This window comes from Carlito syrichta, unplaced genomic scaffold (assembly GCF_000164805.1).
Source record: "Carlito syrichta isolate Samal-C Ts95f unplaced genomic scaffold, Tarsius_syrichta-2.0.1 Scaffold103533, whole genome shotgun sequence".
Taxonomy (NCBI): domain Eukaryota; kingdom Metazoa; phylum Chordata; class Mammalia; order Primates; family Tarsiidae; genus Carlito; species Carlito syrichta.
Genome location: NW_007047629.1, coordinates 3,731 through 75,819, shown reverse-complemented (window position 1 = coordinate 75,819; position 72,089 = coordinate 3,731). Strand labels below are relative to the sequence as shown.

The window sequence follows — 72,089 nt, the reverse complement described above, 5'->3', positions numbered from 1 at the left end:
TAGTAGGAAACTGCCAGGGGAGAGGAGGACACATAACATCAGTAAAGGTAACTGATCTCAAATCAGGAGAAGTGGGGACCAAAAGGAGGCCCAGACTCTACCTGTACAATGACAACTTGTGTACCTAATCCTGAATTATACCCCACATCTTTAAAATAAAAAAAGTGGCTACACTAAACAACATAAAAAAAAAAAATGTTAGATTCAGTGGGCACAAGTGCAAGTTTGTTACATAGACATATTGCATGCTGTTGGGGATTGGGTTTCAGGTGGCCTATTCCCAGACAGTGAACATTGTACTAATAGGTAACATCTGAATCCTAACACCTCTCCTTACCTTCCTGCTTTTAGTGTCCCCTGTGTTTACTATTTCCATCTTCATGGCCATTTAGCTCCCAAAAATAAGTGAGGAAATATGGTGTTTAGTTTTCTGTTTCTGAGTTTGTTTGCTTAGGGAAGATTCTGTTCTCTGATTTCATCCATGTTGCTGTGTTGGACATGATTTTGTTCTCTTTTATGGCTTCATAGTTTTCCATAGGAAATATGTGCCACATTTTCTTGTTAGACTAACATAACTGATGAGTTTATGCTGAAGCTAGTGCTTATTTATTATATTGAAAATCCTAGGACCCTTAAGAATTATGCTACATATGCCCTGCCTGTGCTCTATAAATGGAACAAAAAACCTGGATGACAGCATATCTGTTTACAGCATGGTTTACTAAGTATTTTAAACTCACTGTTGAGACTGAATGCCCAAGAAAAAATAAGTTTCCTTTCCAGAGATTACTTCTCATTGATAACACTCTTGTTCACACAAGAGCTTTGATGAAGATGTGCAAGGAGATAAATGTTGTCTTCATGCCTACTAACACAATACTCATTTTTCAGCCTGTGATCAAAAAATAATTTTGGCTTTCAAGTCTTCTTATTTAATAAGTACATTTTACAATGCTATAGATGTTGTTTATAATGATTCATCTAATGGATATGACCAAAGTAAATTGGAAGCCTTCTAGAAAGGATTTATCATTCTAGATACCATTAAAAAACATTTGTGATTCATGGTAGGATGTGAAAACATTCACATCTACAGAAGTCTAGATTAAGTTGAATCCAACCCTCATGAATGTCTTTGAGGGGCTCACAAATTCAGTGGAGGAGGTAATTGCAGATGTGATGTAGGTGATCTAGCAAGAGATCTAGAAGTGGAGCCTGAAGATGGAAGTTCATGATAAATGGGATGGATGGTATGGATGAGGAGTTGTTTCTTATGGATGAACAAAGAAAGTGGTTTCTTGGGATGGAATTTTCACTTGGTGAAGATACTGTGAACATTGTTGAAATACAACAAAATATTTAGAATATTGCATAAAGTTAGCTGATAAATGCAGTAACGATGTTTGAAAGAATTAACTTCTATTTTGAAATCAGTTCTACTATGGGTAAAATGCTGTTGAAAAGTAACTCATGCAACAGAGAATTCTTTCATGAAAGGAAGAATCAATTGATGCTGAAAACTTAATTGTCTTAAGAAACTGCTACAGCCATGCTAATCTTCAGCAACTACCACCCTAATTAATCAGCAGCCATCAACATCAAGGCAAGACCCTCTACCAGCAAAAAGTTTACAATTTCCTGAAAACTCAGATGATCATTAGCATTTCTAGCAATAAACTATTTTTAAATTAAGGTATCTACAATTGATTTTTAGACATAATGCTTTTACATCCTTATTAGAATGCAGTATGAGCATAACTGCTATGCACACTGAGAAACCAAAAAATTCCTGTGAATCTGTTGTAATTTTGCTCTATTTCAGTTGTCTGGAATGAAACCCACAATATTTTGAGGTATGCCTGTATGTAAAGATCATGGGCTTTGTATAACACAGGACCAGCTGTAAATCCTGGCTCTTCTGTTTCCAGGGCAGATGAAATGGACAAGATCTTTATCATCTATACTCCTCTTTTTGCATATCTGTTTAACTGCGTTAATAATATATACCCTGTAAGATCGACACTTTCAGGTCTGTCATCATGACAGCTCTTTTAGTAGAGCAATTACAGAGAAAGAAAAATAAAGACAAGGAGAAATAACTTTGTTACCTCTTTGGTTGGCAAACTTAATGTCCTTCAAAAATGTATCCTCTCTATTTTTAGTTCCCTGTTTCACAAGTCATTTATAAGAAGGTATAAGTATGACAGTTTTGCATTTAATTTCCCAAAGTTCCTGTCCAAAAGCTGAGCATACTTAAATGGTTTTCAAAAGATATTCCTCTGGGCATTGAAGAAGCTATGTAGCTGAGCCTAATATTGAATGACTTATACCTCTTCCCCTTTGATGTAGTAGCACCACATAGAATTTTCAAGAGTATTCCCTCAGAGTAGAGGGCACTGCTTCAGGAGATGTTATCCCCTGAGTTTGGGGAATTTCTGATAGTTTGGAAAGTGAACAGAAATGAAAATTGATGCCCTTGTTCAACTCTCTTATCACACATTCTTTATTTTTCAAGTCAAGAACCTACTTGAACACTCTAGTACACCAGGGATTTATAAGATGACGTAGACTTTTGTCCTTTCTATCAGTCAGGGCTCTATCAGAGAAGCAGAACCTCTATATTAATATCTATGTCATCTATATGTATAGCTATATCTGCATCTGAATCTCTATCATCTATATACATATTTATCACAATTAAAGGATTTGCTTTGTTATAAATGCTTAACCTTATGTAATTCTGCGAGGCAATTAAGCAGTCTCTGCAAGGCTGCTGTCCTCAAATTTGATGCTGGGAAATTGAAGTTCAGGTAATCCAGAAGGGGCAATATGTGTATTGGGGTGATGCATAAGTTTGTAGCATTTTTCACTGTTTTAAATGTTCTTCATCAAAGCCAGTCAATGGTCTTCCTGAATGTGGAGAATCACTCAGATCAAAGTGGCCCTCTTTGACATGACGAAATCATTTTCTTGCCATGCTTTCCCTGTACACAGCACTCTTCTCATACATAGCACAAATATTTCGAGCTGCCTCCTCTGCCTTTACTCCTCTGTTAAACTTAAACAGAAGAATATGTCAGAAGTGTTTTTTTTCCATTTGACACTCTTCTTTAACCCACAAATAGCACTAACTTCCTTCAAATCTGCAAAACGCAAGGCATATTCACGAGCACAACATTGTCACTCCAAATGACAAATGATAAACAAATTTCCAACACGCAGCATTGCCATGCCAAAAACAAATGCTACAAACTTATGTATCAACCTAATAAAAGGGAGAGTAGGAACAAGCTGGAACTCACAAGCCTGAGTTGAAGACCATGGAGGTGGACTGAAATCTGTGTCAGTTCCCACTACCTCTGACCTCAATAATGTGAGCATCTTGCAGAAGATGGGGTCCATCATTATGGAACTAAACACACACATCTGACCCAGAAACTGGAGAGCTGAAGAATCAGTTTGGGGAAGGTGGAGTTCAGTCTCAGTCGCTGCCTCACACGAATGAGGTAAGCCAGCAGATACCTGACAATGACAGCAACTATGTGGGTCAACATATACAAAATACAAAATGATGTGTCTTGTAAAAAAAAATTACACTGAACACTTGTTCAAAATAGTAAGAAAGTATTTATTTAAGCTACTGCAGTAGGGAAGAAAGACTTCAAATATAGAACTGAGTTCAACTCAGAATCCAGCAAAGACAGAGCAGAGTGAGAGGATCCGTGGATGACAAATTACTAAGAGGAACTTGATTAGATGTCAAAGGTGAAGGAATACTTGCTAAACTAAGTTCAACTGGTGAAAGATGAGGCCTACTCAAGAAAAGGGTTCAAAGTAGCCTGACTAAGATTTGGTCATGAAGGGATTCCTCATCAGTGTATTTAAATAACTGCTGTTTCACTTATGCACTCCAAATCTGACACAAGAATACTTCTTACGGTCCATCTAATTGAGAAATTTGGGAAATGGGGTCCAGCCTACTCAGATTACAACTTTAAATGACCACACTCTTATTTGGTGGCCATGGTTCTTCCCCTTGACTTGTTTATATTCCTCCTATTAGATCCAAATAATGGCAGTGGATTCTCTCACTGTCTCCCCTGAAAGAAGATAGTTAGATGGGGAATATGACTAAATCTGAATATCATGTAGCTAAGTAAGATATCACAAGAATCCCTTCAGTCTCCCTACAGATATCATTTCTGATGTATGGGTCACAGTGACAATGGCTGCCTACATTGTTTTTCAGAAATGTAGACGCAGCTCTTGCCAAACCCAAACTATGTGAGACCCCAGACTTCAGCGGGGCCTGTGCAAATGTCTGATGGCTGACATCCTGATGAAAGAGCATGCTAATACTGCCATTTTTCAGACACGTGTCTTATGAAGAGACATGAAAGTAGACTACATGTGTGCAGAACACCAGTTACCTCAGTTTTTCTTCCCTTCAGTCACCTTTCCCCATGTCCCAGACCGCTCTACTCCTGTATTCTGTTAATATCCCTAAACTTCATCTTTGGGATGCAGATCTGAGACCTTCTGTCTCCTCACTAAACACTTTATCTGCTGCAAAACTTGCCATCTCAGTGATTGGCATACTGCATGGTGGGCAAAGTGGGCCTGGTTCAACAACACCATTTTACAGAGAGCTCTCTGGTAGTCTTTCCCCACTTCCAGGTCCTTGTTCTCAGGGATGAGAGGATAGACGTGGTTTCATTTGGGACAGGGACTTGGTCATGTTTACTTAGATTTATACAGAATTACCAGTGAATTTTCTTGGATATAATCTACCAGAAACAGTCACATTTCCCACAACCAAAGCAAAAACAAGTCATTTAACTTTCACTTATTCTTAGGGGACAACTTAGAACTACTTTACTTCTGAGGCTTATGTGTGTTCCAGGCTTCTGAACCTTTGGAAGAACTCAGGGCTGTGCTTTGGTATCATACAGTCAACAAATATGAGAGGTACTGATGGCCGAATCTTGATTAGAAGGTTGAGACTCTCTTTTTTCCACCCAAAGGGTCAGGGCTTCTCTTGTACTTCCTGTCCATAACTTTCCATGTGTGACCAAGGCTATCGGAACAATGAATGACTGGTTAAAAGACAGGCTTCTGTTTCAGGGCATTTCACTCTCCTGCTTTGCTAATTGACCTCCACAAGCCTGATAAAGGTAAATTCTTTGTTTCCTGAAAGCTGAATGGGAAAAAAAGTGTGAACAAGAAGATGCTAAGGTTTTTGGATCACTTTCTTGAATCTCTGGACATCCTTATTTCTGGGGCCAGGGATAATGTGCTAGCAAAGCTCTGTTCCTACCTCTGTATAGCATCTAGCATTTTTAATTCAGCTGCTCTACCCCAAAGCTGCCCAAGAAATGTCTGAGCTAATTCCTCAGGGTTCATGGAAGGAGGGCAATATTTGCTTTCTAAAGCTGAGATATTCAGAAATCAAAGTCTTTTTTATATTATTTAGAGTTAGGAAGGCAACCACCAAAATGATCTAAACCCTTACATAGCTCAAAATGGATGTTTCCAGAAGAAGGAACTGGGAATGTGTTTGGCAAGTGGCGAGATAGTGCATTGTTCTCTGGGAAGTTCTTTTTTTCCATTTGAATGCACTGTTTTGATAATAATTAAAAGACAAGTCAAACTTAACCCCTCTAAATAATCTTAGTCTATTTTAATGAAATGTGTCACATATATTTTGTTTATTATTAAAACCAGGCTGTACTTGACTTTGACTTAGAAAAGGTGAAACAAAACGGACAGCACTGTTTTATTTCAGAGAATCCATGAACATTCTTTTCAGCAATATAGGCAAGAAAATCTTGAAATTGTACTTTATATAGAATTTTTCAATTACAATGGATAAAGACAAGAAAATACAGCTCAAGAGAGTCTTTGGATATTACTGGGGAACAAGTCTTTTTTGTTTGTTTGTTTTTGTTGTGTTTTTTTTTTTTTTTTTTTGAGTTGGAGTCTCACTCTGTCGCCCAGACTGGAGTGCAGTGGCCACTCCCGGCCACCGCAGCCTCCACTTGCTGGGATCCGGCGGTCCTTCCGCCTCAGCCTTCCAAGTAGCTGGAATTACAGGCATGCGCTACCATGCCCGGCTGATTTTTTGATTTATTGTAGAGATGAAGTCTCGCTGCCCAGGCGGGTCTCGAACCCGCGGGCTCAGGCAATCCACTCACCTCAGCCTCCCAAAGGCGCGGGATTACAGGCTGAAGGTTTTTTAATTGTTAATATAATTGGTGCAGGAATTTTTGTGTCTCCCAAAGGGGTGCTGGCATACTCCTGCATGAATGTGGGACTCTCCCTGTGTATTTGGGTTGTCTGTGCCATATTGTCCATGATGACAACTCTCTGCTTTGCAGAGATAGGTATAAGCTTTCCATGCAGCGGAGCTCACTATTATTTTCTCAAGAGATGCTTTGGCTCCTCCATCGCTTTCCTGTATCTCTGGACATCCTTGTTTCTGTGGCCAGCGATAGCTGCTAGCCAAGCACTACTCCCCGAGTACAGCATCCAGCCTTTTTACCACAGCTGCTCTACTCCAAAGTTGCCAAAGAAATGTCTGGCACTGGCCTTGTTGTGGACTGTGGGAATTCTGAAAGTTCGTGGTGTGAAAGAGGTGACTTGGCTTCAGATAGCTAGCACAATGCTGAAAATATCAATACTTAGCTTCATTTCCCTAAGTGGCGTGGTACTGCTGGTGAGAGGGAGAAAGGAGAGTCTAGAACGATTTAAGAATGCGTTTGATGGTGAATTTCCAGATGCCTCCCAGTTTATAGAAGCTATCTTCCAAGGATATTTTACCTATTCAGGAGGGGGATGCTTTACATTTATAGCAGGTAATTTTTTTTAACTTTTAATTTTTTTATTTTAAAGATGTGGAGTATAATTCAGGTTTAGGTATACAAATGTTCAGTATGCAGGTAACCTTGCTGATGAGGTGTGTACCCCCCTTCCCCAGGCAGATTCCCACTACTGCCAATCCTGCTCCTCTGCCCTCTTCCCGGCAGTTTCCCACTACTGCCAATCCTTTTCTTATAGCATTACAATAATTGTTCAAGTTTCGCTTATATAGCAGATAATTAAAAATACATTGAGAAAAAGAAAATTTCAAACATGATTTATTGCATGCAATATGAAATATAACTCATTTGTTTTATTTTGAGTTTTAAATTAAATGATTCTATGTTTTTTCTTCCTTTGTGACTTTCTAAATCAGATCATGCCAGCCTTGCACTTGTCACTTCCTCTTAATTTGTTCCTGTTGATTCCAAAGTGCTTATTTGATTGAACAACTTCTCTCTTTCAACATCCTTTTCTGGGACCACAGATATAGGGCTCCATGGTTTTCCAGTTTCCTTTCTGTTATTGGGTGGATGCTGGGGGTGTGAAAATATTCCCCACCCATGAAACATCCAGGAGTGGTCCAATGTCAGGCAGTGTTTCTGTTATGATTGGGTGTGACACATTTAGGCTCTTAACTATTTTTATATATTTATTTTTGGAATATATTATATATTTTATTATAACTTCTTTTTCTTTCACTGATAAAGTAATGTTAAAGGTTCATGTAACAATACAAATTGATTTTAATCTAATTGGCCTTTTTCACAGCAAGCATTTCAATTAATGATAAATTGATTAAGTTTCCTATATACATTATAAAAGTAGTCACCCTACCACAATTCTGGCTGCATTTAAATGGAAAATTAACCAAATTATAAATTAACTATAACTATTTGGGAATTTCATCTGTGATCATAATTACATGAAAAAGTCTCCCTGCCTTCTCCTCCTCCAGGCTAGGGTTTTCTGGGAACCTGAAAAAGGAACTTCCCCAGCTGCTCCCTGAGCCCTTGTCCACAGCCAGCACCGCCACTGGCAGCTGCTCTGAGTGAATGTCCAGGTGGAACAGCACCTTCTTATCTCACTCAGATCCACGGGGTAGAGCAACAGGTTCTAGAGTTTGCCTGGCACTTGTACTAGGCTTTTAGTATTTTTAAAACGAAAAGACTCATGGATATTCTAGATTTAAGACCCTTTCCTTCACTGTCACAAGAGATTTATCATTTCCAAATCTTTCCTTGAGCTCTTTATCTTTTTTTCCTTCTAACCCCTCCCATTCTTTTATTTCATTTTTTCTCAATTTCAATCTTTTTTTAACCAAATCTTTTTCTTGACATTTAAATGACACAGACTCTTGAACTTGAACAAATTTTCTTTAATCTTCAATCACCCTTCTAATGTGTCTATCACTTATGAAATCATTAGAGCAGCAACTATCTTTTCGAACCCTGACTGTTTTTAAAATTCTGTACTAGTTCCTCAAGAGAAATAAGATGTAGTCTTTAAAGAGGCTAACAGTTTAGTTGAAGAGGCAGCAGCTAGACTTTGGTCTGTCACCTACCAACTATAGCAAGTGCCTCTTCCTCTCCAGACTTACTTTTTTTTTTTTTAATCTACAAAAAGTACATCATGGCTTAAAGTTATTATAATTCTATATCTATAAATGAATAATCGCATGTTTAATATGTATTTAATAAGTATTTAATGAATAGCCATAAGGGAACAATATAATCCTTATGGAAATTTAGTGAGAAGAAAGTCATGTTTCACTGTCACTGAGTGGAAAAGGTAGCAATTTGAATGAAATCAATTCCAGCTTAGAAAAATATGAGAGAAGTTGTGGACATCAAAAGTATGCAGGGTGGTTATAAGACATGGCACACTATCTTGAATGACTGCAAAACGGTTTCCACCTTGATGATGGATATGAAGACTAAGGTAAGTACACAAAGAGAAGCTGTGTTGGCATAGAGTTAGAGACAGAGGGCTGGACAATGTCAACTCTTCGGCAGTAGACAGAGAAAGAAGATCCAGTGAAGAAGCCAGAGAAGACTCGGAAAATTACAAAGAAAACTCACAATGTGTTCCAAAAAAGAGGGGGTAACCAACATGATTAAATGCTTCAGAAGTCGAAGAGTATGAGAACTGAGCAGAGCACCTTCAATGATAAAGTAAGAGGTCATTGGTGAACTTTGAGCATGAGAGCAAGTCCATTTGTTTTGAGTTTAAAAAGAAAGCTGAGGGGAGATGACTCTTTTATGTGGTTTGTGATTAAAAATTGCCAGAGATGTTTCACTGGTTAGTTAATAATTCTTAGTTGAAAATAAATTTACAGAATTTACTAGCCTACAAATTATTATAGAATTCCTCACAAGCAGTTGGCAGTAAATAAAAGTTGGAAGAATTTCAGCATGTACTGCAGTTGTGAATTCACTAAATAAATTTTAAGTAAGACTAAGTTCTAAGTTACATTTTGCCTATAAAGTAGTGATTTGTGGGTGACTGGTATTGCATGCTCTAGAAATACTCATCTTTAAAAGACCTAAAGGTATTCACTATCTGTCTGGCTATTATAGGCCTTTATTATAAATTAAATTACATTCTTTACCATTCTCTATAACTTGAATAAATAGTAAAATAAGTCGAAGTCCCAAAGGAATGTATAGTTAATTTTTAAAATTACCCTTTTGTTTGTCCAGAGCTTTCATACTCATAGTTATCAACAGCAGCCATTCGTAAGAGCTCATCATGTGCTAGACACTGGGATTGGAATTTTGTTGTCTGTATAGTCTCTCTGCAGGTAAGGACATTGAAACCTTGACAGCCAATACATCACCCAGAAATTCCACAACTAGTAAATGGTACAGGCAGGGTTAAAATTAGAGCTTTTTGATTCTTTAATCTTGAAGAGCTTTGTCAGGTTCTATTTGTGTACCCCCCAGGCATTACATTCAACCTGTGGGCAGATACAGATGGAAGAATTTGAGACATGTCAAAGGATAGATATTTATTTGTCAAAGAGATTTGGTTTTGGGGGTTTTTTTTGGTTTTTGTTTGTTTGTTTGTTTTTGAGTTGGAGTTTCACTCTGTCGCCCAGACTGAAATGCAGTGGCTGCTCCCGGCCACCGCAGCCTCAACCTGCTGGGCTCCGGCGATCCTTCAGTCTCAGCTTTCCAAGTAGCCAGAACTACAGGCGTGCGCTACCACACCCGGCTGATTTTTTGATTTATTGTAGAGATGAGGTCTCGCTGCCCAGGTGGGTCTTGAACCCGCGGGTTCAGGCAATCCACTCACCTCAGCCTCCCAAAGGTGTGGGATTACAGGCTGAGCCACTGAGCCCGGCGAGATTTGGTTTTAAGTACCAAACCTCACACACATTAGCTTAAATAATAAAATGGGAACTTATTGGAGGAATTAAGCTGTATTTTAAGAAAGAGCTGAGCAATGAATCTCCAGGAGCAACAGGAAATAAGGAAGCTCTTGGAATAAAAAAAAACAAGATTTCTCATCGTTCTTTCTTTTTTTCCACTACTACATTGCTTTTCTTTTGATGTTTGGTTCAAATTTTTGAGAGAAATCTTCTCATATGTTGGCAATGTTTTGCTTCGAGGGGATCTGATGCCTGTACGTGGTTCTATTGTCAGTGGGCAGGGTATAGAGTCACACTGCATACACATGACCATAGATATTCATTTTTTTGTGCCAGGGAGCAATTCTCAGAGCATGAAAAAACTGGGGAATATAGAATGACAAATGGACTATATTTGAAAATAAAACTGGCTTTGAATATCCACTATATATGATACTAAATTATCTTTTTCTCTTTTTCCTTGTAAGAGTGGCATAAAAGAATGGCAAAGTGCCTACAGAGAGAGATAATTGATGACCAACTCTTTAACTCCTTTCAACAGATAACATGAGAATGTATAATAGGACAGTTTTGCTAAACAAGGAGAGAGTTTCCTCTCCTATTTTTCCAGAAGAAGTAATCATTTTGTTGAGATGTGAAGGGAGACTAGGGATCATCTTGGCAACTAGGAAGAAAAGAACGTTCCACATTCAAGAAGGAGGATGACATTTTTGAGGAACTGAGAGAAGTCAGTCTATGTATAAAATACAGAAACAAAAGGGACAATCAAATTGTCATATACTAGATCCCCACAGTACTAACCATAGTCACACTTTTAACTTTTATTTATGGGATTATTTTATTAAATGTATAGCTCCTCCTCTTGAGGTTAAACACCATGTAGTTTTTGCTTCTTATTGCATTCCCACTACCCAAACTCAGTTTCTGGTACCTACTAAAGGCTAAAGATATTAGTAGGCTTCAAACTGTACAGGCCTTATGGGTTCAGATTTTATTTTTTTATCCTTATGTTTTTCTCCAGAAATTTTACCATCTAGGGAGAAAGTGAAGAAAAATTCCTCATTTTCTTCATTTAGAACCAAATTAGGGAGTGGGTGTATAGCAGTCAGTTAATGTGTGTGTGTGTGTGTGTGTGTGTGTGTGTGTGTGTGTGTGTGTGTGTACATGTGGTAGTGGTGGCAAAGTGGATAGGAAGAAGAATCCAGAGCAATCCTTGGCACATGAAGCAATGTTGGTGAGAATGTAAATAACTATGACCTTTATGGAAAACAGTATGGAGATTTCTTAAAGATCTAAAAATGGAGCTTCTATTTGATCTAGCAATTCTACTACAGGGAAAGACATAAAAATATCTATATATTTAAAAGATACTTGTACCTGTATGTTTATTGCAGGACTATTCCCAATAACAAAAATATAGAATCAACCTAATGTTCATCAATGGATGATTAAATTTAAAAAAAAAGTGGCATATATGTGTGTGGCACATATATATATCTATATGGCATATATATAAGGCATATATATATTATAAATATATATATATAGTGATGTGCATAGATTGTGTGGTGGTCAAATTGGAACTTTTAAGATAACCATCACCTTTTTTTATCATCCACCTCCTTTTACATACGTACACACACACACACACACACACACACACACACACCCCATATATAATATATACCATAAAATACTATACAACTTTTTAAAAGAGTGAAATTATGTCTTTAGCAGTAACATGGATGGAACTGGAGGCCATAATCTTACATGAAACAAGTCAGGCACAGAAAGACAAAATAACACATGTTCTCACTCATAAGTGGGAGCTAAAAAATGTGTCCAAATGGACACAGAGAGTGGAATGATGAACAATGGAGACTTTGAAAGGTGAAGGGGTAAAAGGGAGTGGATGACAAAAAAAACTACTGAATGGATACAATGTACCTTATTCAGGTGATAGAGACCTTAAAAGCCCTGACTTGACCATCACACAATCTGTACACATAAAATTATGTTTGTAGTCCACAAATACATGCAAAAAAAATCACCTAGAAAGAGATGAATTTAAGAAATAATTTTTACCAATTTTGATTTTTCTCTTTTTTGTGTTATAGGGGAGCTGAAGAAACCCAAAAAGACAATTCCCAAAATCATATTTACTGGGTTACTTCTGGTGACTATTGTTTATTTACTGGTTAACATTTCCTACTTTACTGTTCTGATACCCAGGGAAATTCTCTCTTCAGGTTTGTATGCAAATGACTAAAATAATAAATAAAACACTGGTCCTTTCAGCATATCTTAAGTGTCACATTACCAGTCAGAATTGCTATTTACTGTTTATCATTCTGTATAAAGTCAACTTGTAGTTTTTGAAAATAACAGATGACCAAAGAGGATGATTTGGCTTAGAAAAGAGATTCATAGTTAATCATGGTTATGCCTTTTTCAGGTAATGTGGAAACGTATATATATATATGCGCGGGTGCGTGTTTGTGTATAATGTAGATGTATTAAATTGTAAAATAATGCAGTTGTTTACCATAAATAACTCTAAAATTTATGGTGAGAAAGAGCCCTGAACATATTGGAAACTTGATGAAAAAATATCATGCCAGGCACCGTGGCTCACACCTATAATCCCTGTACTTTGGGAGGATGAGGTGAGAGGTTTGCCTGAGTTCAGGGGTTCGAGACCAGCCTGGGCAACGTGACGAGACCTTGCCTCTAAAATAAATCAAATAATTAGCCAGCTATGGTGGCGCATGACTTAGTTCCAACTACTTGGATTGCTGAGGCAGAAGGATCGTCTGAACCCAGTCACTGCACTCCAGCCTGGGTAACAGAGTGAGACTACAGCCTGGGTGACAGAGTGAGACTACAATTGAATTAAAAACAAAACCATTTTAGGAACAAAATTCTAGAATAAAAATAAATCAATAAGAAAATCTTAAAGAAACATACATTTAAAAATAAGTAACAGATTCAAGGAATAAACGTAAATTTGTAAAGAAATGACAAAGTGGAAGATCAGTAATTTCCTCAAACCAGCATTAAACCCCCTTCTCAGAAAAATCAGTCACCTAGTATCTTTAGGACTAATCTCATCTGAGCAGCCATTATTGTTTTGATGAATCTTTGAGGCGCTAGAGATAATTCTAGGGGAGGCTTTGATATAAAATTCTGATAAATGTTGCCTCGATTCTTATGTTACTGTCATGCAGGATGCTGTCACGTGGTGTCTGTGTTGATTCCTAATGAACTAGCTATCTTAGGGACCTGTAAACCAAATATAGCCAAGATTCAGAGTGTTTGTGGGAACACAGAAAATGCAAAGCTAGATCAGATAAGCAGTTGTTTATTAACTACCTTGCTTATGTAAATAATAAATTTGCAAAGTTAATTATGGGTGTGGCAGGGGCTGCTGGTCAGTCAGTGCAAATGATGTACTTCGTTGAAGCTGGCACCTCTCATGACTGCTAGTACTCTGGCCACATGGATTGTTAAACAGTTACGAATATCTCCTCTGGTGTATCCTAATGGTTCAGCAATTCTTCAGCAAAACAATTGTTCAACAAAAGCAATTGTTCCGCAAAACAATAGTTTTGGCATTGTGAAAGACTCATGAAGTGTTTTGATCATAATCACTTGTACTTTGGTTACAGAGCTTACTCTTTTAGGCATATAATCCTTAAACTTTTAAAGTTCTGAACTAATATTTTTGAATCCAAATATCTGCACTTTTATTGTACTAGGCAGTTAAGAAAGTAATCAGAGCTACACACAAAGCATGTATGTATTTGGACAGCCATCACAGCGTTACATATGATAGCAAAAAACTGAAGATAACCAAAATATCCAATAGCTTGAAATAAATTTTTAAAATTATGGAAATCGATAAAACAGTGCACTCTGAGCTTTGTAAAACATGATGTCAATGGATAGTTGAAGTAGAGGGACAACATAATGCAAGAATGAGGGAAAAGGCAGGATGTTTACAATGATGTAAAACAGAAAGTAAACAATAAACAATGAGGATCAGCTGGGTTGATAATGTGGGTGATTTTTACTTTATTTTTGCACTTAATTCCAAATGTTCTTTAATAAAGTGCATAATTTGTATAATGAGGGGGAAAGTTTTAAGCAAAAAAATTAGGTTCTTAAATTGAAGAATTTTAAGGATGAAGGAGTTTATTTTTCCAATCAAACAGATGTATCTAAAAGATGTATAGTTTCCAAAAGAATATAGACCACCTATTATGTGGCATAAGTTTGATGGTACATTTCATTTGAGGACACTGAAAAAATTACACCAAGTTGTGATAAATATTAGATTTTAATATTCATGGTTTATACAGAGAAAGAAATAATGTTATTAATAATCATGTAATGTTTTTGTCAGTGTCAGTGTCAGAGCTCTGACTTATTTCTTCATGAGTTTTTCTCTAAGAAAGAAAAAATAACTTACCACTGAGAGGCAAGGATATCCCTCTAGAACAAGGTGTGTGAAAATGTCTCAGTGAGGAGCTCTCGTTCCAGCATCAAATCTGAGGATTTCACCGTTCCTGAAGCCCTGTTGCACACTGCAGACAGGGATACACACATTTGTTGTTCTCGAGAGTTTCATGTCATACTTCAAGCTGGAGATAATCTCAAACAGCAAATAAAATGTATGGAAACAGATGCTGAGAAGGTTTCTCTGTCCAAGAAGCAGCCCGAAAGTAGCTGGCCTCAAGTACCCAGGAGTGCCAAAGAATTTTGAAAAGAAAGGGAGAATTTTAGACTCACTGATAAATTAATACAATTGTGTGTGGAGAGTAATGTTGTAATATTACTCTTATTTAAGAATGTATATATAACTTTGGATTCACAAGTCCCACTTTCAAGAATTTACTCTGAGGAAAATTGCAATTATCAAATATTGAAGGTATGAAGGTTTTCACTCAAGCATATTTTATATTCACAAAAATTGAAAAGAACCTACAAAACCACCAATATGAAATAATTACATAAACTAATTTAGAGTTCGATAATGAAATACTAAGAATTCATTATAGAATTCTTATAATTCATTATAGAATTTATATAATTATAAAATAATTAAATGGATGCAAATATTCTGACATGATCAACATATGTTGGAAAGTATAAAAAGCAAGTCTAAGTGGGCATGCACATGTGCATACACACATAGCACATACACACAGAGACACACATAAGTGCGCACCCATGTTACAATCCTCTCAGATTCCTGTATAGTCATAGACAATTTCTGAAAGATGATCCAAACAGATGTTATCAGCAGTTAAGTTTGAACTGCATGAATGAGGGACTGATGAGAAGAAGAACATTTATTTTTGTGTTCGGTGTTAATTTACTTTTTATCCAAAGAATAAATGAAATAATTTTTAGAGAAAAGTAACAGCATATGGAAAGCAGTAAAAAATAAAAACAACCACTTGTGAGAAGGAGCTAAAAGTTACAAAGAAAGATGTATAATTTTCACCAGCCAGAACTGACAGAGCTATTCTTAGCCCTCCTCACATCATAACCTATCAGGTTCATGGAATGCACACTAGGAAATCAAAGGACAATTTCCTTTGAATTATTGGAAAGAAATAGTTCTTAAAATATTTCTGAAAATGGGTAAGGTATAGAGGTATGGATGTCCAAGAGGAACAACCAACGATACCATATTTGAAAGGAACGATAAGGAAGACAGGAGATTGTTTTTAAAGACCGTGTATTACAGAATAGCACTAAGGAGAAAAGTGAAGTGACACTTGATGCTATTTTAAATGGGTTAAAAATAAAAAGAGCTTTAGCAACAAACACTATTAGTGATATTTTAATATTATCACATTAGCAAAGTCTTACCATTTGTTATAAGCCACTATGTTAGTATCCCAGAGGCTCTGCTGAACACCAACGTTGACACAAGAGCATAGATTCCAAAGACACCAACCTTCAGGGACACCAGACCCTGCCATGCTCATTCCACTGAAGAACAGAGATCTTGTTTCTCTGTGACTGAACGATCTGTCCTAGCATATGGCTACATAACATGAATTGAACTTAAGAAATTCTCATGAACAATGGATGCTTTTCTCCATTGGTGCTTTTTATGCCTACTGACATTTGTTAAATTATTGTTCATAAAGTTTCTCAGCTTTAGGGAAAAATATCTAAAAGGTGGTAATATCTAAAAGGTGGTCTATAGCAAGTGGTCTATAGCAAAGTTGCTCAGTCTCAGTATTAGTCACATTTTATGCCATATAATCATTTGTTGTAGAGTGCTGTCCTGTACATTGCAAGATGTTTAGTGTCCTCTACCCTTAGATGCCAGTAGCAACCTCCTGCCTTCCTAGTAGTGACCACCAAAAAAGTCTCCAGAACTTGCCAAATAACCCTGAGGAGAAAATTTACTTTCAGTTGAAAACTACTGGTCTACGGACAAACCCGAAATGTCTTAAGTATTTTTATTGATGTGTAATTTATTTTCTCTGTTCACTTTGTTTATTTTTTCTGTTAAGTATTTCAAATTGCACCACGATGTGGGTAAGGGCTATTCCTGCATCAGTAGTGATCTTGTGTTTTTTGACCCTGAATGTGACTATCAATACTCTGTAAGTGAGTTTAGAAAATAAGGGCCGCATTCAGTGGCTCTGCCTGTAATCCCAGCACTTTGGGAGGCCGAGGAGAGTGGATTGCCTGAGGCCGCAGGTTCGAGACCAGACCAGGCAACTAGGCGAGCCCTCGTCTCTACAATAAATAAAAAACTAACTGGGCGTGGTGGCCATCGACTATAGTTCCGGCTACTTGGGAGGCTAAGGTGGAAGGATCGCCAGAGCTCAGCAGGTTGACCCTGAGGTGGTGGTGTGTGTGCCACTGCGCTCCCGCCTGTGTGATGGAGAGAGACTCCAACAAAAAACAAGAAAGAAAGAAAATAAGCATACATTCAATCATCCGCTCGACAAAATTAATTCATTTCACAAGTACTTATTGAAAATTCACTATATGTCTATCACAGGGTGAAGTACTAGTTTGATAGGAAAGAAATGTATGATTCTTGCCCTCAAAATCTCCTGGTCTATTGAAAGACTTAAACTGATAAAATTAGCATATGTATAAGGTGTAATGAAAACATAAATAAGGAAATAAGCAACCAAGTTAAACAAAATTAAATTTCATTAATAACTTTTTAAACTTCCTGTTTTCATTTTGAAATGATAGTAAAAGGTTTCTCGTTAGTACCTATTAGCACCATTTTCTTTTGTGTATTTTTGTTGTTTTGCAGATGCTGTGGCTGTCACATGGGTAGATCGATTTATCCCTTCATTAGCATGGGCTATGCCTTTTGCTATTTCTGCCTCATTATTTAGCAACCTCCTGGTTAATGTATTGGAATCATCAAGAATCATACATATTGTAAGCCAACAAGGCCAGCTGCCTTTGCTATTTTATACCCTTAATAGTCACTCCTCTCCATTAATACCTGTGCTACTGCTCATCACTATGGGATCTCTTGCGATTGTCCTAACAAACCTAATTAATTTGATAAACTATCTTTTCTTTGTAATTTCTTTTTGGTCTTTATTATTAATGATAGGAATTCTAAAATGGAGATACCAGAAGCCCCATCAACCTATACCTTATAAGGTAAAGGTGGGTTTTCTCATTTTTTTTTCTGTGTGAAATAAAAGATATTGCATAGTCGGGCTCGGTGGCTCAGCCTGTAATCCCACGCCTTTGGGAGGCTGAGGTGAGTGGATTGCCTGAGTCCGCGGGTTCGAGACCCGCCTGGGCAGCGAGACCTCATCTCTACAATAAATCAAAAAATTAGCCGGGAGTGGTAGCACATGCCTGTAATTCCGGTTACTTGGAAGGCTGAGGTGGAAGGATTGCTGGAGCCCAACAGGTCAAGGCTGCGGTGGCCGGGAGCGGCTACTGCACTCCAGCCTGGGCGACAAAGTGAGACTCTAACTCAAAAAAAAAAAAAGATATTGCATATAACTGTAAGATTATATTCAGAGCATCTGTTAATAAATCTTTTTACTACTCAACAATTGTGAAACATAAAGTTAATCTGGCCTTGGGTTTAAGTTTTACTGAATAGTTTTAACTCAATATTAAATCGCTTAGGTTCTGTTCAATGACTTCCTGAAAGAAAAAAAAAAAAAACTAGTTCTGTGGGTGGTTCGACAGACCACTATGAATCTTTTGATCAGAGATTACTTGGTCTACTTATGTAGCTGTTATGCACATTGGTGTCTTCCATAGTCAGGGTCTGAGTTAGCAAATGAAAAACAGAAGACACAAGGTCAGGTCATAAGTGATAACACCAACTGTCCAGAAATATCAGCTTACTTTGATTATTGATAAATACCATCTTTTCAACTTCATTCCATCTTTTCTGTCAAACTTACTTTAAGTCTGGATGAGAAAAAATTTTGTAGAAGGTTATACAGCCCTTTAATCATAGAAGAGGAAATAAGCAAAAACTTGATAGTATAAGAATATTTTTGGAGATAGGTGGCCCTGACACTCTGATTATCAGAAAAATAAAGCAGTCTTGGTTGCTATGTAACAAGTCCAAATCTTTGCTTGGATAGTCACCTTTAATCCCCTCCATAATACAAAAGGTAAATTCTACTGTTATTCCCATTTCACAAATGAGGAAACAGATGTAGAAAAGTTAAGTCACTTGCCCAAGTTCACACAGCTTGGAATGGAGCCAAGATTCTAACTCAGACAGACTCTTTGGAGTGCTTAACTCTAAGTACAAAACATATGAAAGAATGTTGGGAGAAAGAAAGCAGCATTCTCATCACCACCTTTGGTTGATATATAATCATCCTTCCTTTTCAGTCTTTCCTTCTACCTCTTCCTTCAAGCCATTCCTTAGCTGTTGTGTATTTGAATGCCAATTATTGTAAAGTAACTGTACTTTAAGCACCTTGCTAGATATTCTGGGTGCACAAAGGATTAAGACTTGACTTCTGCCTTTGCACAGGTTATAGTCTATGTGAACAGTCAGGTAAACTAAAAACCATGCCATGATTATTGCTACACAGTGGCTTCCAGAGGAAGCTCAGAGAACACATGGGGGTGGGGTCTAATAGAGCAGGGTTGATGGTTTCTGCTTTGGTGGTTTCTCCCCAACATTTGCTCTTTGCTTGGTTTCACATTCTGTGTCTTTTAAATCCATCCTCTACTCTTTTCTGAGCCACACTTTTCTTAGATCACTAACTCTACTTCGATACAATTATAAAGCAGTCAAGAACTAATGATGAAGTTGTTATACACTAAGAAATAATACAAGGTAATCATTAAGAGCTTGGACTCAAGTACAATTTCTTGACTGTCAGCCGAATTTCATCTTGTTATTTAACATCTGATCCTCCATTTCCTCATATATAAAATTAGAATGAATAATACCTACCTCCTGCAAATTTTGGATGTATTAAATAAGCTATGACATATTCATTTATTTAATAATGAGGCAAGAGTAACATTAAGCAGAAGTGGCTAAAATTTGCCGACATAACTGCTGTTTCTTCTCTCTCAATTATTTGATCACTGATAAAGAGCTAGGAGACGGTAAGTTTTCTTTTTCAGAGTGTTTGACAGACTGAGAGGAGATTCGTAATTATTTAAGCTCCAAATTAATGACCCTCTAATTAAAGGATTTAATCAATTGTGATGGCTTACATTATATCTTTGGGGTACAGATTCTTATCTGTCTCTTAAAGATATCTCAAGAGACACCACTTATTGAATTTATGTTATGCAAAACCCTTACAATCTTAACACAAAGCAGGGACCAAGGATGAGACTTTAAGTGTTTTTTGGCAAAACAAAAACAAAACTTAAAATAGGGAGAACTGTTTGGGTTAAAGCTTTTGTCTGGGTTGTTTTGTTTCTTAATATGCTGAACCTATAAAGTCTTAATGCTTACCTGTCAATATTTGCCTGGGTATCAGAGGGTCTGAGGATAGTTTTTGTCATGAATTTCTTACTGCATCGAGATATTTTCCAGTGAAGATTGTTGTTATTTCCAATGGGCCTTAGAAACTCCCTCTAAGCAATTTCCTACCCCTAGATCAACAGATGATTACCTCAGCAGCAAGTGGTTATAGTTACTTCCATTAATGAACAGTCAAATGCTAGGTGTTCTTTTCCTCCAATTTGATGATAAGCATCTTCAACATCCCCTTCTCCTCAGGCATTTATCTGCGTTCTAAGCCAGGTTTATCTAACTTCACAACTAATTTAGCCTGTTCTCTAACATTAGCTTGTATCACTTAATTGTATTTATATAAATAGGCAGGCATTATATATGGATTTTTAAATCTAATTTTTAAATATTTTGCTCTTTTCAGGTGTTTTTGCCATTTCCATTGGCAACAATGGCCATCAACCTGTGCATGGTTGTGATACCATTGGTAAAGTCTCCAAACATGCATTATCTCTATGTACTTCTCTTTGTTGTCAGTGAACTGCTGTTTTACATACCCTTAATACATTTCAAAGCAAGATTGGTTTGGTTTGAGAAGATGACTTGCTATTTACAATTACTATTTAATATTTGCCTCCCTGATGTATCTGATGACCAGATGTCAGAACTACAAACTATGGAGAAAAGTTAGCCTTCTAAAAACACACCAGATAAATAAAGATTAAACACATTATAGAACACCCATGGTGACATTCCTATAGTAACTTTTTTTCTCAAATGAAATAATGTATATAAAGTGCTCAAGACAGTATCTGGCTTCAAAAATCACAAAGAAATTATTATGTGTGGTAAAAAACTTAAATTTCTCTTTGCATTGCTTGATATATTGATATTATCCCTCCCATTCTTTCTTTTTTTTTTTCTGTATCCCACTCCTTTTCTACCAAATTGGTGGGGATCTTATAATAAAAGTGAAGGATTAAACATTCAACAAGCACTCTCTTCATTTTTTCTAAGTCCTTTAGTTTTTAGTGTTGTTGATTAGAAAATAATAATTCCTTTTGTCCAATTAGCTTTTCCACTCTAGAATGAAGGGTTTTTGTTTGTTTGTTTGTTTGTTTTGTTTTAGCTAATAGCTATTTCAGAAGCATGAGTTTTTAGGTTATTTCTGTCTGAGTGCCTTTCTTTAGATTCTGAAGTGCCTTAGAAGAACAGCAGTACCATGTCATCATTTGATGAAAATGTGACCTGTTAGCAATGATGTGGTTGTTCAAAGTATGGTTGAATGGATAGCATCCTGGTAGCATTCACTTCAAAGGCTTCATCTACTTAGCCTAGAGTTAAAGGATCTAGGCTTGGAAATGTTCTTCAGATAGCAGAGGGACAATGTAGGAAGATTTCAGTGACCTTAGTTAGCCAACTCTGCTCACCAACATCCTTCATTCCTCAGAGGTGGCATGACTCTGCAAATGCATTATCTGGTTTGAGGAGCCATCCCCTGGTGTGATGGTTTATTTAATGTGCCAACTTGGCTGCGTCACTGGTCCCAGACATTTGGTTATACATTATTCTGGATGTTTCTGGGATGGTGCTTTTTGGATGAGATTAGCATATGTGTGGGCCTCGTCCAACAGTGAAGATCTTGGTAGAGCAAAGGCTGACTTCCCCCAAGCAAGAGGGAATTCTGACAGCAGATGATATTCAGACTTGAACTGCAACATCAGCTCTTCAGGATATTCCAGCCTGCCAGTACTGTGTGAGCCAACTTCTTAAAATAAATCTCTCTCCCTCCCTCTTCCCCCCAACTCCCTCTCTTCCTCTCACACTCTCTTTTCCCTCACCCCACCCCCCATATACAGATCCATTGGTCTGTTTATCTACAGAACCCTAACTAATACACCTGGCTTTCTCACCGAACCTAGATACTTCATTCTTGCTTACTTAGGATAACACCTCCCAAATATTCACACCCAATTCCCTCTGGTCCATTGTTAAAAATTATTCTAACTGAAAATATAACATATTCAAATTAACAGGATATATAATCTATTTATATCATATTACTTATTCATTTCCAAAGAGAGCTACCTTACGTGGGCCTCATGGTTCAACATTCCTTTCACATAAACCTCCACTATATTTAGACAACTTAACTTTCCTCTTCCTATGAGTTTTCAACTCTTTATGTGGCAAAATAATTCCTGATCTTAGATCCATGGAAATCATCCACATTTTATAGATTCAGGATCAGAGCTTCAGATTCTAGAGACCTAAAAGCTATTACATTGAAATGAGAAAAACCACAGATTTGACTGATAACAGATTTAAAAGAAAACTTCAATGTCTATGGCAACCCTACAAAGTAATTTACCAATTTTTGCTTGTGTAGTCCTAAGGGTGGGGGAATCATAGGACAACTCTGGCTTTCCACTAGCTTTTCTTAGTAATATGGTGCTGCAATGTAATTTTGAACTATTGGGAATGTCTAATCCTCTTTCACAAAACATTCTTACAGATACTTCGTGACAGCCATCTTGTGGCTCTGAGTCTCCTCTTCTCCAGGTTAACCACCCCATCCCCTAGTATCCCAGAGTTGCTGTTTTGAGAACTTTGACCCTTCTTCCCATTGCCAGGGCCTTTTTTTGTAAGAACATTCTAAATACTTAGCTGTACACAATGCAACCTTTCCAGACATGGTCTGTGAATGACAAGACAGAGCAGAGCTAGCATTCTTCTTCTAGAAATTCTAGTTTTGGTCACCACTGTGCACTCAAATCTCCTAAGTCTTTTCTAGAAACCATAGCTGAAGTATTCCTATTCTAAGACTTCATGGGAAACCACCTAGGCAAGTCTGATCGGTCAATGCAACTATTTCAGAAAAACTTTTGCTTCACAACAGGACAACAAGAAATTGTGTGGCGGAAGCAAGTAAAGGGTAATAAAACTTCAAGACTTCAAGACAAATTGCACCATGAATGTCATTGCTTTTACATTTTATGTTATTTTCAGAAATAAGGCATCATAAAATATTTGTGTAGTAAATCTCCTTTGCCAATCCTTTTGTCCTACTCCTGACCAATGGAAAATCATCTTTCTACTGTTTACTTTAAGAAGAGTCTATTTTTAAGCCTTCTATGAAGAATCCCTTCGATGACATCAGGCAAGGACTTTTATGCTGTATTCTCTGAAGTGGAATTAATGACACTTCCCTATATGACACAGTGTGCTGTGAAGGTTCATCAGCTGTGCTTGACCACACTTTGAAGTTGAAAAGTCATCACCTTCTTATTATACATAGAGGGTTTCGGAGGTATTACCTCTTGTTTCCAGCATGAAATTAGCAAAGCAGACGTTACCTCAGAGGCTTTTACCTCCTTTCTATTCAGGGTAGCTTTAAATAGCTTTGTGTGGGTGGACTAGTTGCCTAGAGCTGCCCTAACAAGTTATCACAAATTTGGTAGCTTAAAACAGCAGAAATTTATTCTCTGACAGAAGGTCAGGAGTCCAAAATCACAGGGTGGCAGTGTTGCTTCCTTCTGGAGGCTCTGAAGGAGAATCTGCTGCATATCTCTCTCCTAAGGAGGCTGACAACCCTCAGGGCTCCCTGGCTTGTAGCTGTGTAACTCAATCTTTGCCTCTGCATTCACATGGCTTTTCCTCTTTGTACTTCCAGTCTCCATTTTCTTTCTTTTACAAGGACGTCAGTCATGGGATATAAGGCCCATCCTAAATCCAGAATATGTAGTGGCACCTCCGGCTACAGAGCTTGGTTCATGAAAGCCAACCCTATTTTTTTCTTCTCTCGGTAGCTAGCAGCTCATCATCATGTTGAGAATGAAATTAAATGGAAATAAAACATGAAACTGAAAAGATCTCAAACTTCATCACAAAATGCAATACCTCCACTATTAGCCTCCACTCTGAGCCCTGACTCAGAGGAGCCTTCCACTTCAGCCTTGCAAGTAATTGGGACTACAGGCATGCACCACCAGGCCTGCTTAATTTTTAAAATTTTTAAAAATTTTTTGTTTGTGTAAAGATGAGCTCTCGCTATGTTACCTAGGTAGGTCTTAAATTCCTGGGCTGAAGCAGTCCTTACACCTCAGCCTCCCAAAGTGCAGAGATTACAGGCATGAGTCATCATATCTGGTTTGGTATCAGTTTTTCAAAAGAAATGTTAAACTAGACTTAAGAAATGTAGCCAGGTAATATCCAGAGCTGAATTATTTTGATCCTAATATCCTGATGCCACAGTAGACAGAGAGAGTCTTAGAATTATTGACAAGCAAGAATCTTGATGTTGCTATTTACATCATTCTTTGTTGTCTTGACTAAAGATGTGGTTGTGCAGGAAGTGATTGTGCCTTGGTGGCTCGGCTCACATGCTTCCATTAAGCCTAGAAGATGGCAAGGACTCTCTGAGATGACTGTCCTCTGAGGTGCTCTAGCCTGTGTTCAACACCTTGTACATGAAGCCAGGAAGAAGGAAAAAGTCATTTTGCTGAAGTGCCAAATCCGTGCTGTGTTAGGAATGCTGGAGTATTTACCAGATTATAGAGCCCATGTGCTCATTCTGAAGCATGAGAATCAAACTACCTGAATGTAGAGAAGTCACACAGTAATTTTGAGGGAGCTAAATGTAAGGATTGTATTTCAAAGTAGGGAACTTCTGTTACTTTAAGATAAAGAAAAAAATGTGAATAGTGCTGCAACAAACATGCATGCACAGGTACCTTTTTTGTAGAATGATTTTAGTTCCTCCAGGTATATTCCCAGAAAGAAGATTGCTGGGTCGTATAAAAGGTCAATTTCTAGCTCTTTTAAAAATCACCACACTGTTTTCCATAGAGGCTGTGTTAATTTACACTCCCACCAACAGTGTTGAAGCATTTCTTTTCCTCTACATCCTCTCCAGCATTTGTTGTTTTTTGAGTTATTAATGATGGCCATCCTGACTGGAGTTAGGTGGTATCTCAATGTGGTTTGATTTACATTTCTTTGATGATTAGTGAGGATGAGCACTTTTTCATGCATCTGCTCATATGTCTTCCTTTGAGAAGTGTCTATTCATGTTTTTTGCCCACTTTTTAATAGGACTGTTTGTTTTTTTCCTTTTGGCATGTTTGAGTTTCTTGTAGATCCTGGATGTTAGGCCTTTGTCACATATACAGTTGGCAAATATTTTTTCACATTCTGTTGACTGTCTCCTCATTTTCTTAATGATTTCTCTTGCTTTTCAATAGCTTTTTAGTTTGATGAGGTCCCACTTGTCTATCTTATCTCTTATGTCATGAGCTTTTGGGGTTATGACCTATGCACAATAGCAAAAACATGGAACCAACTTTGCTGCCCATCAAAAGTGGACTGGATTTTTAAAATGTGGTGCATATACACAATGGAATATTATGCAGCCATAAAAAAGAACAAAAGTATGGACTTTGTAGCAACTTGGATGGATTTAGAGTTGGTCCATCACAGAAACAAAGAACTGAATACCACATGTTCTCACTCATAAGTGAACCTTTCACATTTATCATAACACTACAAGAAAGGGATTGGCAGTAGATGGACACTACCAGGAAAGGGAGTGGGGGGGGGACACATAATAACATCAAGGGTAACTGATCCTAACCTAGGTGAAGTGAGGACCAATGGGAGGCCCAAACTTTACTTGCATTGAGACCATTTATGTACCTAATCCTGACCTGTACCCTGCACTTTTCAAATAAATTATTTTTTGAATAAATAACTAAAAATTTTAAAATGCTAATTTTTTTAAAAAGTTGTAAAGAATTAAGCATCCCTTTACTTGACTGCAAAATGAATGTGAGTAATGCCTCAGGTCTCTTCTGCATGTAACTAATAAAAAGGTCCTGTGTTCTTAAGCTTGCTTTGCTAAGTGTAATACTAAAAGAACTCTCTTTAGTCCTTTTAGGCCACATGACAGTCCAATATTAGGCTCTTTCATACTATTATTATTGACACCAGAGAGTAAACTAATGTCTACTTTATCATTGTTTAAGGAGCACTTCTTTCCATTTCTTTCTTTTTTTTTTTTTTTTTCTGAGTTGGAGTCCCACTCTTTCACCCAGGCTACAGTGCAGTGGCATGTATGCTCACAGCCACCCCAGTGCCAACCTTCTGGACTCCAGCATCCTTCCACCTCAGCCTTCCAAGTAGACAGAAGTACAGGCATGCACTACTATGCCTGGCTAATTTTTTATTTATTGTAGGGATGAGGTCTCGCCAAGTTTCCCGGGCTGGTCTCGAACCAGCTCAGACAATCCACTCGCCTCGGCCTCCCAAAATGCTAGGATTACAGGCTGAACCACTGAGCCCAGCCTCTTTCCATTTCTTAAAACAAATAAATATCTTTTGAATCTCTCATTTGTTTCCCTTTTCTTGACATAAGCTTGATTGAACAGTCATCATTTCCCATCGGTGCTGCAGAAATAATCTCCAAACTCAGTGTCTCCAGACCACAACCTGTAATTTTTTTTCTCCTTCTTTTCCCTTCTTTTCTTCTCTCTGTTAACCATATCTTTGTATAGAGGAATAGCACACCAATAAGGAGGTTGGTAAGCTTGTATGTTAGTAACATTGTATGTTTTAGTTTTTTTTTTTGTATGGGAGTTGGTGAGTTTGTAGCTGTGGTCTATTGTTTTTATATGTTTCAATTTTTGTCTCTCTCTCCATTTGTTGGTACACTCATCTGTTTTCACCCTTACTTCTCTCTCTCTCCACCCCCCCTCTTCCCCCCCACTGCCTGCTCCATTCTCTTCCCTCTGCTAACCCTATTTTATTTCAGGGAGTAAACCTACAACCCCACTGCATGGACAGATTCCAAGGCAGTGGGAAGTGAGTTTCAGATCATTCATACACCTGTCGGTAGATACCAGGACCTGCAGTTATTTTGAATCACAGCTCCCCCCTTGAGTAAATCTCAAAACTGCAAAAAGGACCACCCCCAACCTTCAGTGCAATTCCAGAATTGAACAAAGTAAGAGGACATACATAAAGAAGAATAGGAGATTGAACAAACAGAAGTAAAAACAACCCCTCCACCCTTGAATAACAGAGTTAAAGAAGACAGTGACGTGGAGGGAAGGAAAAAGTAGGGAAGGGGGAAAAAAACGCACAAATGAAGAAAAACCAAAAGAAGAATATAGGTCTCACACAGACCCCTGGGAGGTCAGACACTGAGGAAACAGACTTCGGTACACAAACAATGATGAGCCCCCAGGATGACTGGTCACATGAAACAAACCCAGACATCAAGACATTAATAGAGAGAATTAAAAAAATCAAGGAGAGACAAGAGGAAAATAGGAAGGAGCTGATGTCAGAAATAACAGCAGTAAAGAATACTGTGATGGAAATAAATAACAAACTAATAAGCATGGAAAGCAGAATTAGCAAAGCAGAAGAAAGAATCTCAGAGCTCGAAGGCCAAAACACAGAAGTAACCCAAACTGTCAAAAACATGGAAAAGTAGCTCAAAAAGACTGAACAAAACCTTCAAGAAATGAATGATTACTTCAACAGACCTAACCTAAGAGTAATTGGCCTTCCTTAGGCAGAGAGAGAAACAGAGGACACACTGAAACAAACATTTCATGAGATCATTCAAGAAAACTTCCCTCATATCATCAGTGATGCAAAAATTCAAACACAAGAGATTCAGAGAACCCCTGAAAGACAACAAATGAGAAGATCAACTCCCAGACACATAATAATTCACCTAAACAAAGTAGGTATAAAAGAAAAAATCCTTAAGGCAGCAAGAGAAAAAGGTCAGACTACCTACCAGGGAAGACCAATTAGAATAGCAGCAGATTTATCTACAGAAACCCTCCAGGCTAGGAGAGCTTGGAGCCCTATCTTCAAAGTTCTAAAAGATAAACAATTTCAACCAATAATAACCTACCCAGCCAAGCTAAGCTTCATGACAGTGAGGGAGAATTGAAATCTTTCCCAGATATCCAGTCCCTAAGAACGTATGCTGCCACCAGACAACCTCTACAAGAAACACTTAAGAAAGTATTGAACACAGAAGAAAAGGAAAAAAGAACAACAATGTTCTTCACAAGAGTACAGGCAAAAGATTAAAAACACACATGAACCAATTCCAGAACCAAAAGAAAGACAACACACAAACAGGAAGAACAGCAACTCTGAAAGAACATTATGATAGGAATCAACTCTCACATTTCAATAATTAGCTTGAATGAGAACTAACTAAATGCACCACTGAAAAGACATAGAATGGAAAAATGGATAAAATATCACCAGGCAACAATTTATTGCCTTCAAGAGACTCACCTCACTAGAAAGGACATTCACAGACTCAAAGTAAGAGGATGGGAAACAAATTTTCAGGCGAATGGAACACAAAAGAAAGGAGGAGTTGCGATCTTAATCTCAGACAAAATATCCTTTAAGCTATCAAAAATCAAAAAAGATACAGAAGGCCACTACATAATGATAAAAGGTTCAATCCATCAACAAGAAATATCTATCCTAAACATATATGCACCCAGCATAGGAGCACCAACTTTCATAAAGCAGCTTCTGGATAAACTAAAAAAGAATATCGACTCCAACACCATCATAGCTGGGGACTTCAATACCCCACTCACAATCCTAGACACATCATCAAGACAAAAAATCAGCAACAAGATCCGAAACCTCAATGTGACTCTTGACCAAATGGACTTAATTGATAGCTACAGAACACTCCATCCAAAGACCATAGAATATACATTCTATTCATCACCACATGGAACATACTCTAAGATTGACCACATACTTGGCCATAAATCAAGTATAAGCAAATTTAAAAGGATTGAAATTTTACCATGTACCTTCTCGGACCACAGTGAAATAAAAATAAACATTAACACCAACAAGGTGCCCCCAAAATCCACAAAGACATGGACACTAAACAGCATGATGCTAAACAACTCCTAAGTCAACAATGAAATCAAAACAGAGATTAAAAAAGACCTGGAAGAAAATGAATATGAAGAAACATCTTACCAAAATCTTTGGGACGCCATGAAAGCTGTAGTAAGAGGAGAATTTATATCCCTACAAATGCACATGAAGAAAATGGAAGGATAGAAAATTAATAGCCTAACAAGCCACCTAAGAAAGCTGGAAAAGCAAGACCACCAAAACCCTAATTTCAGCAGAAGAATCCAGATCACCAAAATAGAAGCCCAAATCCAGGACATAGAAGACAAAAAGATAATACAAAAAAATCATGAAACAAAAAGCTGGTTCTTTGAAAGGATAAACAAGATCAATGGTCCCCTAGCTAGAATGACCAAGAAAAAGAGAGAAAAAGCCCAAATAAACACAGTCAGAAACACAAAAGATGAAGTCACATCTGACCCTGAAGAAATACAAAAGATCATTAGAGAGTACTAGGTACACTTGTATGGAAACAAACTGGAAAACCTTAAGGAAATGGAGGACTTTCTGACATCACACAACCTGCCTAGGTTGAAACAAGAAGAATTTGAAACCCTAAATAGACCAATAACAATCAAGGAAATTGACTACGTAATAAGAAAACTACCTATAAAAAAGCCTGTGTCCAGATGGCTTTCCAGCAGAATTCTACAAGACATTTAAGGAGGAGCTGATACTAATCCTACTGAAGATATTCCAGGCGATTGAGAAAGACGGAATTCTCCCCAAATCATTTTACGAAGCTAACATCACATTGATAACCAAGCCAGGTAAAGATCCAACAAAGAAAGAGAACTATAGGCCAATATCTTTGATGAGCATAGATGCTAAAATTCTCAACAAGATGCTAGCAAACTGGATTCAACAACATATCTCAAAAATCATCCATCATGACCAAGTAGGCTTCATCCCTGGGATGCGAGGCTGCTTCAACATTCATAAAACCATAAATGTAATTAAATACATTGACAGATATCAAAAAAAACCCCACATGATTATATCATTAGATCCAGAAAAAGCTTTTGATAAAATCCAGCACCCCTTCTTGATAAAAAGCCTCGAACATCTAGGCATATGGGGAATATACCTCAAAATAGTAAAAGCCATCTATGAGAAACCCACAGCCAGCATACTCCTAAATGGACAAAAATTGGAATAATTTTCCCTGAAAACTGGAACAAGACAAGGATGTCCACTCTCACCCCTCCTGTTCAATATTGTATTGGAAGTCCTGGCTAGAGCAATCAGAGAAGAGAAGGCAATCAGGGGTATCCAAATAGTAAAAGAGGAAGTCAAGTTATCTCTCTTTGCAGATGACATGATTTTGTACCTTGAAAACCCAAGAGAATCTGTCAAAAACCTCCTTACACTGATAAAGTCTCAGGATATAAAATAATGTGCAAAAGACAATCGCATTTCTTTACACCAATAATAAACAGAAACCCAAATAAAAAGCACAATTTCATTCACAATAGCCACAAAAAAAGATGAAATACCTTGGCATCTTCCTAATCAGAGAAGTGAAAGACCTTTACAATGAAAACTACAAAACTCTGCTCAAAGAAACCAAAGATGACACAAACAAGTGGAAAAATATCCCATGCTCATGGGTTGGAAGAATCAACATTGTGAAGATGTCCATCTTACCTAAAGCAATCTACTGATTCAATTCAATACCCATCAAATTACCAGCAACATTCTTCTCAGACCTAGAAAAAACAACACAGGAATTTATATGGAAACACAAATGACCAAGAATAGCAGAACAATCCTCAGCAAAAAAAAAAAAAACAAAGCAGGCAGTATCACATTACCAGACTTCAAACTTTACTATAAAGCTACAATCATCAAAACAGCTTGGTAGTAGTATAGGAACAGGCATATAGACAATGGAATAGAATTGAGATTCCAGAAGTGAAATCTCAATTTCTCAACCAACTCATCTTCGACAAAGCCTCCACCACCTACCACTGGGGAGAGGAGAACCTATTCAGTAAATGGTGCTGGGAAAACTGACTGACCACATGCAGAAGATTGAAACAGGACACCTATCTATCCTCATACACAAAAATTAACTCTAAATGGATCAGAGACCTAAATGTAAAACCTCAAACCATAAGAACTTTAGAAAATGAAGGACATATCCTCATGGAAATTGGAACTGGCATCCAATTCCTGAACAAAACCCGAAACCCACATATCATAAGAGATAAGATAGACAAGTGGGACCTCATTAAACTGACAAGCTTCTGCAAAACCAAAGAAACCATCAAGAGAGCAGGGAGACAGCCTACAGACTGGGAAAAAGTATTTGCCAACACCAGGTCTGACAAAGTCTTAACATCCTGGATCTACAAGGAACTCAAACGTGCTGAAAAGAAAAAAGCAAACAACACCATTATAAAATGGGCAAAAGATATGAACAGACACTTCACAAAGGAAAACATCCGAGCAGCCAATAGACACATGAAGAAATGTTCAACCTCACTAATCATGAAATCAAAACCACACTGAGATACCACCTAACTCCAATCAGAATGGCAATTATCAATAACTTAAAAAATAACAGTAGCTGGAGAGGGTGTGGCGAAAAAGGAACACTTCTACACTGTTGGTGGGAGTGTAAACTAGTGCAACGTCTGTGGAAAGCAGTGTGGCGATTCCTAAAATCTCTAAATATCAACCTCCCATATGACCCCACAATCCCCCTACTGGGAATATACCCTGAAGAACTCAAATCACTCTATCAAAAAGATACCTGCACATAAATGTTTATCACAGCATTGTTCACAATAGCAAGAACCTGGATCCAACCATGCTGTCCATCAAAAGAGGACTGGATTTAAAAAATGTGGTTCATATACACGATGGAATACTATGCAGCCATAAAAAAGAACAAACTCATGAATTTTGCAGCAACCTGGATGGAACTAGAGTCAATAATACTGAGTGATCTCTCACAGAAACAAAGATCTGAGTATCACATATTCTCACTCATATAGTGGACCTTGAACATCCACGTAATACTATTAAAAAAAAAAAGACTAACAGTGGTGGGAAACTACTGGGGGGGAGAGGAGAAGGGAGGTGGGATTAACGGTAATCAATATCTGTCTGGGAATATGGAGACACCCCTTATCAACAAGGGTGCCTGAACGAAGCATATTTGTATACCTAACCCTAAACTGTACCCCACAGTATCAAAATAAAAATATTGATTAAAAAAAAAAGGATCATGAAGGAAAATTTTGAAGAAGACAGAGTTGAGGCCCCTGAAAAAGTCAACATAGTATGTCTAAGATGAGCCCTTAACTTTATTGCTGTCTTATTTATTTATTTATTTATTTTGAGTTGGAGTCTCACTGTCGCCCAGACTGGAGTGCAGTGGCCGCTTCCAGCCACCGCAGCCTCGACCTGCTGGGCTCTGGTGATCCTTCCTCCTCAGCCTTCCAAGTAGCTGGAACTACAGGTGTGCACTACCACACCCGGGTAAAATTTTTTTGATTTATTGTAGAGATGAGGTCTCGCCAAATTGCCCAGGTGGGTCTCGAACCTGTGGGCTCAGGCAATCCACTCACCTCAGCCTCCCAAAAGCGTGGGATTACAGGCTGAGCCACTGAGCCCAGCTCTATTGCTGTCTTTTTTAAAATAAAAATTCACTGGAAAAGAAGTATGCTTCATTGTTTAAGAGCCATACTATACATAAATGTCATAATAAAGCGAGTAACCAAGAGTTTAGGAAGTCCTCTTCAATCCAGAGTTTAATTTGGTACAAGTGTGGGGTTAAACTTATAGCTTTGATTCTGTAAAATTAGTAATAAATACACACATATTTTCCATTTATTCCATATATTACCCATATATTCCATTTTTAAATAAATAGAATAATTTTATTCGCAATACTTTGATAGTCTTTTCTAATCTAATAGTTTTTATATGTCATAAAGTATATATCACTTAGTAACTTGCTAGTTTTTCTTAAGTTAACACTTTTTGTGAAGGTTTTTCCACATTATCCTTTATCACAATGATTCATTCTTTTGAGTGGCTGCTTAGTATTTTGAAGTATAGTTATGTTTTTCACTTTTAAAAATTAGAATAGTGCCAAATCAGCATATTGCACTTACAACCCTGTGCACATACATTAGTGATTTTTTTTTGCATAGATAGATTTTAGAAATGATATTACTCAAAGTAATTTTGAGATCCTGTCAAATCACGTCCTAATAAGTCTTTATCACCCACTTAATTCTCACCACTAATGTGCAAGTATCTTTTTTCTCTATAACTTTAGCTACAATGGAAATAACAAATTATTTGAATTAGGCCAAACTGCTAACATATATCTGTATATGAGCATTTTTTGCTTGTTAATAAGGATGATTATTTTTAGAATGATACATGTATTCTTCAAAGATTTCCTCCACATCTGTTGTTTTTGTTTAATTTAATTTTATTTTATGTCATTTTGAATAGTTTGTTTTTTATTTTGAATTGCTTATATTAACTTTCTAATGTTTTATTGTTTTTTTTAAAACATAGCTCTTTGATTTATGTGGACTTTTATTTTCATGTATGTTTAGAAGAAATTCTCTAAATTTGTTTTCTTTTTTTTGAAATGGATAGCCATTGCCAACCCAATATGCTTTATCATCTTTAATTACAACATAGATATATAGTGGTCTGTTTCTGAATTATATATTCTGTCCTACTGATTCATTTGCTTATTTTGCAATAGTATGCAGTTTCTAAAAATAACAATGCTTTAGTTACTCTACTGGTTTGAATAGTGTCCTTCTAAATTCCAATCCTTCCTAGAACCTCAAAACGTGAACTTATTTGGAAATAAATCTTTGCAGATATAGTTAAGAGGAAGTCATACTGAGTAGGGTATTTCTGTAATCCAATATGACTGGTGACCTTATAAGAAGAAGAGCAGACATAGAGACAGACACACAAACACAGAAAATGATGTGTGGAGACACAGGGAGAACACCCATGACTACAGAGACACAGATTAGAGAGACACATCTACAAGCCAACAAATGTCAAGGATTGCCAATAAACACCAGAAACTAGGAAGAGGCAAGGGAGAATCTTGTTTGGCATCTTCAGAGAGAATGTGGCCCTGCCAGGACCTTAATTTCAGACTTTTAGTATCCAGAATGTAACAGAGTAAATTTCTGTTGTTGTAAACCACTAAGTTCTTGATATTTTGTTATGAGTGTCCTTGGAAACTTATGCAGTTACTAATGCTATAAACAATGCTTTGACATTGGGTAGGCATGCCAGTTTTCATAGGTCTCTTCAAAATTTGTCTTAGCTATTAGTGCCTTTTCACTTCATAGCAAATTCTTCAAAATTTTGACTTTCATTACTTGACTGTATTTATCAGTTCAGGAATTGATTACTTGCCCATATTGAGTCCTTTTCTTCAGTAACATTATATTGCTATTTATTAGGGCATCTTTATGTCTTCAAGCCATCTTAAAGTCTCATAGTTTTCTTCATAAAGAGCTTATACAATTTTGGTTCATTTATGTTCATTTCATGTTTTCTTTTTTTAACAGCAATTATAAATGGAATTCTTTAATGTCCCATAATTTTTTCCAAGTAGTTATTGTTGGCATTTAGCAAACCATTTTCTGTGTATGTTAGCTTGTATTTGGCTACCTAATTGAATGCTTATTATTTTAATAATTTTTAGATGATCCTTTTTCATTTACTAGGAAGATAATGAGCTCATCCTCAGATAATGAGTTTTATTTTTCCATTTTATTTTTTGTTAGTCATGTTTCTTGCCTAGTGGCATTGACCAATACCTCCAGAACAAGGTTAAAAATCATAGTCATATTTGTGTCCTTTTCTGATCTTAACTTCAACAGAAATAACTTTAATGTTTTAAAATTCAATATGACTAGTTAAAATTTTTGCATGTACATAAGCACATTTGTTGAAAAATTATTATTCCAACATTTTTTTCTGCATTGACATTGACAGTGATCAGAAGACTCTTAAGTTGTTGGTTAAAAGAAAGATATGAGATATTACTGTCACCATTACTATTGAGAATATATATTTCTTCACTGTCACACCCTTCTATCTCAGTCATCCTTCATTGTCATCTTGGATCTCATCAGTAGAAGTGATGGCTCCAGTGAAAGTCACTATGGTTATCACTCTAAAGGATAAGACGACTACAGATATGGGGCACTGCACTTTTCTAAAAATGTTTTAATGTGATCCAACCTGAACTGAGTACCTCATGTACAGCAATCATCTTGGACTCCACTTTTGTCAGTATTCTGGGGATTCATTTTTGCCTTCCTCCTATTTCTTTTGACTGTTTCTTTTTTTCTTTCTTTCTTTTTTTTTTCTTCATTTTTTTCCTCCTCCTTTTTCTTCACCACTTTCTTATCCTTTAGTTTACTCTTTTGTTTTAGAAGGGCATATTCTTTTGTTACCTCATTTAAAAAAGTAATGAGAAGAGGCCAATTTTATGAGGTAAAACACATAGGAAAATACCTGTTTTATTCTCCTACTTGAGTGATAATTTGCAATTGCAATTTTGAAGGCATTTTTTTCATCGACTTCTAACTTCTAATGTTGCTGTTAAAAAAAATCAAAATCATTTAAATTTTAAATGTGTTTTTCTTGTTTAATTGCTCTGGATAGATCTTCCAGTACATTACAATTTCTGATCCTTTCTAGGTGGACTGTGATCTGTTTATCCACCTACCCTGAAAACTTTTAGATTCTTATTCCTGTCTTCACTGTTTTTGAAATTTAATAGTAATATGACTTTTAGTGACTCCTTGTTCACCCATTTTGTTGGACTTTCAGTGGGCCCCTTCAGAATGGAAAAATGTCTTTTGACTTGGGAAAATTTTTTGAATCATTTCATTGACAAATTCCTTCTCTCTATTTATGCTGTTTCCTTTTCTTGAAATTTTTATTATTTTTATGTTGGACTTCCTAGACCTGTCTTATTATTTTCTTATTATTTCTCTTCTATTTTAATCTTCCTTCCTTCCTTCTCTTACTCTCTGGAGATTTCCTCATGCTTCTTTCCTTTTCCGTTTTAATTATTTTATTTGAAATTTCCAAGTTCTTGTTTTTATTATATTTTCGTAGTATATTGTTTTAACTCACGAATGTGAGATACTCTCTTATATGCGAGGATAAAAGTAATAATTTTTAAAGGCAGATCTCTGCTTCTACCAATGTGTTTAACTGTAGTGCTTCTGTTTTTCATGTTGGATTAGAGACTTTGTTGAAATTGTCTTATGAACCTTAAACTGTCTGCTCATGATTAATAATAACGGACCAAAAATTGATGAGAAACTCTGAATGTTAGTGTGGACTTTAAGGACTTTATGGACTTATGGACTTTATGGTAGACAATATGGATCAGGGTGGTCTGACTGCTAAGGAATCCCCAAAGTCAGTATCTGTAGATCTTTTATCCTGGGCTGGTCAGGCTTCCCGGAGAAGTCTCCAATCTTCTCCCTGAAGAGCAAGGCTCTGACTACTGGATACTGGGAGCAGAGCTGAGGAATCGATTAGAGAGGTGTTTTTGGCATTTTGCAACCAGTGCACAAAAACTTATCTGAATTCTTGCTGTCATATGGTACCTAGACATGTCAGTGTCTTCCGGAAATAAACCTCCAGTCCTTTGCTATGGTAGTGCAGGGGCAGCTGCCTAGGGATAAAGAGTAGACTGGGGAATCTAGAAATTATTCTCACCTATCCTGCCAAAGTGCTGCAACCTCACCCCATTTATGTCTAATTCCAAGGTTTATGATGCTTTTGAACATTCTGTGGAGTAAATTAGTTTGTTCTCCAGGTTCTCTTACTTTTAGTTCAGGGTTTCTCTATCTTGAGTCTGTTAAGTCAGCTATCTTTCATCCATTCAGCTTCCAATTTCCAATATTTTGTTGTTCTCTTATTTATTTTAAAATATCTTTTGTTATAGTATTAGTGGAATTCAAGAAGGGAGGGCAAAATAGTTGTTTCTTCAATCTACCATTTCAACCCAGAAGCCAGAAGTTATAATAAGATTAATGATTTTTTAAAAAGTGTTACAAAGACTTTTTAAAAAAATAGTGTGTAAGTCATAAAATCTGGATTAATAATACAACTACTCTCAACAAAGTTTAAAGGAAAGGTGTTAAAGGATATTTGACTTACAAATATTTGTCTCACTGATCCAAATTGTTTTAAAACAAAAATATAATAATTTCCCTACATTTATTTGATGTTTCCTGGCATTCTCCTGCAGTATTCTCTTCCTTGTTTGTGGATCCCACATTTTTAGGTTAACAGGTCATTCAAAATTTCTCTCTGAGTTGAAATCTCGTGAAAGATGATGTGACTTGTGGCAAACTAGAAATTTCTTTATTAGATGAAATCTGTGAGCACTTTAGCATATGAGGGAGGTCCTGTTATTGGTCCCCTTCTCCCATGCCAAAAGAAAACAGATTTTATTCAGGTAAAAGACAAAATTGTTTCCAGCTTCAGAGAATGAATCATACACGATATTAGCCAATCACTGTAATCCCATGTTCCATGACTGTGATTGGTTTTGGTATAGGTACATGGCTCTATGTGTTGTATATTCTATGGGTTTTTGCAAATGTATACTAATGCATATATACCATTACAGTATCATAGAAAATATGTTCACTACCCCCAGAATCCCCTATGTTCTATTTGTTTCCTCTCTGTACCCCTAAGCCCTGGGGAAAATGTTTTTAACTCTCCCCATAACTGTGCCTTTTTAAAAGTACCATACAGTATATAATCTCTGTCAGGCAAAAATTAGGAGAGCCATGGAGGAACAGACAGAACCTTCCTACTGTTTAGTTGGAAACTGAACTAGTCCTGAAACTGCCTGCCTCCTGATTTACAATGACTTAACTGAACATGCTATGGTTTGTTCACTTAGCAATGTGCATTTAAGTTTTCTCCATGTTTTATCGTGGCTTCTTTTCATTACTGAATAATATTTCTTTTTATGAATGTACCACAGTTAGGATGTACCAAAGTTTATTTAACCATTTATCTATTGAAGAAGATATTGCTTGTTTGCAAGTTTTAACAAATTATGACTAAAGCTGCAATAAACTTTCAGGTGCAGGTTTTTGCATAAACATTTCAACTAATTTGGAAAAACACAAGAAACACAACTGCTGGATCCTATGACAAGTCTACGTTTATTTTTGTCAGTTACTACCAAACTGTCTTCCAAATGTATCACTTTTGCATTCCCACCAGCAATAAATGAGAATTCTCATTGTGCCACATCCTTGTCAACATTTTGTGCTGTCAGTGTTTGGTTTTTAGCCATTTTAATAAGTATGTCATGGTATCTCCCTGTGGTTTTAGTTGGTACTTGCCTAATGACATATAATGTTCAACTTCCTGGAATATGCTTATTTGTCATCTATATATCTTCTTTAGAGAGATGTCTGTTCAAATTTTCTTGCCCGCTTTTTTTTTTCTTTTTGTGTGTGTGTGTTGGAGTCTCACCCCATCACGCAGGCTGGAGTGCAGTGCCATATTCACAGCCACCCCAGCGTCGAACTCCTGGCCTCCAGCGATCCTTCTACCTCAGCCTTCCATTTAGCTGGAACTACAGGTGCACGCTACCATGCCTGGCTAATTTTTGATTTATTGTTGAGACAAGGTTTCACCATGTTGCCCAGGCTGGTCTTGAACCCGTGGGCTCAGGCAGTTCTCTCTCCTCGGCCTCCCAAAGTGCTGGGATTACAGGCTTGATCTTGCCCACTTTTTAATTAGGTTGTTTGCTTCCTTTAGTTTTAGTTTGGTTGTTTGCTTCCTTTTGCTCAGCACAGCCTTGATCTCTTGGATTCAAGTGATCCTTCTGCCTCAGCCTCCCAAGTAGCTAGGACCACAGACATATGCCAACATGCCCTGATAATTTATTTTATTTTTTGTCTGGACAAGTTCTCACTTGTAGTCCAGGTGAGGCTCTAACTCCTGCTCAAGCGATCCTCCTGCCTCGGTTTCACAAAGTGCTGGAATTACAAGCATGAGCCACTGCAACTGGTCATCTTTCTCTATGTCTTTCTACAGTGTGACTATGAAGTGCTTCAGTGTGGATTTCTTTAAGTTTGTCTTTTCTATCGGTTTTGGGAAGATTTGAGTCAGTATTTCTGCAAATATTCTTTCATTCCTTTCTTCTCCATTCCTTCTGAGCCTCTCATTATGCATATATTGGTACACTTGATGGCATCAACAGGTCTCTGAGGCTTTTTTTCATTTTTCTTTGTTGTTTTTTGCTTTCTGTTTCTCAGAGTGGATAATCTTACTTAACCTATTTTCAAGTTTGTGAATTCTTTTCTTCTTCCAACTCTAATTTGCTGTTGAGTTCCTCTAATAAATTTTCATTTCAGTTATTGTACTTTTTAACCCCAAAATTATATTTGGTTCTTTTTATACTGTATATGTCTTTATTACTATTCTCTATATGGTGAGGTGTCATTGTTACCCTTTAATTTTTTGTATTCTGTTTCCTTTATTTCTTTGAGCATGTTTATAATAGCTAATTGTAAATGTTTGTCTGGTATGTCCAATATCTTGACTTTCTAAGGGAGGGTTCTACTGACTGATTTTTTCCTGTGTATGGGCCATTCCTTCTTGTTTCTTTATGGGTCACATGCATTTTGGCTGAAAACTGGACATTTTAGATTAAAAAAAATATGACAACTTTTGAAAACCAAATTACTTTTCCCCAGAATTTGTTGTTTTTTGCTTCTGGTGTTTGTGTGTATGTTTAATCACTTTGCTGGCTTAAGTCTAAAAAGTCTATATTATGGTCTGAATTGTGTCCCCTCAAAAAGATATGCTTAAGTTCTAACCTCAGAGCCTCAGAATGTGTCCTTATTTGGAAGTAGAATCTTTACTAAATTAGGCAAAAATATGGTCATTAGGATGGGCCTAATCCAATATGTCTGGTGTCTTATAAAAAGAAAAACTTGATACAGAGACAGGCACAGAGGGAAGATGATATGAAGACAGAGAGAAAAGGGGATGTGACTGAAGTGATACATTTACAAACCAAAGAATGCCAAGGGTTGCTGGAAATCACCAGAAACTAGAAGAAACCTGGAAAGGTTCTCACCTAGAGCTTCAACAGAAAGCATGCCCAGTTAACACTTTGATTTAGAACTTCTAGTCTCCAGCACTATGAAACAATACATTTTTTGTTGGTTTAAGCTACCCTGGTTTTGGCACTTTGTTATAGAAATCCTGGGAAACCAATACAATCTATACTTCCTGTCGTGTGTAGCCCTGTGGATGTCTCTTCCTTCAGATATTCCAATGCTGGGATTTTGTTTTTCCAAATTGATATTTTCACCTCAGCCAATTGCTGTGTTAAATAAATGCAGCTGATTGTTTAGACAAATATCCTGCAAATAGGGATTTTCCCACAGAGTCATCTCTGAGTCACATCACATAACAACGCCCTTAAAATGGGACTTTTTTCAAAGAGTTAAAAGATATGTCAAATAAGAACATATCTGGAAATGGGGTTTTTTGAGAAGATCCTGGTCTGCCCCTCTCCAGTGACTGAGAGACTGTTGGCTTTCACAGCTGTCATGATTTCAGGACTGTGGGTTTTCAAGGCTGCTTCAGACCTGAGGAAATGAGAATGTAGATAGACTAGTAAAAAAACCTCACAAACTCCACAGCTATAGTAGAGGTTCTGAGATTTTTTTTTAAATAAATAAATTCCTTTCAGATTGTTGCAAGTCTTTGGTTGGCTTCCAAAGTACAGAAAAAGTTTATTTTGATTTTTTTTCCTAGTATTTCTCTACATTTATGGCAGAACAGATGTATGGGGACCTAAATCTGTCATTGTGGCTACCATACTTATTTCTAAATCAGGCTATAAAAAATAGAGTTTATATTGGCATATATCATTTTATTACTCTTCCCTTTACTGCTTCTTGTAAATATTGCATATATTACAAATTAAAGGTTTGTGGCAACCCTGTGTCAAGCAAGGGTATTGGTGCTATTTTTCCAACATGCGCTTGTTTTATGTCTCTTTCACATATTGGTAGTTCTTACAATATTCCAAATATTTTCTTATTATTATATCTTTGATTGTATTTACTTATCAGGGATTTTATTTATTTATTTGATGTCTTGCTGTGTCACCCAGCCGGAATGCAGGGGTGCAATCACAGTCCACCACAGCCTCTGCCTCCACGGCTCAAGTGATCCTTCTGTCTCAGCCTCCTGAATAACTGAAACTACAGGTACATGCCAACACACCCAGTTAATTTTTTTTTTTTTTTGTAGAGATGAGGTTTCATCCTGTTTTCCAGGCTAGTCTCAAACTCCTTGGCTCAAGCAATTCTCCTGCCTCAGCCTCCCAAAGTGCTACGATTGCAGGCATGAGTCACCATGTCTAGCTCTATCAGCTATTTTTGATGTTATGGTAATTGTTTTGGAGTGCTACGATCCATGCCCATATAAGATGCCAGACTTAACTGAAAATGTTAAGTGTGTTCTGACTTTTATCCACCAGTGGTTTTTCCATTGTTCTCCCTCTATTTGGGCCTCTCTGTTTCATTAGACACAATGATATTGAAATTAGGTCACTTAATACTGCTGCAATTGCTTCTGAGTGTTCAAATGAAAGGAAGAGTCACACATTTCTCTCTTTAAATTAAAAACTAGACATAATTACAGTCAGTGAAGAAGGTATGTTGAAATCCAAAGCTAGACTTCTTGAGCCAGTTCACCAAGTTGTGAATACAATGGAAAAGTACTTAATCCATTGGTCTATATGCCTGTTCTTGTACCAATACTAGGCTGTTTTGATTATTATATCTTTATAATAAAGTTTAAAATCTGGAAGTCTGATGCCTCCCACTTTGTTTTTTGTTGTTGCTGTTGTTGCTGTTGTTGTTTTTGCTGAGGATTGTTTTGGCTATTTGTGGTCGTTTCTGTTTCCATATGAATTCCTGCATTGTCGTTTCCAGTTCTGAGAAGAATGCTGCTGGTAATTTAATGGATATTCTGTTAAATCTGTAGATCGCCTTGGGTAGGATGGACATCTTAACAATGTTGATTCTTCCAATTCATGAGTATGGAATATTTTTCCATTATTTGTGTCATCTTTGATTTCTTTGAGCAGTGATTATAGTTTTCATTGTAAAGGTCTTTCACGTCTCTGGTTAGGAAAATGTCAAGGCATTTGATTTTTTTTGTGGCAATTGTGAATGGGATTCTGCTTTTTATTGGGGTTTCTGTTTGTTTATTGTTGGTGTATAGAAATGCAACTTTCTTTTGCACATTTATTTTATATGCTGAGACTTTGCCAAAGTCCTTGCAAAGCCTCAGTTTCTCAACCAACTCATCTTTGACAAAGCCTCTGCCACCAACCACTGGGGAGAAGAGAACCCCAGTTAATGGTGCTGGGAAAACCGACTGACCACATACAGAAGAATAAAACAAGACCCCTACTTTCCCCATATGCAAAAATCAACTCTAAATAGATCAAAGATCTAAATGTAAAACCTCAAACTATAAGAACCTTAGAAAATTCAGGAGACACTCTTATGGAAATTAGAACTGGCAATCAATTCCTGATCAAAATACCAAGTGCTCATGCCATAAGGGATAAGATAGACAAGTGGGACTTCATCAAACTGACAAGCTTCTGCAAAGACAAAGAAACCATCAAGAGAGCAGGGAGACAACCTACAGACTGGGAAAAAATATTTGTCAACTGTATGTCTGACAAAGGCCTAACATCTAGGATCTACAAGGAACTCAAACATGCCGAAAAGAAAAAAACAAACATCCCCATAACAAAGATATGAATAGACACTTCTCAAATAAGACATGCAATAAGTCAACAGATATAAAAAAATGCTCATCCTCACTAGTCATCAAAGAAATACAAATTAAAGCAACACTGAGATATCACCTAACACCAGTCAGGATGGCCATCATCAATAACTCAAAAACAACAGATGCTGGAGAGGATGTGGTGAAAAGGGAACACTTCTACACTGTTGGTGGGAGTGTAAACTAGTATAGCCTCTGTGGAAAACAGTGTGGCAATTTCTAAAAGATCTAAAAATCGGCCTTCCATATGACCCCACAATCTCCCTACTGGGAATATACCCTGAAGAACTCAAAGCACTCTATAAAAAAGATACCTGCACACATATGTTTATCACAGCATTGTTCACAGTAGCAAGAACATGGAACCAACCGTGCTGCCCATCAAAAGAGGACTGGATAAAAAAGTGGTACATAAACACAATGGAATATTATGCAGCCATAAACAAGGACAAAATCATGAACTTCACAGCAACTTGGATGGACTTTGAGTCTATAATATTAGTGATCTATCACAGAAACAAAGAACTGAGTATCACATGTTCTCACTCATAAGTAGACATTGAACAATTATCTTTACTATAAGAAAAGGATTGGCAGTAACAGGAAACTGTCCCCAGGAGGTGGAGGGAGGCCAGATTGGCAGTAGTGGAAATCTGCTGGCAGAGGGGAGGCACACCTCATCAACAAGGGTACCTACATAATGAACATTTGTATACCTAACCCTGAATTGTACCCCACATCTTTGAAACAAAAAAATTAAAAGAGAAAAGAAATACTAAAAAAAAGAAAAGTACTTGAAAGAAATCCAAAGTGCTACTACAGTGAATACGTGAATGAGAAGAAAGCAAAACAGCCTTATTACTGATTTTAGAAAGTTTGAGTGGTCTGGACAGAAGATCAGACCAGTCACAATATTCACTTAACAAAGCCTAATCCAGACTAAGACCCTTACTCTCTTCAATTCTATGAAGGCTGAGAGAGGTGAGGAGGCTGCAGCAGAAAGGTTGGAAGCCAGCAGAAGTTGGTTCATGAAGTTTAAGGAAAGAAGCCACATCCATAATATAAAAATGCAAGGTGAAGCAGCAATTGCTAATATAGAAACTACAGCACATTATCCAGAAGATCTAGCTAACATAATTGATGAATTTGACTACACTACAAAACATTTTAATGTAGTCAAACAGGTTTCTACTTGAAGAAGATACCATTGAGGGCTTCTCTAGCTAGAGAGGAGAAGTCAATACCTGGCTTCAAAAATTCAAAGGACAGGCTAACTTTCTGATTAGAGTCTAAGGCAACTGGTGGCTTTGCATTGAAGTCAATACTCACTTACTGTTCTGAAATCCTAGAGCCCTTAAAAACTATTCTAAATCTACTCTGCCTGTGCTCTAGAAATAGAACAACAAAGTCTGAGTGACAGTACACCTGTTTACATCATGGCTTAGTGAATATTTTAAGCTCATTGTTGAAAACTAATGCCCAGAAAAAATATTTGTTTCAAAAGATTACTTCTCACTGACAATATACTTGGTCCCCAAGAGTTTTGATGGAGATGAACAAGGAGACTAATGTTATCTTCATGTCTGCTAACACAATATTCATTTTGAAGCCTGTGGATCAAGGAATAATTTTGACTTTCAAGTCTTCTTATTTAATAAATACATGTTGTAAGGCCATAGCTTCCAAAGATAGTGATCCCTCTAATGGATCTGGGCAGAAAAAATTGAAAGTCATCTGAAAAAGATTTATTATTCTTGATGCCATTAAGAATATCTGTGATTCATGGAAGGAAGTCAAAATGGCTACATTAACAAGAGTTTGAAGAAGTTGATTCCAACCCTCATGGATGACTTTAAGGGACTCAAGACTTTAGTGGAGGAAGTAACTGCAGCTGTGCTGGAAATAGTAAAGAACTAGAAATGGAGCCTGAGGATGTGACTGAATAGCTGCAAGCTCATGATAAATGGGATGGATGTATGGATGAGGAGTTGTTTCTTATGAATGAGCAAAGAAAGTAATTTCTTGAAATGGAATCTTCCCTTGGTGAAAATACTGTGATTATTGTTGAAGTGACAACAAAAGATTTAGAATATTACATAAAGTTAGCTGATAAAGACAGTGGCATTGTTTAAAAGAATTGGCTTCTATTTTGAAATCAGTTCTACTGTAGTTAAAATGCTGTCGTAAAGTATCTTATGCAACAGAGAATTATTTCAAGAAAGGAAGAGTCAATTGATGTTGCAGACTTCGTGGTTTTAAGAAATCGTCACAGCCATGCAATCTTCAGCAACCACCAATCTGATCAGTCAGCAGTCATCAACATCAAGGCAAGACACTCACCAGCAAAAAGATTATGACTCGATGAAGGCTGAAATGATCGTTAGTATTTTTTAGCAATAAAGTATTTTAAATTAAGATATGTAAGCAGATTTTTAGACATAATGTTATTATATACCTAATAGACTATTGTATAATGTAAACATTACTTTTCTATGCACCGAGAAACCAAAAAAAACTCACGACTTTCTTTTTGTAATATATGACTTATTGCAGTGGTCTGGAACTGAAATTGCAATATTTTTGAGATGTCCTGGATACTAAGATCCAGAACTTTGGGTAACACAAACTAGATGTAAATTCTGACTTTTCTGTTTCCAAGGCAGATGAAATGGACAAGTTCGTTAAAGTTTATAAACCTCTTTTTGCATATCTGTTCATTTGAATTAATGATATATCCTCTACAAGAAGGACACTTTCAGGCCTATAATCCTGACAGCTCTTCTCTTAGCAGAGTAAAGAAAAATAAAAAGAAAGATAAGGGGAGGCTGAGGTGAGTGGATTGCCTGAGCCCGCGGGTTCAAGACCCGCCTGGGCAGCGAGACCTCATCTCTACAATAAATCAAAAAATCAGCCGGGCGTGGTAGCGCGTGCCTGTAGTTCCAGCTACTTGGAAGGCTGAGGCGGAAGGATCGCCGGAGCCCAGCAGGTCGAGGCTGCGGTGGTCGGGAGCGGCCACTGCACTCCAATCTGGACGACAGAGTGAGACTCCAACTCAAAAAAAAATAAAGAAAGAAAGATAAGAACAAGTAACATTGTAAACCCTTCAGGTTGTAAATAACATTGTACTAGTAATTATAGAAAAATGAAAAGAAAGATGAGAACAAGCAACATTAAACCCTTTAGGTTGTAAATAACATTGTAAACCCTTTGATGTCCTTCAAAACGTCTTCTCCTTACTAATTTCAGTCACCTTTTCCACAAGTCATTTATAGGAAGCCGTGGGCCTGACGGTTTTTCATTTAGCTTCCCAAAGTTCCTGTCCAAATGCTGAGCATATCTCCAAGCTGTGTAAAAGATACTCCAATGCAACTGAGTCTCATATTAAATGGCATATACTTTGCCCCTTTGATGTAGCAGCACCACATAGAATCTTCAAGGTTATCCCCCAAGACTAGAGGCCACTGCTTCAAAAGGCATATTCCCTGAACTTAGAGAATCTCTGATGGTCCTGAAAGTGAACAGAAATTGAAGTTGATCTTCCAGCCTGTTTATCATCTTACATTCTTCATTTTCAGAATCCCAAATCTACCTGAATACTGTAGTACTCTAGGGATGCATAAGATATAGCATAGCTTTTTGCTCCTTCTATCAGTCATGCTTCTACCAGAGAAGCAGAACCTCTATGTCTATATGCATTTATCTATATGCATCTATGTAATATATAATATATCCATATGTATCCAGATAATCTATATCTACAACTATATCTCAATCTCTATCTTTATGTCTATCATCTATTTATGTATTTGTAAAAATTGAAATGATTTGCTTTGTTGTAAAGATTTGACTTTAAGCATTTGCGAAAGGTAGTTAAACAGTCTCTGTGGAAAGCTGTGATCCTCAAGTCTGATGCTGGAACTTGAAGTTCAGGGTAATCCAGAAGGAGCGATATATGACAAAGCTGGAGAAAGCAAGAACATGCTGAAATCTACAGACATGAGTTGAAGACCATGGAGATGGACTGAAATTCACGTCAGTTCTCAAGATCTCTGGCCTTAGTGGCACAGACATCTTGCAGAAACTGTGGTCTATCATCATGAAGCTAAACACACACCTGACACATGAGTTGAAGAAGATGAAGGAGGATCTCAGTTGCAGGCTCAGTCACTCTTTCACGTGTTTGAAGTAAACAAGTAAATACCTGACAATGACAGCAACTACTGGGCTATTATATATAAAGCAATATATGTTGTAAAACAAAAAATTGCACTGTACACTTGTTAAAAATGGCAAGACAGTTGTCACTGGAGCTACTGCAGTAGGGGAGACAGACTTCAGTATAGAACTGAGTTCAACTTTGAATACAGCAAAGACAGCTGGAGATTTGTAGCCAATGAGCAGAATGAGGAGATTAGTAGATGAAAAATTACTGAGAGGAACTTGATTAGATGTCAAAGGTGAGGGGATTCTTGCCAGACTAATTTCAGCTGGCTAAGGATGAGGCCTAGTCTAGAAGAGGGATAAAAGTGCCTTACTAAAGTTTGATCATAGAGAGATTTCTTGTCAGTGTGACCTACCAAAATAACAGCTGTTTCACTTTTGCACTTCAAATCTCACACAAGAATATTTCTTATAGTCCATTCTAATTGAGAAATTTGTTGAATGTGGTTCAGTTTAGGCAAGGTAGCAACAAAAACACTACCACAGTCCTATTTGGTGGCCATGCTTCCTCTTCTTAACCTATTTATTTTCTTGCTGTGAGATTGAGGGCATGGAGAGTTTATTCTCCTAAAAGGAAACAGTTAGCTAGGGAATTTATTGGCAGGACAATGGCTACCATTACCTTACGCTTTAACTTAATTTCTATTGAAGCCAAAGGCAAACCTGACTAGGTTAATCAACATGCTTCAGTGGTTTTTAGCTAGCTTAGCTGCTTAAAGAAAATTAACTGTAAATGCCATGTAGCAAAGCAAGATATCACAAGACTCCATTCAGCCTCCCTATAGAAGACATCTTGAATGTATGGTTCACAATGATAATGATTAGCCAGGTTGTTTTTTAGGAACTTAGACACGGCTCTTGTCCAGTTCAAATATTGTGAGACCACAGGACCTTCAATGAGTGACTGTCTGGGCCGGCATGAATGTTTGACCTTTTGATGTCAGAGGAGTGATAGCCCTACCCTTAGCTCATGTAATGCCACTATTTTTCAAGCATGCGTCCTATGAAGAGCCATGAAACTTGACTACACTTGTGGAGAATACCGATTGCCTCAATTTTCCTTGCCCCCAATCACCTTTGCTATGTCTCAGAGCAACCTGCTTCTCTATCCCATAAATATTCCTAAACCTCATCACTGGGGATGCAAATTTGAGATCTTCCATCTCCTTGCTTGATTGTCATGTGAACAAATCCAATCTCGACTGCAAAACTTGTTGTCTCAGTGATTGGCATATTATTTACTGGGCAAAATGGGCCTGGTTCAGCAACACCATGTTACAGAGAGCTTTATGGCATTCTCTCGTCACTCCCAGGTCCTTACTCTCTAGGGTGAGAGAGAAGGCATGGTTTCATTTGGGACAGGGACTGGTCATGTTTACTGAGATCTATATAGTATTACCAGTGAATTTTCTTGTATTCTATCCACCAGAAAATAATTACTTTCCCCACAACCCAAGCAAAAATAAGAAATTTCATTTTCATTTAGTCTTAGGTGACAATTCAGAAATACTTTACTTCTGAGACTTATGTATGCTCCAGGCTTATGAGCCTTTGGAGAAACTCAGGGCTGTGCTTTGACTTTATAAAGTCAACAAATGTGAGAGCTACTGGTGCCTCAGGCTTGATCAGATAGTTAGGATTCTCCTTTCTGTCCGTGGGGTCAGGCTTTTCCTGCACCTTCTGTCCACAACTTTCTTTGTGTGACCAAAGCTACCAGAATAATGGATAGCTGGTTAAAAGACAGACTTAAGTTTCAGGGAATTTCACTCCCTTGCCTTGCTGGTTGGCTCCTATAAGACTTGTATAAGGCTAAAAGTAAATTGTTTCCCAAAAGCTTTGTGATTTAAAAAAATGCGAAGAAGAGGGAGTTAAGGCAGTAAAAGGATAGTAAAGGAGATACTTCAATATTCCTGGGAAGAGGCGAGTATGTTAGTTACTTTCAAAAGTAGAGATATTTAGAAAGAAAGACATTTTCATATTATTTAGAGTTATGAAGGGAATCACCAAAAGGATCTAATATCAAACATACATTAAAATAGTTGATTCCAGAGAAAAGAAGTAGGAATGCATTTGGAAAACAGTGAAACAGAGTAGGAAGCTCCACTTTGCACTGTAATGCTGGTCTCTTTATAAAGTCCCTTTTTCCATTTGAATGTATTATCTTGATAATAATTAAAAGACAAGTCAAACTACACCCTTCTACATAATCTTAGTCTATTTTACTTGAATGTGTCACATGTATTTTGTTAATTATTAAAACCAGTATATAAAAATGAAGGTGGAATAAAAAGGACAACAGTGCTTTATTTCAGAGAATTCATGAACATCCTTTTTGGCAATGTAAGCAGGAAAATACAAAATTTGTACTTTATATAGAATTTTTAAAGTTCTCAATTACAATGGATAAAGATAAGAAAATACAGCTCAAGAGAGTCTTTGGATATTATTGGGGCACATGTTTTTTCATTGTTAACATAATTGGTGCAGGAATTTTTGTGTCCCCCAAAGAGGTGTTGTCATACTCTTGCATGATGTGGGGCTCTCTCTGTGTATTTGGGCTGGCTGTGCTGTACTGTCCTTGATGTCATCTCTCCGCTCTGCAGAGATAGGTATAAGCTTCCCATGCAGTCGAGCTCACTACTATTTTCTCAAGAGGTGCTTTGGATCCTCGATCGCTTTCCTGTATCTCTGGACATCCTTGTTTCTGGGGGCCGGGATAGTTGCTAGCCAAACCCTGCTTCTCACCGAGTACAGCATCCAACCTTTTTATCACAGCTGCTCTACTCCAAAGCTGCCAAAGAAATGTCTGGCACTGGCCATGGTGTGGATTGTAGGAATTCTGAATGCTCATGGTGTGAAAGAGGTGACTTGGCTTCAGACAGCTAGCACAGTGCTGAAAATATCCATACTTAGCCTCATTTCCCTAAGTGGAGTGGTATTGCTGGTGAGAGGGAGAAAGGAGAATCTAGAACGGTTTCAGAATGCATTTGATGGTGAATTTCCAGATGCCTCCCAGTCTATAGAAGTCGTCTTCCAAGGATATTTTGCTTATTCAGTCGAGGGATGCTTTACATTTGTAGCAGGTAAATGTCAATCTACTCAAGAAAAAAAGTCTCAAACTTTGATATATTGCATGCAATATAAAATGCACTCATTTGCTGTATTTTGAGTTGTATCTTCAATGATTCTGTTTGTTTTTTCTTTGTGGTTTTCTAAATCAGGTCATGCCACCCTTGTCCTTATCATCTACTCAATTTCTTTCCTGTTTATTCCAAAGCACTTATTTGATTGAACAACTTCTCTTTTCCAAGTTTCTATTCTGTTACCAGACATATGAGATTTTTATGGGGTTTGTTTGTTGTTTGTTTCTTTGTTTGTTTGTTTTAGAGACAAGGTAATTCTCTATTGCCCAGGCTGGAGTGATGTGGCCACTATCATATCTCACGGTATCCTCAACCTCTTGGCCTCAATCTATCCTTCTGATTTAGCTTCCGTGTAGTTAGGAGTACAAGCATGACTCCTACCTAATTTTTAAGTTTTTTGTAAACATGGAGTTTTCCTATGTTGCCCAGGTTGGTCTTAAAACTCCTGGCCACAAGTGATCCTCCCTCCTCAGCCTCTCAAAACTCTGGAATTACCAGTGGGAGCCACAGTGCCAGGCAGGACCTCTATGTTAATTTCCTTTCTGTTAATGAATGCATGCTAGAGTTGTGAAAATATTTCCCATGAATAAAACTGTAAAGCCAGGAATGATTCAATGTCAGACTGGTTCGTGTTGCGGATAAGGGAAGCACATTTAGGCTCTTAAGTATTTTTTCATTGTTTTTGGAATTGTATTCTATATTTTATTATAATTTCTTTTCTTTCATTTATGAATGCAATGTAAAAGGTTAATGTAATAATACAAATTGTTTTTGGACCCAATTGGCCTTTTTTACATCAAGCATTTTAATAATAAAGCCATAATTTTTATGTATTCATTATACAAGCAGTCACCCTACAGCAATCCTGGTTGCATTTACCTGGCAAATTAGCCAACATTCCAAATTAACTATTTGGGAACAATACCTATAATGGTGATTACAGGAGCCTGAAAGAGTTGCCCTTCCTTCCCCTCCTCCAGACTAGGCTTCCCTGGGAACCTGAAACAGGAACTTCCCCAGCTGCTCCCTGAGCTCTTGTCCATGATGTCAGCACTGGGTAGTTGACTTGGAGTGGGTGTCCAGGTGAAACAGCACCTTCTTGTCACGTTCAGACCCACAGAGCAGAGCTACAAGTGCTGAATTTTGCTTTGCACTTGTACTACTTAAGTATTTATTTTATTTTTATACAGGTAGGACATGGGCAGGTTTGTTACACAGTTCAACTGAGTAATGTACTGAGGACTGGGCTTCTAGTGTACCCATCACCTGAATAGTGAACATTGTATGCAATAGGTAATTTATCAGCCCTCATCCTTGGCCTGCCCTCCTCCCGTTTAGAGTCCTCAGTGTCTATTTGGTCTATCTTTATGTCTGTGTTTACCCATTGTTATCTCCCACTTCTAACTGAAAACATGTACTATTTGGTTTTCTCTTTCTAAATTGTTGCACTCAGGATAATAGTCTGCAGCTCCACCACATTGCTGCAAGAGGTGTGACGTCGTTCTCTTTTACGGCTAAATGTATTCCATGGTATATATGGACCACATTTTCTTTATCTAATCAATCACTGATGAACACTTGGGTTGATTCCATGACTTTGCAATGGTGAATAGTGCTGCAATAAACACACAAGTGCAGGTGTCTTTTTGATATAGAGATTTTTTTTTCTTTTGAGAAGATACCCAGTAGTGGGATCGCGTGGTGACATGATAGTTCTGTTTTTAGTTCTTTGTAGGTTCTTAAGTATTTGTAAAAAGAAGATAATCTTAGGCATTCTAGATTGCCCTAATGCTGGGTTTAATACCATCCCTATAAAGTCAACGAAGTGTTTCTCTTTTTGTTTTCAAGTCATTCTCTTCCTTGAACTCTTTATCATTTCCCTCCTTCCCCCTCAAAGATTTTTCACATTCTTTTATTTCATATTTCTTAACTTCAACCTTTTTACCTGTTTTTTTCTTGTTATTTAAATATGAAACAGATTCTTGACTCTTGAACAAAAATCTCTTTAATATTGTTCCCTCCGATGTGTCTATTATTCATCAAGTCATTTGAGCAGCAACTACAATTATCTCTTTAAACACTGACAGTTTTTATAACCTTGTAGTAGTACCTCAAGAGGAATAAGATAAAGTCTTTACCCTAAAGAGGCTGACAGGCTAGCAGAAGAGACAATACCTAGATTCTGGCTTGCCACTTTTCAACTATAACAAGCATCTTCTCTCTGGTCTTACTTTAATTTTTTATCAGCGAAAAGCATATCATGGCTTTAAAAATCCCTATAATTATATGCCTTATAAACAAATAATGATATACAGTATTTAACAAACCACAAGGGAACAATATAATTTCTACAGAAATTTGGTTAAAGAAAAGGTCATGTTTCACTGTCACTGAGTAGAAAAAGTAGCAATTTGAATGCAATCAGTTTCAGCAGTAGAAAACTATGAATAAAGCTGTGGGCATCAAAAGTATGCAGAGTAGATATAAGACGTGGCACTCTATCTTGGGTGACTGCAAAATGTTCCCATCTTGATGATAGCTAAGTAGAATAAGGCAAATACACAGAGAGAGGCTGTGTTGGCTTCGAGCTAGAGACAGATGGCTAGGCAATGTCATCTCGTAAGCAGTAGATGGAGAAAGAAGAGCCAGTGAAGAAGCCAGAGGAGGTTTGAGAATTATAAAGAAAAATCACTATGTGTTCCAAAAAAGAGGAGGTAACCAACATGGTTAAACATGCTACAGAAGTTGAGGAATGTGAGAACTGAGCAGAGTTCCTTCAGTGATAAAGTAAGAGGTCATTGGTGAACTTTGAGCAGGAGAGCAAGTCAGTTTGCCTTGAGTTAAAAAGTGAAGTATTGGGAGAAGAAAGTTGAGAGGAGATGACTCTATTATGTGGTTTGTGATTAAAAATTGCCAGAGATGTTTCATTGTTAATAATTCTTAGCTGATAATAAGATTACAGAATTTACTAGCCTACAAACTATTACAGAATTCCTCACAAGCAGCTGGCAATAAACAAAAGTTGGTGGAATTTCAGTATGCACTGTAGTTGTTAATTCTAAATAAATTTTAAGTAAGACTAAGTTCTAAGTTACATTTTTACCATAAAGTAGTGATCTGTGGGCAGTTGGTATTGTGCACTCTAGAAATACTCATCATTAAGCGACCTAAGGTATTCACTTCCTGTCTGGCTATTATAGCCCTTTATTATAAATTAACTTATCATCTCTACCACCTCTCTATAACTTGAATAAATAATGAAACAAGTCAAAGGCCCAGAGGAAAGTATAGTTAATTTTAAAAATTACTCTTTTCTTTGTCCCAGAGCTTTTATAACTATAGTAATCAGCAACAGCCATTTGTAAGAGCTTACCATGTGCTAGGCACTGGGATTGGAATTTTGTTATCTGTATAGTATCCACTGCAGGTAAGGACATTGAAACCTTGACAGTCAATACATCACCCAGAAGTTTCACAACTATAAATGGTACAGGCAGGGTTAAAATTAGAACTTTCTGATTCTTTACTCTTCAAGAGCTTCATAAGGTCCTATTTATGTACACCATGGGCATTACATTCAACACGTGGGCAGATGCAGATAGAAGAATTTGAGACATGTCAAAGGATAGATATTTATTGGTCAAAGAGATTTGGCTTTAAGTACCAAACTTCACATACATTAACCTAAATAATAAAAGGATAACTTATTGAAAGAATGATGCTGTATTTCAAAGGAGATCTGAGCAACCAATCTCCAGGAGCAACAGAATATGAAAGCTCTAGTAATTAAAAAATAAGAGTTTTCACTCTTCTTCTTTTTTTTTTTTTTTTTTTTTTTACCACCATTACATTGTTGTCCTCTTGACACTGGGTCTAAATTCTGGAGAGAAACTTTTTTGTATACTGGCAATGATTGGTTTCCGGTGGATCTGATGCCTGTACTCGATTCTACTGTCAGTGGACAGGGCAGAGTCACATTGTATACACATGGTCACAGATGTTCATTTCTTTGTGCCAGGGAGTAATTCTCAGAGAATGGCAAAACTGGGGAAAAGAGAGTGGCAAATGGGATTATATTTGAAAATAAAACTGACCTAGAAAATTCACTATACACGATGCTATATTATGATAAAGAATGGGCCCTGTAGCAATAAGGGGAATGATACTTTGAGAAAATCAGAAAGAGAAGTCTGTCTCTACATAAAACACAGAAAGCAAAGGCATGATCAAATTGTCACATACTAGATCCCCACAGCACATTGTTTCCTTTCATATGGACACTTACCATAGTCACTCTTTTAACTTTTATTTATGGAATTGTTTAACTAATATGTAGCTCCTCTTCTTGAAGTTAAACTCCATGCAGTTTTTGCTCATAATTACATTCCCACTACCCAAACTCAGTGCCTGGTACCTACCAGATGAGGCTGAAGACATAAGTAGCTTTCAAGGGTACAGGGCCCATGGGCTCATTTTTCATTTTCATACCTTTCTTCAAAAATTTTACTTTTTATGGAGGAAAAAAGGAAAGTTTTCCTCTTTTTCTTCATTTAGCACCAACATAGGGGGTGGGTGTTTAACAGTCAGTCAACGTGGGCATTTGTATGTGTATGTGTGTTTGTATATGTGTGGCGATGCTGGCAGAGTGGATAGGAAGAAGAAACCTGCCAAATAATTGACACATGGAGCAGTGTTGGATGGAATGTAAATTAGTACAACCTCTATGGAAAACAGAATGGAGGTTTCTGAAAGAACTAAAAATAGAACAACCATTGATCCAACAAATCTACTACTGGGCATCTACCACCTAAAAAGAAATCAACATACAAAATACAGGGAGTGCCAAAAAATGTATACACATTTTAGGAGATGTTATCTATGAATTACTTTTAGAAGTTGAATTAAATTATGGTAGCAGTGTGCAGTATGACATTCATTCAACAATGTTTCTGCCATTTCCTTTGACTATCCTGCCTGTCACATGGTGACACAAGCATTCATTTGATTATCTTTTGAGCAAATACCTAAAATGTGTATACTATTTTTGGCAACCCAGACATATCTGCTCTTGTATGTTTATTACAGCACTACTCACAATAGCAAAATATGGAATTAACCTAAGTGACCAACAATGTACGATAAAATAGAGAAAATGTGGTACACACACACACACACACACACACACACACACACACACACACACACACACACACACAACATGGAATACTATGAGCCATAAAAAATAACGAAATTGTCTTTGGCCGCAACATGGATGGAACTGGAGGCCATTGTCTTACATGAAACAAGTCAGACACAGAAAAAGAAATATTGCACGTTCTCACTCAAAAGTGGTAGCTAAAAAATGTTCCCACATGGACAAAGAGAGTAGAATTTTGGACAATGGAGACTTGGAAGGGTGAGGGTATAGGAGGAGGTAGATGGTGAAAATTTACTTAATGGATACAATGTACATTATTCAGGTGATGGATACCCTAAAAGTTTTGACTTGACATGGTATGTATGTTGTAAAATTGAGCTTATACCCCACAACTTTATACAAAATTTTTAAAAACACCTATTAATATGAATTTAGGGAATAATTTTTACTAATTATGATTTTAGTCTTTTTTGTTTTCCAGGGGAGCTGAAGAAACCCAGAAAGACAATTTCCAAAATCATATTTACTGGATTACCTCTGGTGACTCTTGTTTATTTACTAGTTAACATCTCCTACCTGAATGTTCTGATGCCCAGGGAAATTCTTTCTTCAGGTTTGTACATAAATGGCTAAAGTAATATATAAAGTGCTGGGACCTTTAGTATACCTTAAGTATTGCTTAACTCAGGACTACAGTTTACTGTTCATTATTCTATTACAGAGTTGACTTGTTATTTTCTGAGATAACAGAGAGCCAAAGAGGATGATTTGGTTTAGAAAGGAGATTCATTGTTAAGAATGGCTATGCCTTTTTAGATAATAGGAAAAGGTATATATAATGTTGATGCATTATGCAAGCTAGATTCAAATATTAGTATTCCTTTCATGATCTTTCACCAGCATGGCACTATATAGTCAATGTATATCTGACTTAAAATGTTCCAAATGTTTAATTCTCCATGTTCTTCTAGGTGACACAAAGAATGATCAGTTTGAAATGTTGGATATTAGCAGTTAAAAATGTAGATGAAACTATTCATCTGATACATACAATTAATATTAAAATGTAAAATAATATAGTTTTTTACCATAAATAACTGGAAATTTTATGGTGGTAAAGGGCCCTGTACATATTGGAAAATTTGACTAAAAAATAACTTGGAGACCAAATTCTAGCATAAAGAATAAAAGACTAAGGAAATCTTAAAGAAGTATACTTTTAAAAGACATATTCTTTTCAGTAATATATATACTTTGGTAAGAAATATACTTTTTAAAGAAATATACTTGTCTGGACGTGGTGACTCAAGTCTGTAATCCCAGCACTTTGAGAGGCCGAGGTTAGGGGATTGCCTGAACTCACGTGTTCAAGGACAGCCTGGGCAACTTGGCAAGACCTCATCTCTACAAAAAATTAAAAAATCAGCTGAGTGTGGTAGTGTATACCTATAGTTCTGGCTAATTGGAAGGCTGATGCGGAAGGATAACCAGAGACCAGCAGGTCAATGCTGGGGTGGCTGTGAGTGTGCCCCTGCACTCCAGTCTGGGTGATGGAGTGAGACTCCAACTAAATAAATAAATAAATAAATAAATAATTATATTTACTAAAAAGAATATTTTTTGACGATTTTCTTAGTCTTTTTCTGAGTCTTTTATTCTTTATTCTAGATTGCCTACCTAATATGACTTCTGCCTTCTTTTATGTTTTCAGAATTTTGATTTCTGTCCTATTTACTTATTTCCTTATTGACACATATGCATTACAGTTGGTCTAAGTAAAAAAGTTATCTTATAAAAAAGAAATATACTTTTTTAAATGAATAACAGATTCAAGGAATAAAAGGAAAGTTGGAAGCAAATGAGAAGCAGAGAAAGTGGAAAATAACTTTGAAATTTGAGGAAAGTAATTTTCTCAAACCAATATTAAACCACCATCTGAGATAAACTTATCACCTGATACCTTAGGACTAATCCCTTTTTAGCAGCTATTATTGTTTTGGTGAATCTTTGAGGCATTGGAAGTAAATCTAGGGGAGGCTTAGACAAAAAATTCTGATAAATGTTGCCTCAATTCTTCTGAGCATTATAAAAAATGATATTGTTGATGGATACTTGAGGTAAAGGAACAATATTTACAATGCAATAAGAAAGGACAAGAATGTATAGTATTATATAAAACAAGGTAGATGGTGATCAGTGGTGATCAGTTGGAATGATATTATAGGTGATTTTTTACTTTATTTTTACATCGAATTTTTCAAATTTTCTTTAATAAAGTGCATAATTTTATAATGAGGAGGTAAAGATATAAGCAAAATATAAAAATAAGTTCTTAAATTGAGGAATTTTAAGGACTGGAGGGTAGTTTTCAATTAAACAGGTATATCAGCAAGATGTGAAAATTTCCTAAAGAATATAGAGCATATGTGATGTGATGTGAATTGATGCTACATTTTATTTGAGGAATATTGAAAAATATATACCAATATGTGATAAATACTAATTTTAACATAGAAAAAATGGTATTAATCATGTAATGTTTTTGTGTCAAGCTCTGACTTGTTTCTTTACTTATTTTTCTCTAAGAAAGAAAAAATACTCTTTGTTGTGAATAAATTCTACCACTGAGGAGGGAAGGGTGTTCCTCTAGAACAAGGTGTGTGGAAAAGTTTCAGTGAGGACCCCTGGTCCCAGCTTAAAACCTGAGAATTTCACCGTTCCTGATGCCCAGCTGCACACTATTGACAGTGATGCACACAGTTGATGTTCTTGAGGGTTGCATGCCACACTTCAAGTTGGAAAATATTGACATAGACAATAAATACAGTAAATAAAGTGTATGGAAATGAATACTGAGAAGCAGCCTGAAAGTAACTGGTCCCAAGTACCCAGATGTGTGTAAGAATTCTGAAAAGAAAGGGAGAGTTTTAGAATCAATTACCAGAAAATAGATGTGATTTTGTTTGGAGGGTAATTTTATATAACACCCTTATTTAGAAATGTATACCTTTGAACTCACAAGTTCCACTTCTAAGAATTTACTCTGAGGAAAATTGCACTATTATCAAGAATTGAAGGTATGAGAGTTATCATTAAAGCAAAAAACGGAAAACAATCTATAAACCAACCAATATGAAGAAAAGTAAATGAACTAATTTAGAGTTATAGAATGGAATACTCAAAATTCACTAGAACAATTAGATAAATGCATATTTCCTCATATGATCAATGTATATTGAAAAATAAAAAAAGCAAGTGTAAGTGGATATGCACACGCACACACACACACAGTAGATACACACACACGTGCGCGCAAACACCCATGTACAACCTTTGCAGATACTTACATAGTCATAGAAAGTTTCCAAACAAATGCTAACAGTAGTTAAGTTTGGGCTACATGAAAGAGGACTGATGAGAAGAGATATGTTTACTTTTTACTTTTATGTGCCTCAGTGCTATTTGTTTTACTTTTTACCCAAAGCATATATAACTAATTTTTAAAATAAAAAAAATGAAATGTCGAAAGAAGTAAAAAAGAAAAGAAATAACTTGTGGGAAAGAGCTAAAGATTACACAGAAAGATGTATAATTTTTGCCAGCCAGTACTGGCAGAGATATACGTGGCCCTCCTCAAGTTATAACCAACCAGATTTGTAGAATGTGGGAAATCCAAGCAGACTTTCTTTTTCATTACTGGAAAGAAATACTTCTGAAAAGTGTCTGAAATGGGAAATGTGTGGAGGTGTGGTTATCTAAGAGGAACAACCAACAATACCTTATTTGAAAGGAACAATGAGAAAGACAGAAGATATTTTTAAAGTTCCAAAATTGTAGGATAGCACTAAGGAGAAAAGTGAAGGTACACTTTTAAATGGCTATTTTTAATGGGTTAAAAATAAAAAAAGATCTTTAACAAGAAGCACTACCAATGATATTTTAATATTGTCACATTAGCAAAGTCTTGCCATTTGTTTTAAACCGCTATGTTGGTTTCCCGGAGGCTCTGCTGGATGCCAATGTTGGCACAGGAGCACAGACTCCAAGGACACCTACCTTCAGGAACACCAGGCCCTGCCATGGTCATTCCACTAAAGAACAAATAACTTGTTTCTCTGTGACCGAACGATCTGTCCTAGCATATATCTACATAACTTGACTTGAACTCAAATGGATTCTCATGAACAGTGGATGCTGTTCCAAAACAGCATCAGAGCCCATCAACCAATGAACTCTACTTCTCAACAACCTTGCAGTTAGCACAACCAAGAAAAGGCCTGCTGGGAGATGCATTTGTCACTAAATAACCCAAGTGTGCCAACATTGCAAAAAAGGTACAGGTTTTTCTTCATAATTAAATCTTCAGAGAACCCCCAACCACAAGTATGACAAAAGGAAATTTTTAAAATGACATTTTATAGATCTTAAGCTTGTCTTCACATTTAGCTCAAAGGTCGCACCATCTTCAACAAACGGCTCCCCTGTGAAACTTACTGACTGTAAGGTCGATCCAAGCACATGATGGCCTTTGCTAGCCACGGCAATCCTCTTCCCATTTTCCCTAGCCAGTCAGGACTCAACAGCAGAGTGAGGTTCAAGTGGGGGTGGAGATGAGTAGGCACAAGTGCTGATTTTCCCTGGCATCTGAAGCTTGAGGGAAAGGTCCAGGCCCTCTATTTAGTCAAAGTCCCTCCTGGAAGAGGAGGAGGAAGAGAAAGAGGAATGTTTGCCATGCTTGTGGTGTTTGTACCTCTTTTTATGAACTTTCTTCATTTTCTTCCAAGTCTTCTTGTCCATCACCATTTCTGATCCTAACATGCCAGGCACCATGGGATTCATAGGAGGCATGCCAGGTGCAGGTGTGGGGTATGGAGGTGGACAGGGACGTGAAGGTTGGCATCCTGGATACCGTAACTGTGGCACAGGATGAGGGGGTCATCTGGGGGAAAGTTGGATTCCCATGGGGAGGTTCTGGAAGATAAGGAAAGGGACTGGGAGGAAAGATCAGATTGACAGGCAGTAGATGGGCAAGATTGGTACATCCAGGGTACCTGATATTCAGGGGTTATGGATTTGGCCCCGAATTACAGGCATTGGGATTATACATGTTCAGTTGTTTCCCCCAGCCTTTCCACCACTGCCCGGGCTTGATTCCTCCACTGGTGCCTTTTAAACCTACTGACTTTTACTAAATTAATGTTTATAAGGTCTCCTCAGATTTATGCAAAAAAAAAGCAGAATATTCTCTAAATGTTAGTCTGCAGCAAGAGTCCCAGTCTTGGTCTATTAACATTTTATGCCATATATTCGTTTGTTATAGAGGGCTGTCCTATATATCGTAGGATGTTTAGGGACATCCTTGGTTTCCCACCAGATGCCAGTAGCAACCTCCTACTGCCCCAGTTGTGACCACCAAAAAGTCTCTAGATGTTGTCAAATGACCTTGAGGAACCCATTTACTTTCAGTTGAGAATTACTGGTCTGCAGAGAACACAAATATCATAAATATTTTTATTGATGTATCATCTATTTTTTGTTTACATCTTTCATTTTCCTGTCAAGTGTTTCAAATTGCACCATGATGTGAGTCAGGCCCATTCCTGTGTCAGTAGTGTTGCACTGTGCTTTTTTTCCCTTAGAGTCAGAGCTGGAGTGCAGTGGTACAATCATGGCTCACGGCAGCCACAAACTCCTGAACTCAAGCAGTCTTCCTATCTCAGCCTCCTGAGTAGCTGGGACTCCAGGCATATGTAACTGTACCCAGGTAATTTTTTTAAAAAATTATAGAGATAATGATCTCACTATTTTACTCAAGCTAGTCTCAAACTCCTGGCCTCAAGTGATCCTCCTGCCTCTGCCTCTCAAATACTGGGATTACAAGTATAAGCCATCACGCCCAGTATGCACCATACTTTTTTTTGATTCTGAATGCAACTATCAATAATCTGTAAGCTAGTTTTTAAAAATAAGTATGCATTCAGTCATTCATTCAACAGCACCAATTCATTTCACAAGTATTTACTGAAAACACATAATATGCCTGTCATTGAGTGAGGTTCTAGTTTGATAGGAAAAAAATGGATAATTCTTGGCTGGGTACAGTGGCTCACACCTGTAATCACAGCACTTTGGGAGCCGAGGCAGGAGAGTCACTCAAGCCCAGGAGTTCAAGACCAGCTATATAGTGAGAACTTGCCTCTACAAAATTCAAAAATTAGTCAGGTATGGTGGTACATAACTATAGTCCCGGTTTATTGGGAGGATCACTTGAGCCCAGGAGTCTGAGGCTGCAGTGAGCTGTGATCATACCACTGCACGCCAGCCAGGATGACAAAGTGTGGCCATGATTTTTTTTTACAAAATGAAATGAAAGGAAAGGTTCTTGTCCTCAAAAATTATTTTGTATCAGGAGACACAGAAAATAATTACAATGATACAGTGTAATACAGCTATGTGTAAGGTGTCACATAAGTGTAAATTAGAAAATAAACAGCAAAATTAACTTCTAGTTACCATTTAAGTTTTGTTATAATTTTGAAATGATATTAAGAAGTTTATTACTGGTACCTCTCAATTAACACATTTTCTTTTGCGTACTTTTGGTTTTTTGCAGATGCTGTGGTTTTCACATGGGCTGATCAAACTATTCCTTCATTAACATAGGCTATGCCTTTTGCTATTTCTGTCTCATTATTTAGCTCCCTCTTGATTAGTATATTTGAATCATCAAGAATCATGTATATTGCAGGCCAACAAGGACACCTGTCTTTGCTATTTTATACACTTAATAGTCACTCTTCTCCATTTATACCTGTGCTGCTACTTGTCACTATGGGTTCCCTTGTAATCATCTTAACTAAGCTGGTTGATTTGATAAACTATCTTTATTTTGTGATTTCTTTTTGGTCTTTATTATCAAAGATAGAAATCCTAAAACGGAGATACCAGGAGCCCAATCAACCTATACCTTATAAGGTAAAAGTGGGTTTTCTAATTTATTCTGTACGAAATAAAATATTCAGATAACAGGGTTTGTTTGTTTTTTTTAAAGATGTGGAGTACAATTCAGGGTCGGATACCTAAATGGTCATTGTACAGGTGAAGTTTGGGCCTTCCTTTGGTCCTCACTCCTCCTGGTTCAGGATCAGGTACCCTTATTAGTGCTATGTGTTTCCCTCACCTTCCCTCCCCTCACAGTGACCCACTACTGCCATTCCTTTCATGTAATATTATGAAAAATATTCAGGATCCACTGATAAGTGAGAACATATGGTATTCAGTGCTTTGTTTCCACGATAGGTCACTGAGTATGATGAACTCTAAATCCATCCAAGTTGCTATGAAATTCATAATTTCATCTTTCTTATAGATGCATAATATTCCATTATGTATATGTGCCACGTTTTTCAATGCAATCCACTTTCGATGGGCACCACGGTTGGTTCCATGTTTTTGTTATTGCAAATAGTACTACAGTAAACGTGTGCACAGGTATCTTTTCTGTAAAATGATTTGCGTTCCTCCAAGTATATTCCCAGAAGGGGGATTGCTGGGTTGTATGGAAGGTCGATTTTTAGAAATTGTCACACTGTTTTCCACAGAGGTTGCACTAGTTTACACTCCCACCAACAATGTAGAAGTGTTCCCCTTTCTCCTCATCCTCTCCAGCATCTGTTGTTCTTTGAGTTGTTAATGATGGTCATCCTGACTGGAGTTAGGTGGTATTTCAGTGTGGTTTTGGTTTGCATTTCTTTTATGATTAGTGAGGCTGAGCATTTCTTCATGTATCTGTTGGCTGCTTGTATGTCTTCTTTTGAGAAGTGTCTATTCATATCTTTTGCCCACTTTTTGTCGGGCTGTTTGTTTTTTCCTTTTAGCATGTTTGAGTTCCTTGTAGAACCTGGATGTTAGGCCTTTGTCAGATATACAATCGGCAAATATTTTTTCCCATTCTGTGGACTGTCTCCTTACTTTCTTAATGGTTTCTTCTGCTTTGCAGAAGCTTTTCACTTTGATGACATCCCACTTGTCTATCTTATCTTATGGCATGGGCTTTTGGAGTTTTGATCTGAAAGTGGTTACCTATTCCAATTCCCACAAGGGTATCTCCAGCATTATCTAAGATTCTTATAGTTTGAGGTTTTTCATTTAGATCTTTGATCCATTTAGAGTTTTGTACACCTTTTTTGTGTATGGTGATAGGTAGGGGTCCTGTTTTATTCTTCTGCATGCGGTCAGTCAGTTTTCCCAGCACCATTTACTGAATAAGTTCTCTCCTCTCCCAAGTGGTGGGTGGTGGAGGCTTTGTTGAAGATCAGTTGGTTGAGAGATTGAGGTTTTGTTTCCGGAATCTCTATCCTGTTCCACTGGTCTGTATGCCTGTTTTTGTACCAATACCAGGCTGTTTTGTTTATTGTAGCCTTATAATAAAGTTTAAAGTCCAGGAGTGTGAATCCTCCTGCTTTGTTTCTTTTGCTGAGGATCGTTTTGGCTATTTGTGGCCTTTTATGTTTTCATATAAATTTTTGTATTGTTGTTTCCAGGCCTGAGAAGAATGATGAAGGTAATTTAATGGGTATTGCATCAAATCTGTAGATAGCCTGGGGTAGAATGAACATTTTAACAATGTTGATTCTTTCGTGAGCATGGAATATTTTTCCATTTCTTTATGTCTTTTGGGATTTTTTTTTTTTTTTTTTTTGAGCAGTGTTTTGTAGTTTTCATTGTAAAGATCTTTTACTTCTCTGGTTAGGAAGATGCAGAGGTATTTCTTTTTTTTGTAGCTATTGTGAATGGAATCATGCTTTTTATTTGGTTCTCTGCTTGCTTGTTGTTGGTATATAAAAATGAGATTGTCTTTTGCACATTGATTTTGTACCCTGAGAACTAACCAAAGTCCTTTATCAGTTCAGGGAGGTCTTGGGTTTTCAAGGTATAGAATCATATCGTCAGCAAATTAGGTTAACTTTCTCTTTTCCTATTCAGATAACCTTGATTTTCTTCTCTTGTCTGATGACTCTTGCTAGGACTTCCAACACTATGTTGAACAAGAGGAGTAAGAGTGGGCTTCCTTGTGTTGTTCTGATTTTCAGGGGAAATGCTTCCAATTTCCAACAATTTAGCAATATGTGTGTTTATCATAGATGGCTCTTATTATTTTGAGGTATGTTCCCTTTATGCCTAAGTGTTCAAGGTTTTTATCAAGAAGAGATGCTGGATTTTGTCAAAAGCTTTTTCTGAGTCTAATGATATTATCATGTTTTTACATCTGTTGTTGTATTGAATTATATTTATGGTCTTGCAGATGCTGAACCAGCCCTGCATCCCAGGGATGAAGTCTACTTGGTCATGGTAGCCAACTTTTGGGACATGTTGTCAGATCCGATTTGTTGAGAATTTTTGCATATATGTTCATCAGGGATATTGGTTTGCAGTTCTCTTTCTTTGTTGGATCTCTATCTGGTATCAGTGTGATGTTAGCTTTATAAATTGATTTGGGGAGTGTTCTATCTTTCTTGATTGTCTGAAATACCTTTAATAGGATTTATATCAGCTCCTCCTTATATGTTTGGAGAATTCCGCTGAAAAGTCATCTTTTCTAGGATTTATTTTTTGGGTGGTGGGTAGTTTGGAGTCAATTTCCTGGGTTGTTATTTGTCTATTTAGACTCTGAATATCTTCCTGATTCAACCGTGGAGGGTTGTATGATATCAGAAAGACCTCCATTTTATTTATGTTTTTGAGGTTTTTTCCCATACAAATATGCATAGTAATCTCTGATAATCTTTTGTATTTGTTCAGGGTCAGTTGTGACTTGATCTTTTGTGTTTCTCATTGTGTTTGTTTGGGCTTTTTCTCTCTTTGGATCAATCTGGCTAGGGGTTCATCAATCTTGTTTATCCTTTCAAAGAACCAGTTTTTTGTTTCAGTGATTTTTTTTCTATAATATTTTTGTATTCTAGGTCCTGTATTTGGGCTTTTACTTTGGTGATCTGTATTCTTCTGCTGAAGTTAGGATTTTAGTCGTCTTGCCTTTCCAGCTCCTTTAGGTGATTTGTTAGGCTGTTAACTCACGATCTTTTTTATTTTCTTGATTTGTGTGTGTAGAGTTATAAATTCCTCTCTTAGTACTGTTTTCATGACATCCCAGAGGTTTTGGTGTGTCTGTTTGCATTTGTTTCCAAGAATATTTTCATTTCTGTTTTGATTTCCATGTTGACTGAAGAGTTGTTCAGTATCATGCTATTTAGTGTTCATGTCTTTGTGTGTTTTGGGAGGATCTTGTTGTGGTGATACTTATTTTTATTCCGTGGTCTGAAACGGTGCATGGCAGTATTTCAATCTTGTGAAATTTGTTTATGCTTGATTTATGGCCAAGGATGTATTTGATCTTGGAGTATGTTCCATGTGGTGGTAAGTAGAGTGTATATTCTGTGGTTGTTGGGTGGAGTGTTCTGTAGGTATCTATTAAGTCCATTTGGTCAAGTATCAAGTAGAGGTTCTGGATCTCCTTATTGATTTTTTGCCTTATGGTCCATTTAGGGTTGTTAGTGGGGCATTTAAGTCTGCAGTTGTGATAGGCTTAGAGTCAAAATCCTTTTTTCATTTACTTAGTAGTTGCTTTATAAATTCTGGTGCACCTGTGTTGGGTGCATATATGTTTAGGTTAGAAATTTCTTGTTGATGCCTTTTATCTTTATGTAGTGTCCTTCTGTATCTTTCTTATTGTTTTAATTTTTGATAGCTTGAAGGCCATTTTGTCTGTCATTAAAAATCACAACTTCTGGCTCCTGTAATTCCAGCACTTTGGGAGGCGGAGGCAAGAGGATTGTCTGAGCTCATGGGTTCAAGATCAGTCTGGGCAACATGGTGACACCTCATCTCTACAATCAAAAAATTAGCTGGGTGCAGTGGCGCAAGCCTGTGGTCCCGGCTACTTGGAAAGCTGAAGTGGAAAGATCGCCTGAGCCCAGCAGGTCAAGGCTGTGGTGGTCATGAACATACCACTGCACTCTAGCCTGGGTAACAGAGTGAGACTCTGACTCAAAAATAAAATAAAATAAAAAAAATAAAGTCACAACTCCTGACTTCTTTTGTTTTCCATTTGCCTTTAAGTTTTTTCTCTAATCTCTAACTTTAAGTCTGTGGGTGTTCTTGATCATGAGGTGTGTTTCCTGGAGGTAATGTCTTGTTGGATGCTCTTTTATCCAGTTTGCCATTCTATGTCTTTTCAGTGGTGCATTTAGTCCGGTTAAGTTCAGGCTGATTACTGAAATGTAAGAGTTTGTTCCTGTCATAAGATTCTTACAAGGTTGTTTGTTTTCTTTTAACTTTTGTGTTAATATGTGTGTGTGTTTTCATTTTTACAGGCCTGCTGTGTGATCTGTTGCTTCTGTGTTTGTGAAATGTGTGGTCTTTCTTTTATTTCTTTTTTTTCCTCCATGTACAGCACCTTTTAAAGCATCTCCTGTAGAGCTACTATGGAAAGCACAGTCTCTTAGGGATTGTACGTCTGAGAAGGATTTTAATTCTTCATTGTAGATGAAGCTTAACTTGGCTAGGTTGGAAATTCTTTGTTGAAACTGTTTATCTTTGAGAACATTAAAGACTGGGGTCCAATCTCTTCTGGCCTATAGTGTTTCTGCAGATAAGTCTGGAGTAATCCTGATTGTTCTTCCCTGGTAGATAGTCTGAACTTTGTCTCTTTCTGCCTTTAGGATTCTTCTTTTCTATCTACTTTGTGTAGGTGAATTATTATGAGTCTAAGGGCTAGTCTCATAAGATGTCTTGCTGGGATCTCTGAATCTCCTGTGCTTGTACAGTTGTCTCTCTGGCTCTGTTGCAATTTCAATTAGTTTTAACTCTTGCATTTCTTGATTTTTATTCATTCTATCCATCAAGTCTCTGATCTCTATAAGTACCTTCTAGGTACAGTCGTTCCTGGAGAAAGCCATTGTTTGTACTGCAGTAACTGTTCATCAGTCACTATCTCTTTGTTGGGACTCTGAGGTTTTCCAGTGATTTTTCATTGGTTTTTCTTCATTTGTAGCAGTTCTCTTAGCTTTCTTATTAATTCTGTTGTTCTGTGGGAAATGGAGAAGCAATCACTTCTGATATTTGCTTTACTTTCTGACTTTTCCTGAGCCAGGCCTCCAGTTTTGTTCAATTATGAAATAGGAATGGGGGTGAGGTGCTATGCTATCTCTTTACAATGTTGGGCACTTACTAAGGGGAGTGGGAGAGGCCATAAGGATTCAGAATCTACTAGTGGAACACAATGCTTGCTATCTGGTGAACTGGCCACCTGGAACTCAATCTCCTTCCCCACACAATATGACCTTACAATGGGTATGCTTGTGTAGACCCTGAGTCCAAGACAGGATGTAAGAGAGAAAAGAGAGAGAAGGGGGAGAGAAAAAGGAGAGAAAAGAAGAAAGAGAAAAAGAGAGAGAGAGAAAAGGAGGAAAGAAAAGAGAAAAATAACCAACAAGGAAACAAAGCAAACAAACAAGACAAACAAACAAAAAGGAAACACAGAGGCACACACACACACAAAATCCACTGATAGAGATTTATCAACTTAAGTATATCTCTTTGAGGAGGTTCCTTATTGTGGTAAGTTCTGCAACTACAGTTTCTTACTGCAAGTTTCCTCTTCGTTGTTGAAACTTAAGATGTTAGAATCTTCACCCACTGCTGCCTGCAATTGATAGCTGGTGCATGTTCATGGGGAGGTGAGGGGAAGGGTTGGGCTGACTCAGCATCTTCCAAACCCTCTCCACCTTCCTTCCTCTCTCAGCATGGTTATAGATCCCACAGCATCCAGTTTGCAGTGAGAGAATGGGGCCTCCAGTCTCTAACCTGCCCTCCTATTATTTTTCATTCCTTGCTAGGGGCAGGGGAGGAGTCAGCTAGACACTCACCAACCTCCTTCTTAGTTAGATCCACTGAATGCATCTATTGCCCAGCCCCTGGCTCAGAGAGCAGGGTTGTAGATTGTCTGGAGCTCCGCACCTGCCATTACCCACCAGGTTTGTACACTGGAAGGTATCCTTTCTGGGTTTGTGGTGAACAGACCCAAAGCAATGCAGAGATCACTCCCTGGTTTTAAGACACAAGTCTGCTGTTCCATGGAGGCCACCCTGGAGCACTTATCTGCCCTGGTTTTAGACTAGCCTGGTGATGGAGGTGGTGGCAGCAAGTCCAGGTGTTGGGTGGTGGCCAATACTCATTCCTTCTCTGCTCCCTCACTGCACTTCAGTGCTTTCTCACTGCACTCCCTCTGCAGACTTCACTGCCAGTATCTGGCCTGGCACTGTTGGGGTGGGACAGATAGCATCTTTCCAAGGAAGGCTTTGTTGATTTTTGAAAATGGCACTCAGCTTCTGTGCCCTAGGAAGCACTAGAGTTCAAACAGAGCAGCTGTGGCACTAGCTTTTTCACCAGGAGATCCCTGGCCACTTGCTCTCAAATCCCTACTCAGTCAGTCAGTCACATGCCCACTGACCACAGACAAGCATGCAAATTCATCCATACACTCACTCACTCACACAAAGACTCACACAGTCTGACCTGGTTCCACTGCCATCTTTCCAGAATTACATAACTACATTTAAGATTATATTCAGAACATCTATTAGCAAATCATTTTACTGCTCAATAATTGTGAAACATAGAATAATCTAGTTCTGGTTTTAATTTTCATTTTTATTGTTTGGTTATATTCAATATAGAATCTCTTAGGTTTTGTTCAAAGGTTTACGTAGGAGAAAAATTGTTTACTCTGCTTGTGGACAGATCATTGAGTCTTTTGACCAGAAATTACTTTGTCTACTTACATGGCCAGTTATGCACACCTGTGTCTTCCCCAGTCAGAGTCAGTTTAGCAGATGGGAAACAGAAGAGGCAAGATGAGGCCACAAGTCATAACACTGACTGTCCTAAAATACGATGGTTGACAAATTCTATATCTTCAACTTTACTTACTTTGAAACTTACTTTTGTCTGGATGAGAAAATATTTCACAGAAAAGGAAACAGTCTTTTAATCATAGAAAAGAAAGTAAGCAAAAACTTAATAATATATGGATATTCTTGGAGATAAGTGGCCCTGACATTCTTATTATCAGAAAAATAAAGCAGCCTTGGTTGGCTATGTAGTAAGTTTAAAGTTTCGCTTGGATAGTCACCTTTAATCCTCTCCATAATACAAAAGGTAAATTTGACTGTTATTCCCATTTTACAGATGAACAAACAGGTTTAGAAAAGTTAAGCTACTTGCCCAAGCTCATATGGCTTGGAGTGGAGCCAAGATTCCAATTCAGTCAGTTTCTTTGAAGTGTTTGACTCTCACTAAGAATGAAACATACAAAGGAATGCTGGGAGAAAGACAGCAATGTTCTCATCACCAACTTTGATGATGATTCATTTTCAATCTTTCCTTCTACTTCTTCCATTCAGCCACCACTTAGCTGTTTGTATTTGAATGCCAGTTATTGTTAAGTAACTATATTTTAAGCACCTTTCTAGATATTATGGGTACAAAAAGGATTAAGGCTTGGCTTCTGCCTTTAGACAGGTTACAGTCTATGTGAACAGTCAAGTAAGCTAAAACTATGGTGTGATGATTGCTGAACAGTGACCCCTCCAGAGTAAGCTCAGGGAACACATGGGGGCTGGGGTCTAATCTAGAGCAGGCCTGATGGCCATGGGCCCCCTTGGCAATGCCTCCCCAACACTTGCCCTTCACGTGGTTTCACATTCTACATCTTTTAAATGCATCATTTACTCTTTTCTGAGTCCCACTTTTTTTAGATCACTGACTCTACTTCAATACAGTTATAAAGCAGTAATGCACCAATGATGAATTTGTGATACACTAAGAAATAGTACGAGAAAATCATTCAAAGTTTGGGCACAAGTATAATTGCTTGGCTACAAGCTGAATTCATCTTGTTATTTATCATCTGATCCTCAATTTCTTCATATCTAAAATGGGAATGAATAATACCTATTTCTTATTAATGTTGGATGTAGTAAATGAGCTAAGGTATTTAAATATTCCAGGGTCTGAAATTGATGGTTATTATTATGTTATTTTTAAACATTCATTTGCAACAGAAAGGAAGACAAGGGCAACCATAAGCACAAGTGGCTGAAATTTGTCTTGTATGCCCATTTGACTGCTGTTTTTCCCCTTCTAATTATTTGATCACTGATACTGAGCTGTGAGATGATAAATTATCTTTTTTACGAGTTTTAGACAAACTAAAAGAAGATTCTTGATAATTTAAACCCCAAATGAATGACCCTCTGATTAAAAGGTATCGTAAATTATGACTAGCTTTATAATATCTTTGGAGTATAGATTAATATCTGTCTCTTAAAGACATCTCAAGAGTCATCACCTACTGAATTTTCTCTTTGGCAACATTGTGTAGAATCCTTACAACCCTAACACAAAGCAGGCACCAAGAATTGGTCTTTAAGGTTTTTGGCAAAACAAAAACATAAAATAGGAAGAATTGTTTGAACTAATGATTTTGCCTTATATTGCTTTGGTTTTTAATATGCTGAATCCATAGAGTCATAATTCTTGCCTGTTAATATTTACCTGAGTAACAGAGGGTCTGAGGATAGTTACTGTGTTTTTGTCTTGAGATATTTTCCAGGGAAGATTGCTGTTACTTCCACTGGGCCTTAGAAATACCCTCTCAGCAAATTCCTGCCCCTAGACCAGTAAATGGTCATACTTACTTCCATTCATGAACAGCCAAATGCTAGATGTTCACTCCCTCCAGCCTGACAATAAGAGTCTTCGACATCTTCTTCTCCTTGGGCATTTATCTGCATTCTAATTCAGGTTTATCTAACTTTACAGCTAATTTAGCCTGTTCTCTAACATTAACTTGTATCACTCAATTGTTATTTATATAAATATGCAGGTATTATATATGGATTTTTATATCAAATTTTTAAATATTTTTCTCCTTTCAGGTGTTTTTGCCATTTCCATTGGCAACAATGGTCATTAACCAGTGCATGGTTATGATACCATTGGTAAAGTCTCCAAACATGCATTATCTCTATGTGCTTCTCTTTGTTGTCAGTGGACTGCTATTTTACATACCCTTAATACATTTCAAAGTGAGGTGGTTTGGTTTGAGAAGATGACTTGCTATTTACAATTATTATTTAATATTTGCCTCCCTGATGTATCTGATGAACAAATATCAGAACTACAAACTGTTGAAGAAAATTAGCCTTCTAAAAACACACTAAATTCCAAATAAAGACTAAACACATTATGAAGCACCAATGGTGAAATTCCTATAGTAACTTTTTTTCTCAAATGAAATAATGTATATGCAAGTGCCCGAGACAGTACCTGGCTTCAAAATGACAAGGAAATTGTTATGCATAACTAAACCTTTGTTGTGCAGAAAAAACTTAAGTCTCTTGTTTTATAGCTATGTAGTGATGATATCTCCCCCATTCTTTAATTTTTTTT

At 37.2% G+C, this 72,089-nt stretch overlaps 1 protein-coding gene and 1 pseudogene across 1 annotated transcript; both read left to right on the top strand.

Moving 5' to 3' along the window:
• Positions 1–5,864: 5,864 nt before the first annotated feature.
• Positions 5,865–20,883, top strand: LOC103268104 (solute carrier family 7 member 13-like). The gene is made up of 5 exons (XM_008065665.1): positions 5,865–5,922; positions 6,231–6,854; positions 12,349–12,480; positions 17,532–17,893; positions 20,617–20,883. Exons 1-5 carry the CDS (start codon positions 5,865–5,867, stop codon positions 20,881–20,883), a joined length of 1,443 nt encoding a protein of 480 aa, XP_008063856.1.
• Positions 20,884–49,678: 28,795 nt separating this feature from the next.
• LOC103268093 lies at positions 49,679–71,841 on the top strand (annotated as a pseudogene).
• Positions 71,842–72,089: the final 248 nt, after the last annotated feature.

Bases quoted from the DNA above. Each gene is read 5' to 3' on its own strand.
- LOC103268104 (XM_008065665.1), top strand. From the start codon at position 5,865: ATGGATAAAGACAAGAAAATACAGCTCAAGAGAGTCTTTGGATATTAC. The intron at 6,855-12,348 runs GTAATTTTTTTT...TTTGTGTTATAG, and splicing joins ATGCTTTACATTTATAGCAG to GGGAGCTGAAGAAACCCAAA. The intron at 17,894-20,616 runs GTAAAGGTGGGT...TGCTCTTTTCAG, and splicing joins ATCAACCTATACCTTATAAG to GTGTTTTTGCCATTTCCATT.